The sequence below is a fragment of the Helianthus annuus genome, chromosome 14 (genome assembly GCF_002127325.2).
Source record: "Helianthus annuus cultivar XRQ/B chromosome 14, HanXRQr2.0-SUNRISE, whole genome shotgun sequence".
NCBI classification, from domain to species: domain Eukaryota; kingdom Viridiplantae; phylum Streptophyta; class Magnoliopsida; order Asterales; family Asteraceae; genus Helianthus; species Helianthus annuus.
The window spans coordinates 140,954,610-141,026,698 of NC_035446.2; the positions used below are offsets into that span (position 1 = coordinate 140,954,610).

The 72,089-nt window shown below is 35.7% G+C and overlaps 2 protein-coding genes across 3 annotated transcripts; one reads left to right on the plus strand and one right to left on the minus strand.

Annotated features, from left to right (window-relative positions):
* Nucleotides 1-25,001: 25,001 nt before the first annotated feature.
* LOC110904019 (ABC transporter B family member 19) lies at nt 25,002-35,469 on the minus strand. The gene is made up of 10 exons (XM_022149824.2): nt 35,135-35,469; nt 34,988-35,042; nt 34,539-34,714; nt 34,183-34,383; nt 30,294-30,553; nt 29,890-30,206; nt 29,589-29,812; nt 28,681-29,500; nt 28,316-28,557; nt 25,002-26,397 (listed from the first exon to the last, which is right to left on the minus strand). Exons 1-10 carry the CDS (start codon nt 35,366-35,368, stop codon nt 25,186-25,188), a joined length of 3,741 nt encoding a protein of 1,246 aa, XP_022005516.1. The 5' UTR covers nt 35,369-35,469; the 3' UTR covers nt 25,002-25,185.
* Nucleotides 30,980-33,440, plus strand: LOC110904020 (L10-interacting MYB domain-containing protein-like). Of its 2 annotated transcripts, none has more exons than XM_022149829.2 (3): nt 30,980-32,210; nt 32,286-32,900; nt 32,973-33,440. In XM_022149829.2, exons 1-2 carry the CDS (start codon nt 31,857-31,859, stop codon nt 32,571-32,573), a joined length of 642 nt encoding a protein of 213 aa, XP_022005521.1. In that variant the 5' UTR covers nt 30,980-31,856; the 3' UTR covers nt 32,574-32,900; nt 32,973-33,440. The 2 variants fall into 2 exon arrangements, with proteins under 2 accessions (XP_022005521.1, XP_035839225.1); XM_035983332.1 differs by having other exon boundaries at nt 31,829-32,210.
* Nucleotides 35,470-72,089: the final 36,620 nt, after the last annotated feature.

A 72,089-nucleotide genomic window follows, 5' to 3' on the forward strand; every position in this document is an offset into this window, starting at 1 on the left:
TTTTACAACAGAATGCAAGTGCCAAGGTCGGCTATTTATACACAAAATTGGACATGCTTACGGACCGTAAGCCTAACCCTTTACGGTCCGTAAGGGGACACCTAGGGTCATAGGGTTGCCACGCGTGGGACTAGCCTTGCTGAGTCAAAATTTGGTCCAATTAGACTTAAACAACGTTTTAAGTAGATAAACATTCAACTAGGGTTTGCCCCCCTTGAGTTTTAGGGGCACTGATCCTGATCCTGATTGTTCCGGAAATTTTAGGGTTAATGCAGAATTACTTGGGTGTCTCAATTATGTTTTCCTAATTGACTTATTATCATCCTAAGTATTGATTTTAGTGAGAGTTGTTACATCCTCCCCACCTTAAGAAAAATCTCGTCCTCGAGATTTACTGAAAATAGATGAGGGTATTTCCGCTTGCCGTTTCGACTGTAAAGATTTATCTAATGTTTGCACCAGAGTCAAATAATACTTTGGTGTAACCGTTGTAAACTAAAAACGTACCGGCTATCACCTCTGGAATGAGTTCTGCTTCTTGAGCAGTCAGTTGGAAGGCTCTTACATTCCTCTTTGCTCCTTCTGCAGGTTTGGCTTTATTGTCAGATGGTTTGTTCAGTTTTGGACAATCTGGCCTAAGATGTCCAGCTTCTCCACAGTTGTAGCAGACTGAAGATCTCTTCCTCCTGCAGTCTTCTTCCTGATGCCCTGGAATTTTGCAAAAATTGCAATATCCCTTGCATCTTCCAAAATGCTTTCTTTTACAAGAATTGCAAAATGGACTAGTGGAAGATTGTCCATTCCCTCCTTCCTTGAAATCGTTATGGTTACCCGAATGGATTACCTGGGTAATCCTTTGGGCTACTTCCTTCCTTCTATTTTCTTCTCTTATCCGTACTAGTTCGTCAGTCAGAGTATTGGCTAAATCCACCGCATCATCAATCGTGCGAGGTTTCGCAGCCTTGACGATGTTACGGATTTCAGAAATCAATCCCCAAATATATCGAGAAATAAGTACCGGCTCTGGCGAAGCCAGGGTTGGTACTACTCGAGCATACTCGAAGAATGTCGTAGTATACTTTCGACAATCTACATCCACCATCCGGTGGGTTAGAAACTTGTTTGTCATTTGTTCCTTTTCATATTCGGGACAAAATTTTCTTTCTACCAAGCTCTTAAATTCTTCCCAGTTCATAGCATATGCCATCCTTCTTCCTTTTGATTGTAACACCGTATTCCACCATTCTAGTGCCCCTTCTTTGAAAAGATTTGACGCGTACATGACCTGATCATCCTGAGCACATTTACTTATGGCAATTACTGCCTCAGTTTTCTCTAACCAATGTAGTGCCGCAGCTGCTCCTTCGTTGCCTGCAAACTCAGATGGTTTACAAGTAAGAAATTCCTTGTAAGTGCAACCAGGCGTTGCAACTTTCATTTTCTTAGGGAGCGGCGCTTGTTGTGGTTCATTGTCATGATTAACATGATCATTGCCTCCATTTACGCTATTACTGAAGTTATCTTCAGAAATACGTTTGCTAGGAACGATTTGTTGTGGTTCTATTGGATTCTTAACAGCAGCAACGATTGCTGGAATAGCGTTGGCTATCCCTTGAGCTATCATTGTTGGAATAGTGTTGGCTATCCCTTAAGCAACGATATTTTCTATATCCTGCCTAGTCATATATTGATCCCCCGGTTGTTGCTCAGAATTATTAACTGGTTCATTATTCGCGTTTTCCATCTGATAATTAATGTATATATATAAATCTATAATTTATTAGTATCAACAATTATACCTAAAATCATCATATAAATTTCACAATATTCATATAACCAAATTATCGATTTCTTGATTCCTATTTTTATATTTTATAGGAGACATCAATACACACTTTTACCTTGTAATGATTTTACAGATTGATTTTTTTGCTATTACTATTATACAAGCACAGTTCCATAGATCCCCTATCCTGTGGATGATATTCTAGTAATGGTGTTCCCTCTCATCGTATTTCCAGGAGATCTGTCCCCTAATCTCTTGGATCCTATTTCCATTGTCCATTAGTTCTTCACCAAGGCGAAGTTTTAGCTGTATTCTTGTTACGTATTGGTGGATTTGGTAAAGCTTTTTAAATTGAATTGAGGAAAAAGCTTATAAGGATGGTTTTGTAACTGTATTTCGTTAATTAACCATTCGTCTATTGCGAGTGGATTGAAGGGTTTGGAATAGCTGGTTCTAAGTTCAGTGGTAGTTGTGTTTCAAGAGAGCGATTAAAAATATTTTCATTAACAGGCTTAATAGTATTATAGCTTGCCATTATAAAATCTAATTCTTCCTGAGATGGTAACCTTTCAATTTGCCTAGAACTTTCCCCAATTTCTATTTCCTTGGGCTTGGGTTTCTCGAGAGGTAAAGCATCGAATTCTATAGGTTCTTCTATGTCTGGTATATATCTATTAAAATCTCTGGAAACCTCTACTCTTACTGGATAGAGTTTTAAATTCTGAAGGGCCTCAGATAAGTTACTCATGCTGTTTAGCAAAATAGACATAGTCAGAATTCATAAAATTTATAGAAAACTTTTTAAATATTAGTTCCTACTGGGTACTATTAAAATAACTGAAATTTACATCACACGAGGTTTTATTTGTAAATTTTATGATTTTCTTGATAAGACTTCTAAACTGTAGATAATAAAGGTACTAATACTTGAGTCAAATTATTTAAAAATTTGTATTACTGGCTACATTGACTAGCATATAAAGATCTGCTCATACTGTACACAATTAGTCAGATAAATAAACAAATAATCACAAAATAGCAATTAATGGAAATTAAGTATTTTCTAAATACTTAATTGGCTTAAATCAGTGGCTTGAGAAGTGGCTCTGATACCACCTTATTTCTGTCACGGCCCCCGACCCGGTTTGACCCGTTTCAGGAGCCGCGGGACAGAAATCCTGCGGTATTTAATTTAGGCGACAGCGGAAGTCTTTTTAAAACAGGATCTTTCAATATTTGAAACTGCCCGTTTTATATAATTTAGGGATAAAACCCTGTAATTTACAATAAGATGATTTCACTGGGAAATCTTTATTTTACAAAACATGTTTATTTATTTATTTACATTGAGCCACTTTTCTAAGCTTGTAGTGCTTCTTGGCACTTTTCTTTCTTTGCTGACAACATATCACCTGAAACATGTTTGAAAAAGGTTTTGTCAGCGGGGAAATACTGAGTGAGTTCATTCAGGTTTTAGGAAATGACCCATAGTTATAAAATTACAGCATAAGAACGATTACAATGGTTCATATCTTATTTTTATCTGGCTTTTTGTCACAATGGTGACTATGGTCATACCACTATTAGGTCAATGAACTCTAATAGTGACGTTCCTCCCTAGTAGGTCAATGAACCTAACTGGGAGAAATAGTAATGTGCACAATACCCCACTAACCAATAAATCAAGATATCCACGACTTAGTCCCTGTAATTATAACACTTTGAAAATAATTTGGAGTATTGTAAAATAGTTGTTAAAAAGAGAATGACTCACATTGCAGATTTAACGAGCAGAATATAAGCCTACTGATTAGCCTTGTTAACCTAATTTAAATAACCATGCACACAAAACCGGGTTAATAATCAATACAGCATTTACGATAACTCACGAGATCAAATTCTCACAACGAACGACAAAGTGTGATACTTAAACGTCCATCGATTTAACGACGAATGACAAAGTATAACCCTAATGTGGGCGGCACTTAAACATCCATTGGATATATTGATCGGTCGGAAAATGAATCGTAATAGCGATCGAGTTATTACCCTGATTGTGGCAGCACTTCGTGATTTAGTGTGTGTTGTGGACCAATTTAGCTATAACTCGACGTATCAAACGAATTTCTTCGTCGATTTTACAACAGAATGCAAGTGCCAAGGTCGGCTATTTATACACAAAATTGGACATGCTTACAGACCGTAAGCCTAACCCTTTACGGTCCGTAAGGGGACACCTAGGGTCATAGGGTTGCCACGCGTGGGACTAGCCTTGCTGAGTCAAAATTTGGTCCAATTATACTTAAACAACGTTTTAAGTAGATAAACATTCAACTAGGGTTTGCCCCCCTTGAGTTTTAGGGGCCCTGATCCTGATCCTGATTGTTCCGGAAATTTTAGGGTTAATGCAGAATTACTTGGGTGTCTCAATTATGTTTTCCTAATTGACTTATTATCATCCTAAGTATTGATTTTAGTGAGAGTTGTTACAATACGCCAAGAAGCCTGAGGAAACCAAGAATACCAATGCTAGGGTCTTCCAAATGAACGTGCAGGAGGCCATTCAGGACGACAACGTGATCACAGGTACCTTTCTCATAAATGATGTATATGCTAGAGTACTGTTTGATTCTGGCGCTGATAAGTCGTTCATAGATAGCAAGTTTTGTAAGTTGCTGAATATACCTGTTAAAACCTTAAGTGTGAAATATGAGGTGGAGTTAGCCGATGGAACCTTAGAAACCGCCTCAACCATGTTAGATGGATGCGTTATATCTTTTAGGAACCACTCTTTTCCTTTGTCCTTGCTTCCTTTGAAGTTAGCCGGATTTGATATAGTATTGGGCATGGATTGGTTATCGCATAACCAAGCCCAGATCATCTGCAACAAGAAGCAAGTAGTGATTAAGACTCCGTCTGGTGAGTCACTTACTATTCAAGGAGATACCCAACACGGATTGCCTGAGCAAGTGTCTATGCTCAAGGCATCTAGGTGCATGAAGAAGGGTTGTGTCATTTATATGGCACAAGTAGCGGTCGACGAGCAAAAGCCCAAGATTGGAGATATTCCAGTCATTTCTGAATACCCTGAAGTTTTCCCTGAAGAACTACCTGGTTTGCCACCAGATAGGCAAGTGGAATTCAGAATTGATATCATCCCCGGAGCAGCGCCTGTTGCGAGAGCACCTTATAGGTTGGCACCAACAGAGATGAAGGAATTGAGGACACAGCTAGATGATTTGCTAGCCAAGGGTTTTATAAGACCTAGTTCGTCTCCATGGGGAGCGCCAATTTTATTCGTCAAGAAGAAGGATGGATCAATGCGTCTATGCATTGATTACCGTGAACTTAATAAGGTTACTATCAAGAATAGGTACCCTTTGCCCAGGATCGATGATCTATTCGATCAGCTTCAAGGGGCAAGCTACTTCTCCAAGATTGATTTGAGGTCAGGCTACCATCAATTGAAGGTTAAAGATGAAGACGTACACAAGACTGCGTTTAGGACTCGCTACGGTCATTATGAGTTCTTAGTGATGCCTTTTGGGCTCACTAACGCACCAGCCGCATTCATGGATCTCATGAATCGTGTATGCAAGCCTTATTTGGACAAATTTGTCATTGTCTTCATCGATGACATCCTCATCTACTCAAAGAGTCAAGCTGACCACGAAAAGCATCTCCATTGTATTTTGAAACTGCTTCAACAGGAAAAGCTCTATGCCAAACTTTCAAAATGTGAATTTTGGCTTCGCGAAGTCCAATTCCTTGGACATGTTGTGAGTGAGGGCGGTATCCAAGTAGATCCCGCTAAAGTTGAAGCTGTCATGAACTGGCAAGAGCCAAAGACGCCCACGGAGATTCGCAGTTTCTTAGGATTGGCCGGGTACTACAGACGATTTATCGAGAACTTCTCAAGAATTGCAGCACCCCTGACTTTGCTGACTCGCAAGAATAGTAAGTTTAATTGGGGGCCTAAGCAGCAAGAATCCTTCGATATTTTGAAGCAAAAGTTGAGCAACGCTCCTGTTTTGACGTTGCCTGATGGAATTGATGAGTTTGTAGTATATTGTGATGCATCGCACACCGGGATGGGGTGTGTGCTTATGCAGAAAGGCAAGGTCATTGCCTATGTGTCACGTCAGTTAAAGGTGCACGAAAGGAATTACACCACCCATGACTTGGAGTTGGGTGCCGTTGTATTCGCACTAAAACTGTGGAGGCATTACCTGTATGGAACGAAGTGTGTAATCTACTCTGATCACAAGAGCCTTCAACATTTGTTTAATCAGAAGGACTTAAATATGAGGCAGCGACGTTGGATGGAAACTACAAATGACTATGATTGTGAAATAAGATACCATCCAGGCAAGGCAAATGTGGTTGCTGATGCCTTAAGTCGAAAGGAAAGGATAAGGCCTATAAGAATCAATGCCAAGAGCATTGAGATAAAGAATAATTTGAATGAAAGATTGTTAGCAGCACAGAAGGAAGCAGTGCTGGAAGCTAACTATCCTGATGAGAAGCTATGAGTAACTGAGGAGCAGTTATCCTACGGCAAGGACGGAATCCTAAGGTTGAATGGACGAATATGGGTTCCAATTTATGGAGGACTTCGGGATGTTATCATCCAGGAAGCCCACAGTTCCAAATATTCCGTTCATCCTGGAGCTGATAAGATGTACCAGGATTTAAAGGCGAATTATTGGTGGATAGGCTTGAAGAAGTCTATAGCTGCCTATGTAGCTAAATGCTTGACGTGTGCTCAAGTTAAAGCTGAACATCAGAAACCGTCAGGTTTGCTACAACAGCCTGAAATTCCCACTTGGAAATGGGAAATGGTGACGATGGATTTCATCACCAAGTTGCCAAAGACTAATAAAGGAAATGATACTATTTGGGTGATAGTGGATAGACTGACTAAGTCAGCACATTTCCTACCCATTAAGGAAACTTACAGTTCTGACATGTTAGCCCAGTTGTATGTTGATAAGATTGTATCTCTGCATGGAGTACCAGTGGCTATTATCTCTGACAGAGATACCAGATACACGTCACATTTTTGGAAAAGTTTCCAACAGTCTTTGGGCACGCATTTAAATTTCAGTACGGCTTACCATCCTCAGACGGATGGGCAAAGTGAGCGTACCATTCAAACCCTGGAGGACATGTTACGTGCGTGTGTGATTGATTTAGGCGGTAGCTGGGATAAGCACCTGCCATTGGTCGAGTTCTCCTACAATAATAGCTACCATACAAGCATTCAGGCTGCGCCTTTTGAGGCATTATATGGTAGGAAATGCAGAACGCCCATCTGTTGGGCAGAAATAGGAGACACTCAATTATCAGGACCTGAAATAGTTTTCGAGACGGCGGACAAGATTGTCCAGATTCGTGATCGCCTGAAAGCTGCCAGGGATAGGCAGAAAAGTTATGCTGATAAGAGGCGAAAACCTCTCAAGTTTGAGGTTGGTGATAAGGTCCTACTTAAAGTATCACCCTGGAAGGGAGTGATGCGATTTGGTAAGAAAGGTAAGCTAAGCCCGAGGTATATAGGACCATTCAAGATCATCGAATGTATAGGATCAGTGGCTTACAAGTTAAACTTACCTGAAGAGCTCAGTGGTATTCACAATGTGTTCCACGTCTGCAATCTGAAGAAATGTCTAGCTGATGAATCACTAGTCATACCACACACAGATGTGCATATAGATGAGAGCTTGAAATTTGTGGAAAAACCTGTATCGATTGAGGATCGGCAGGTAAAGAAGCTTCGAAGAAAGTATGTGCCTATTGTAAAGGTCAAATGGGATGCTCGTAGAGGTCCCGAATACACGTGGGAGTTAGAATCCACAATGCAGGAAAAATACCCTCATTTGTTTCAGTAAATCTCGAGGTCAAGATTTCTTTTAAGGGGGTGAGGATGTAACACCTCAAAAATTCATGTCCAATATCATATCGACACGTGTCATGAACTTAAAACGTGTAAAGGATTGAATTAGAGGGACTAAAGTTGACAAACAGAGAAAGTATGTGAATATAAGGGTTCAAAATGTCAACAATAGATAAATATATCTTTTAATAACCCTACGAGATGTTTATACCCTTAAACGAATAAATCATGGATCATACGAAGCTAATTGTGAAAGAAAGTAAGGAATTACAAACTGCAGGGGCTAAATGTGTCAACATGTTTAAAGTATACCTCTGAGTGATCTTTTAGCGGACCCGAAGCTTTGTAATGATAAATTATACTCACAAGAGTGTGTGATAAAAATTTCACAAGGTTTCGATTAAGTATGAGAAAGTTATGACAATATTCGTATGCGAGGGGTTAAAAGCGTCAATATTGAAATTTAAGACTTTTCGGTGAACGTATGAATAACCGGGGACTAAACAAAGTTGGTTTATGACTTGGGGTCCTTAAAAGTCAAGTTTGGGGGTTTATAGTGCAAGAAACCACCTTAAAATCAAGTTTGGAAGGATCAGGGACCAAAACTGCAATTAGTGAAACTTTGTAACCGGATCAGAAGGGCCATGCGGCCCGCGTGAGACCCTTACATATCCTGAAGCGGGCCGCCTGGGACTACCAGATGCAGAAAATCAGGACAGCTGGCTGTTAAAGCTTTGTAACCGACTTAAAATGGTTGTTTTTGATTCTATGGGCTTGTTTGCTAGTATATTAAGGCCTAGGGACACTTGGAATGATCCCATAACCTCCCTAGACTTGTTTGGCATGATCAAATTGATCCAAGAAACCTATATAAGGCCATGAGGTTGTGATCTTCAATTGCTCATTCACTTGTAAACTTCACAACTCTCTTCTTGGAGGTTCCTGGAGCTCAAGCATCCTTCCTAGTGATCATTAGTTGTGCTTAGGACTATTGTAAGTATGCTTAACCTCCTTTAATTCAGTTTTGCTTAGTTTATAAGCGTTTAGTCAAACCGTCGTAATTAAGGTTTGACTTCGTCATTAATCTTAATTGCTCCAGTAATTTGTCAATATGAAAGTACCTATGAGTTGGTAATTATGTGGGCATTAAACCCCAAAAAGGTTTCCCTCTGATTCCCACTTTAATTAGGTCAATTGTCGAGTCAAACTTGGTTACAAAAAGTCAACAGGAAGCTATTTTGTAAATAAACACATAATTATTAATGTGTAAGCTATGAAACCTGTTTTGACACTCATATAACTTGGTAATTAATATAAGAACATGTCTAAACATGTTCGACTCGACAATTTTTAGTTTAAGCTCGGTTCGGGGCCGAAAGTCGCATAGTTTGACTTATGCTTTGACTTTCAGTTCTGACCCGTTTAAGCATGAATTAGGAATGCCTTAGAGCTTTAATAGGACCAAGTTACCTATAAGTATAACCCTCTGTGATTATACAACTTGGTTCATTAGTTATCCGATTCGTATGCATGATTCCGTTAAATGCTTAAATGTTGACTATTATGCCCTTTTAACCTTAAAGCATGATTTTTGATAAAGTGAAAGAATAGAAACCTTCACTACTGATTTATAAACTTGTCCCTAGAATTTGACATCAGTTTGAGGTCTAGATTAATAGTTATGCTCATTAGCGTAATTAAGAAGCTTTTAAGTAAATAAACCGCATAATTAGCATATAGCCTATCTAAACCTAATTTTTGATATCAAACTTTTTACCCACTGATATTATATAATATTTTGGGATTTTTGAAGATTTTTATTTATTTTTAGGCTGAGCATAACATAGGGTTCTAAGCTTAATTCGGTAATTGCCGGTTTTGCCCTTTTAAGCCATAAAATGAGTTCTACCAAACCTTTTGACACCAAACCTTTTTCTACTGATCTAATATGATAAATAAAATATTTTAAGCCTTCTGGAATAGCAAAAATATCAGCTTCCCTTTAAGAACCCAGAAATGGCTCCAAATCGCCTTTTTAAGCGTTCTTAACGCATAGTATATATTAAAACCATTTTATAAATATAAGGTTTGATGCTTACTGATATTATTAGTAAATATTTACATTCTAACAGTAAGCGAAGGTCTTAAGCTCAGATTTCCGATTTTGACCTTTTAGGCTTATGTGAAATTACCAAAATGCCCTTCAGATGCATAGTTTGGTCATAAAGGATAGATTTCGCATATAAGTTATACCTTACTGATATAACTTAGTAAATTAAGTATTTTTACTGATTACATCAGACCCGAAACTCAGAAACATATTTAAACCCTTTTATAACCTTTTAAATGACCAAATTGCCCCTGCGAGGCATAAATTGGTTTTAAATTCGTGTTGGGCATAATAGAAGACATCCTACTAATGTCACAACATATTTAAGGCATATTAACTTATGGAACATGTTCATGACTCTTATGGTTACCCGTTACGCTTGTTTCGCGTTCGGATCAGTCTATGTAACTAGTTTACATATAATAGCCGAAACGGGTCAAACCATATCGTTTTTGTCTCAAAATCCAGAATGTGTTTAAGTTACCCATATTAAACAAGCATGCAAGCTTGTCGGGTCAAAACCACATTCTAAACCGCTCTTCGCTATATCATGCGTTTGAACCGTGTCTTCCTTTTGAAAACTAACCGGTCTAAGTCTAAACTTAATTAAAGACCCGTTAGGATTCTAATAGGTTATTAAAAACCTTCGTTCCAGATTAGGAGCCCAGTAAAAGCTACGTGCACTTGCTGTATTTGAATTATACTTTGCTCAGGTAAATACCCTTAACTTATTTTCCCTATACGGGCTTGGGATACGGTACTATAAAAGTACCGCTTGGTCGGGTGTATGTAGTCATTTAAATCGTATTGTGATTGATGTATTTACATAACCTGTTTGATATGTATTATTTGGTGTATGGCCCTTGGGGGTTAAATGACCATGTCCCGGATATCCTTGGCATCATTCATGAAATGGCCACGACGTAAGCACGGGGTGTAGGCGTACACCTGACAGCTGCATTATGTAAAAACTGGTATCCCACTGTAAGGAATCGACCTTGTGGGCATTATACCTGTGGCGTGTCAGTTAACTTAAGTCCGGCCCTACAAACCGGCCCTAATGGATGACAAATGAGTAAAATTGTATACAAGATTATTTTGAATAATTGTCCCAAGTTATAAAATATTTTTGCCGAAGTGCATTTAAATCAATTTTCAAACTCTTTTCAAAATGAGTCAGTTAAGTTGTATTTACCAGTGCAAACTGACGTATTTTCCAAAAAGGCTAAGTGCAGGTGCTAGACGAAATAGGCTGGCTACTCCAGGCATCATTACTCAAGTCTCGCAAGCTTTAGATGTCAAAGTCTGTTGAACAGTTTTCCTTTTTATTTGATCCGCCTGTGGATCTGTTTCGACTGTGTTGTAATACTTAAACTTTACATTTTGTTCAGTTGAAATAAATCTATATCTTTTGCTTCCGCTGTGCATTTTATATGTTGTGTTGTTTGACTATGATGATATCAATGACGTCACGATACTCCCCACCGGGCCCACCGGTGACACGTGGAAAATAGGGGTGTGACACGGATCCATACCCGCAGGGGCGGATCTATAGATGACCAAGGGGTAGCCTCCGCTACTGCTTGGTCGGAAAATTTTTGACGTTTTTAGTGTAAAGAGTAAACTGCTAAAATCGTACCTGTGGTTTGACTCAAATTGCTAGATCAGTCCAAAATCAACTTTTTTTGCTAAAACAGTCCCTGAGCCTAGTTTCTGTTGCTATTTCAGTCCAATAAATTAACACCGTTAGAACCTCCGTTAATGAATGGGTAAAACTGCTAAATTCGTCCCTGAGGTTTGATTCAAGTTGCTAAATCAGTCCAAAATCAAGTTTTTGAATTTGTTAATTATAAACTTATTTAGGTATATAATTTTTCTAGACTTGCATTAATTTTTTGAATTTGTTAATCATAAACTTATTTAGATTATAAACTTATTTAGGTATATAATTTTTCTAGACTTGCATTAATTTTTTGAATTTGTTAATTATAAACTTATTTAGATTATAAACTTATTTAGGTATATAAATCATTAATATCACAAGAGAAAAAATCCTTTTGTTAGTTATTTTGAAAAATTATTTGTTAGTTATTTTGATTATTATTATTATTATTATTACTATTATTATTATTATTATTATCATTATCATTAAATGTTTACTAATTATATACTTAAGTATTTAAATAAGATAATACTTAATTTAATTTAAATAAAATTAGTTTTAAAAATATAAATGTAGCATTTTTGAAGAGCGTAATTTAACCGGCCCAGCCTTAAATACTGATTTTATTTTGATGTTGTTGTTGTTGTTACCATGTAAATATTTAGTATTTATTTAAGGATTTAAATAAGACAACAGTTAATTTAAACAATATTTAGTTATGAAAAATATAAACATTATATGTAAATTTAAATATTAAGAAATTAACATAATTTTTATTTTTTTTATTTAATTCGTAATATTTAATGTTTAATATTTATCAATTATTTTAATTTAATATTTGTATTATAAAATTCTTTTATTCATTTTTTCTACTTAATTAAGTGGTTTCTTATTTAATAATACTTATCATTCAGGTGAGGTCGGACAACATGTCGTGCCAGAACAAGTCTCATAAAAAGGATTATTTTGGTTTGAGTCAAAACGGGTTCGGGTCAAACCAGTGTTTAAGACAGGTCAAATAAAATTGCGCTCTCCAAAAGAGTTACATTTTGTTTATATTTTTATAACTAAACACAAATTTAAATTATATATTTAGGGTATACTTGTAATTTATCTTAAATTTTAAGACATTTAAGAAAATATATAATGCATTTGGTACAAGTATTGATGCATTAAGAACCTGTCATTTACCTTTTTTTTCTCTTGTGATATTAATGATTTATTCAACGAACATAAATATAACTGGACCCGCCTTAAATAAGTTTATAATCTTGTGATATTAATGATTTATATACCTAAATAAGTTTATAATTTACATAAGTTTATAATTAACAAATTCAAAAAATTAATGCAAGTCTCGAAAAATTATATACCTAAATAAGTTTATAATCTACATAAGTTTATAATTAACAAATTCAAAAAATTAATGCAAGTCTAGAAAAATTATATACCTAAATAAGTTTATAATTAACAAATTCAAAAAACTTGATTTTGGACTGATCTAGCAACTTGAATCAAACCTCAGGGACGAATTTAGCAGTTTTACCCATTTATTAACGGAGTTTCTAATGGTGTTAATTTATTGGACTGAAATAGCAATAGAAACTAGGCTTAGGGACTGTTTTAGCAAAAAAATTGATTTTAGACTCATCTAGCAATTTGAGTCAAACCTCAGGGATGATTTTAGCAGTTTACTCTAGTGTAAATTTTGGAAAAATTTGACGTTTTTTCGATTTCGTTACCGCCTATTTATAAAACGTTCCCGCGTGGTCGGAATCCTAGATCCGCCACTGCATACCCGAACCTGATTATACCTACCCGGGTACACATGGTATGCCTTTTCTCTTCAATACTCGTATCCAAACCCTACCCGGTTTCTCTTAATAGCCGATCATACCCAGAACCGGGTATTAACAAAAAAGCCAATTTGTGCACCTCTAATGAGAGGCAGCCAAGGGAAACCTTTCCATTTAGGGTTGTTTACGATCTACCATTTGCCCATTGGGCCTATTAACATGACCATTTTGCCAAATGGGCATTTCTAAGTTGTTTCATACTCCATTACACAATCTCTTAAAATATGTGTTTAAATAATACATCCAAACACAAAATTGTAAAATTATTTGCTTTATACATTTTTTAGTATCTTAAACGTTGTACCTTGCTAATTTAAACTATCCATCTTTTTGATACAAAGGGAAGACACCTTATCATTGTAAATTTGTAATGTACTAATATCTCTTTGGAAAAATCGAATGAGCTAAACTCGTTTTCAATCTTTTACACCTAGTTGTGTGCGATCTTGTTACTTTTAATATACTCCCTCCGTCCCATTAAAAGTGTCATATTTTGAATTTTCAAAGTCTTTATTTATAAACTTTGACCTTAAATAATTTTGTTTGTGTTAGATAATACTTGATGAAAGTTATATGATTTGAGTGTGTTTTACAAGTGTTTTTATCGGGTTAATTTTCATCAAGTTTTATATAACACAAAAATATATAATTAAAGTCAAAGTTTATAAATAAAGACTTTGAAAATTCAAAATATGACACTTTTAGTGGGACGGAAGTAGTATAATAATAACGTGGGGCCTATTATACAGTCTATTATTTACGATGAAGCGTCAAGTCTAATTATGCGTTAATGGTTAACATTTATTGATGTTTGAACAAGAAGTACAAGGTCTATTTAAATAGTGCACCATATTTAGAAAAAGTAATTTATTTTACCCGTTCAAAATAACAAAACAATATGCAGGTGTGTGGGTCACATATAATAGAGATTGATCCCTTTGGTATTCAGTGTCAACAATTTAAGACCAAGTCACATGACTAGCATGTTTTTGTTTTATATCATTTTGTCAATATCCAAAACACCAAATCTTCTGGATTTGAAAGCAACAGGAGCCAAATGGTTATGGAAGACTCAGTTATTATTAATATTATTATTACTGTTTATCAGGGATTTGAGGTTTATTATATTAGGCTTCACGGAGTCGAGTTTCTATGAGCTTCGGCGGGAACACCACCCCACGATCCTTCCTAAGGGCCAACGTTGTTAAATTCAGATGTTTCCCGTCAACTCCCGAGCCAAATGTGACCGTTGCCATACCGCTGTACAACGGCATTTTTATAAAAAAAAAATAGTTAAGTTAGCAATATAAATACTAAGTCTACTCGACTTATTATTTTTTTTTTATTTTTTTTACAAAAAATCACATCTCGCTTACACACTACTCTCCATAGTTTGCCAAAAAAAAAAAGTTCTCGCTTTTGATCCCAAAAAAAAAGTTGGTTTCGAACCGAAAATAATAAATGGAGTTCTTTTGGTACTTTAGTTGTTAAATATAGTTATTTAATAATTAACATTTATTTGACGTTTTTGTAATGAAACTAGTATTTCTTTATGTTTTAAATTTATTTATTTATTTAGTTTATATATAAAATGTTGTTAAAAAGGTTTAGGGAGTTCAGAAAACCCAAGGTCCGTCTCCACCCTTTTAGGGCGTCTGAGATGGGAGATGTGGGAGGAGTTGATGTCTGTGTGCGTATATGATACGAGGGATGAGTAGGGTTTTTGTGAAGATATTATAAGAATGAGATCTGTATCTTATTTTTTAAGATGAAAGAAGTTGACTTCAGATCTTTAAAAAAAAAAACAAACAGTCTTCAAGGGTAACGTCTGCGTGCCTGCAGACATTAGCTCCCTTGAAGATGTTTGAAGAAAAAACAAACACCCCCATAGTGTTATTGATGATGAAAGGTAAGGGAGTTGAAAAATAGACTCCCCGCTTAGAGAATATGTGAAGCTCAACTAATAGCATTCACAATTTGTGAGTGAACTAGATTGTTGTCATGGACCGCGCGTTGCGGCGGTGACGACTTAATTGTTTAAAGATAGCATCTTGGAGGCACGTTATGTGAAGCGTTAACCAAATGAAAACGTGTGTTTCAGCCTATTCGATCTAAAGCATTGTTGTTACAAAAGAAACGGAATCGAACCCGAGTTGATTTGTTTAGTGAGCGTTTCACCTAACTACTACACCACCCTTATCTTTGCATCAAGACTTAGCGATGTCAAAACGTACAACTCAAATTTATATCGTTGAAGGAAAACATATTATATTTGACTCGACTCGTTTCCGAACATTGCTTACATCAAACCATAGACTACCCGAAAACGTATGCAAAAATAAGTATGAAAACATATTATTACTTAACCAGACTCTTTTCGAAAAAATAACTATGAAACGTGAAGTTATATCAATTATGTTGAAACATGAATATATACAGACACGTGCATTTAAATTTCAAGACACAAACCATTTGAAAATGTACATAAAAATAAGCATGAAATGTGAATTTACACCCACACTTACATACAAATAATTACTTCCGAAAATAGCTTTTTTTTGTTTTAAGTTAAATAATAAAAATACGTGGGTAAATTTAAAAGGTTAGAACTTAAGGGGTAAAAATGTCAATTTCAAAAGTTTAAGGGTTGTTTTGTGAAGTTCTAAAGTTTATTCGCTATTTTATCTTTTTGAAAGGGACTTCTTATGTCAAGTTTCAAACTTGAGGGTGTTAGTTTGTTGGTGAAGGAACCCCACCGACCTTTGTTTTTAAGTTATAGATAATTACTTTTATTTAACGGCCAACAAATCAATCCCGAGCACTCTCGGGGCATCCACTGGACAAACGGAGTACTCTGAGAGTAACCCGAGTGGTCCACCACCAATTCCAGGGAAAATCCGGTAACCCACCCGCCCGTAGGCACGACGGTAAATTACCAGTAAAACCCGGTTGGCTCAAGGATCGAACCCAGGTTTCCCTGGGTCTCCTATCATTGCCCACCAGTGTTTCACTCCTTTTTTGCACTAAATGGGAATTGAACTTGAGTCAAGAAGAACTCAAGTCCTCTTAACACTTGAGCTAGAGGACATTGGCTAAGTGAATTACTTATATTATAAGAAATGTTTGTAAGTGGAGAAAAGAGAAAATGTTATTGTTTATATGTAAATATACTGCGAACAGTGTTTACCCCTATAAATTTTTTAATATTTTTGAAAGTTGTTGTGAGGGAGTTAGAGAAAATAAAATGATAAAAATATTATATTATTTAATTAAAAAATAGTAATTATTAGTGTAGTTATAAAAATGAGGATAAAATTTAACGTGAATGATATATGTTCCTATTGTTCTAGATTTTTGTAAATAACTAAAACTAAATGTATGGTCAAAGTTGTTACTATTTTTATAATTTGAATTAGGGCTGTTCACGAGCTGAGCTGAGCCGAACCGAGCAAACTTTTGCTCGTGTTTGGCTTGTTTACAAACCGAACCGAGCGGAACGGCTCATTTAAAACAGAGCCACAAATCAAGCGAGCATTTTCCGAGCAGTAAATATTTCGAGCGAACGGCGAGCGAAGTTCGAGCGATTTGGACAACCGTGTCGCCCGATTTAAATTTGCTGAGAGAGATAGTGACAATGTAGGGTCTCAAGTTTTTATGTCTTAATAAACAAGCACATTTCATGGCATAATATTTTTCTTATGAATAACAATGTTGTGGCCGACGAGGCGATGATCATATTGCACGAACAATGATGTTAAGAGCAAGAGAAGATTGACTTAGGGTCACGACATGAAACATTGAGGCGATGAGCAGACTGTCGTTTTTCTGTTTAGGGTTTAACTTTTAGATTTGATATTAATTTTTTTATTGGCCTGATTGGGTTAGCACGTATAGATATAGTTCTAAATTTGTATATGTAGTTGACCAAAATCTAATAGAGTAGTATATATAACACTATAAATTTAATTTATATTTAAGTATAGGGTAAGGATAGTGTAAAAAGGGCCTAAAGTGTGAGAGCATTCTCATCCAAACCACCAAAATCTGTGTGGGGGGTTTTTAAAATATAAGAAGTATAAAAAGTGGTTGTGAGTGGAGGAGAGAGAAAATGTTACTGTTTATCTGTATATTTGGGGGGCCACTGTTCACCCCCTATAGTTTTTTAATATATATTAAAAGTAGTTGTGAGTGGAGGAGAGAGAAAATGTAATATATATTGAAAAGGAGAGAGAAAAAGTATTTGTTTTTAGTGGAAATATATTGATATAGGAGTTGTTTTTTAGTGGAATGTATGTATATTTTTAGTGGATTGGATGTGAATGCTCTGAGAAGTGTAAGAAGTGTATTATAACACTATATATAATACTATATAACACCATATAAACACCGTATAACAATATGTAACACCATATAATACCATATAACATTATGTAACACTATATATCATTATATAACAAATATAACACTATAGGTTGTCTGATAGCATGTCTATGATAGATGTATAGTGTTATATTTGTTATATAATGATACTAGGCTATCACCCGGGAACATCCCGGGTTAGGAAAATTTAGTTTTTAATAATAAAAGGTACATAAACAACATTTTGAAACTCGTTATATCTTCTTTCCCGCCCCACAGTAGCTAAAAGGCCGGAACATCCCGACATGTGAATATGAAGGTTGTAAAAGATATTTACAAGATGCCAATTTCATTACTCAAAATGTCATTAGCCAGTAGCTAGAAGGCCGGTACATACATCACAAAATTTGTTCAAATCGCCTAATACATTCACACCCATATTACACCAATATTCTATATTAATGCTTTCCATTTTTGCTATATGCTTTAAGCATAAGAAAGTCTCTCCTTGATGTCTTAGACCACTTTTCACATAAGAGAATTGGGCCCCCTTGAAGATCTTCCCGTTTTTATTTAACCAAAATTTTCTAGTGTGGCCATGACAATACCCATCGCTTTCCTTCTGTTTTTTTTTTCAGCTGCATATTCCTGACTTGTAGCAAAATTTCTTTAACCGATGATCAGTTGTGTAGGTTATTCATGTTCAGCTACAGCTACACCCCGATCATCCACCAAATAGCTTTTGTTGTAAGACATGACACCAGGATGTGGTCCATCGTATCCTCCATATACCCGCAACATGTTCTAGCTTATCTAAATATTAAAAAAAGGTAAAAAGAGTTAGAAACATGTACATATAAGAGGTGGCAAATTGGTCTAAACTCCGCAACCTCATTATTATACTATCCCAATTCACAGTAAATCCATAACTAACACATCAAAACTAAACTAAAAAAAAACAACGATGAACTATAAATCTTAGCAACTTAGGGCAAAACAGACCAAACTGAACCGTAACTGAACCGAACTATACCTTATGCAAACAAATCAGAAGATCACAAATCATCGTAAAAGTGATATCCGATTCTTCAAGAAGAACCGTTTGTCGATACTTAATCCACCTACACACACAACCAATCGCATTACAAAATCATCAAAATCAAACCAAATTCGAAAAAAAAAAACTCAAATAAATAACATACCCAGTGAAATCACTACACATGAACACCTGATTGCCAACATGAGGCCAAACTAACTGTGTATGAACCTTAATTTAACACTGTAAATGTGTGTAAGAGAGAAGAAATTGATCAAGTGAGTGTACACAAGACATGTTTGAAAAGAAGACAGTGAAATTGGAGAAAATCTTTTCTTTGTCATGAAATAGAAACCTGAGCAATTGAGATTTAAAACATTCTAATAGGATATCTAGTTAAAAAGAAAGTACTTTAGCTATGAAATTTTCCGCTACTTAATATCCCATTTATTCCGCTACTTGACATATAATAGAATTTTTTAGATCATATCTATTGTAAATTTTGGTGCCAAAAAACAGAGAATTTAGCTTGATCAAAGGGGCTTTCAAACAGGGGCGGACCTAGCACTATAATAGGGGTAGCCCCCGCTACCCCTTGGCACTCCGGTGGTAGTGTAAATTTTGGAAAAAATTGACGTTTTATCGATTTCGTTACCCTTTTTTTGAAACGTTACCCCTATAACGATTTTCTAGATCCGCCACTGCTTTCAAATTTTGCCTCTCATAGACCGAAAGTGAGCATAGGCCTAGGACTGTACAACACTCTAGTTCTTTAATGTAAGGATAGTTAGCAGAAAAATAGTCAAAAATAACCTTCATGAACGAAGATCATCCCCACATAGATTGGTAAAAAACTAATTATTGACAGTATTACCTTTAGAACCACAAATCCTCCGGTTGAATGCCCATAAAGAAAAGCATGGTTTTCCTGGGTGATCCGACTTGATCTTTTCCAGCAAAGACCCTTAATAAATCAGAAAACACATGAAAGAACCAAATGAAAATGTGTATACGCATAAATATTTGTATCTACATTTGTACATATATGTAGACATACATATAATAACTTATAATAGCATATACCATATACATAGCAAAAAAAAGTATAGTGCAGAAGTTAGCTCACAGTATCTGCCACAACATGATCCAGTGAAGGTACATATCCCTGCAATCCATCACCCTCTCCATGGTCTAAATACATGAAATTAATAAGATTTAGTCGACCCGTTCTTTAGGATTAAAAATACATTGTTGACTACTTTCAACCAATCTAGTAGTTTTGTCGACCCATTCATAAGTTGATAACCCTAATAAGTAATGAATGATTATGATATAAACAGATTTACCTTGAATGCATCTTCGTCGGTTTTGTCATCCCCTACATATATAGGGAGCACATCTTTACAACTACTTAAACCTGCAAAGACAACATTTGAGTTGGGATATTAAGTTATATAAACAAATATAATTAAAGAAAATAGAAATCAAACTGGAACATTACTAACCAAGTGTTTGTTTTGTTAAGAAATATATGTTTTCATGAACGCTCACCGAACAAAATTTTCTGTTCGTGTTCATTCGTTGAGGAAATGAATGCGCCCGTTTGTTAAGTTTAAGTAACGAACGTTCGCGAACACAAACTAATGTTCATGAAAACAAAAGAACATAAATAAGTGTCCATGAACATAGTATATAATACACAGATACTTATTAAGTATTTTATTTGTCAAAAGTTTGAAGTATTTAATTAGAATAAAAAAAATTGAAAACACTAATGAACTATTGTAAACAAACGAACAGGTTACCGAACATTCACGAACATAAATGAACAAAACAACCTCTATTCATTTTCGTTCAATTAACTAAACAAACAAAATTTCTTTTCGTGTTCGTTCATTAATTAAACGAACGAACACAAAGAACTTACGGTTCACGACTGTTCTCTAAACGTTCAGTTTGTTTGCAGCCCTATTAATGTGTGTGATACAAAACTGAAAGCAAGTTTGAAATATTAACCTCATTGATCATTGGGACAAATTTCCTTCGTTAACCTATGTTAAATAAAATAATAAGATTTAAATGACCTGAATATATGGAAAATGGTTGGATTCACATAGTTACGCAAAAAAATATAATTCGGTACCTCAGTGGTATGATCAGCTGCTGGAGACTGAACCGGACACATTATGTCCATCCCATGACTACCAGCATAATATAGTTCTTTCAGTCCTACAAACTTGCGTACCTGAAGAAAGATAGCAAAACGATACATATAAGTATCCAACCAGAGAGTTTAAGTAAAGTATTGGTAAAACAAAATACTTTTTAAGTACCCTTTCACGGCTCCTGCCACTAAAAATTGCTGTCGGAAAGCATTTTGCTACATTTCTAACAGCAACACGCATCTGTTTACAAGATAGAATATCAAACATAATTCTAGCCAAATTAAGATAACTAAGAATTTAAGATTCTCACAGCATTAGACATGAAGGCATGATCCGGATTGTCGACAATCGGGGACAATGTCCCATCATAATCTAGAAACAATGCAATCCTCTTCCCCTTCACGTTATTCACAATCTGTTCAATGGACGTAAGCGCAGATGGATACTTAAGCTGCACAACAAAACAATAACAGAAAAATTAGTATCTGGTTTCGGTCAAGTACTAAAGAGGAGCATGTTAAGAGAAATACCATCCAATTGTGGTAAGCCCGCATCATTCGGTGAAAACTCATTGCCTTTATATTTCATTATATTCCGCGGGGGAAGAAGATTTCATGGCATCCAACCAGCTAGTAGAAAGAACGTCATCAAGTAGAAAGAAAGTCAAAACACGTAGATTATCATATATGTGGACAAGAGCTAAGAACATAAACAGATCTGAACAATTCATGTGTAAAATGCATTGAATCAAGTCAACCGAAGAAAGTCAATGATTGCATACTATAAATCAACCAAAATTATAAATTTACATTGCAAAATTATGATGCTTGTGGCTGCATCCCCAGGTCTATATAGTAACCAGCAATGCTTGGCGGATCAGCAATATTAGCATCGTCAACTACACATTTAAGTAAACAATAACAAATTTATATAACCTTTCTAATCTGGGCTAAAAATGCTAAAAACTGAATACCCAATTCGATTCTAATCAAAAACTCGGTTTAAAATCAATAAATGACCACTATATTCAAAGAATCGCTTAACATGATTCTGAAAATAAAAATAACACGAAAAACATCAATGTCAAACATCATAAGAATAATCACGAGAAAGAACCATTAACGTGGATGAAAGAATCGGCGGACAAGAATGAGACTGCTCAGCATCACACAATGACACAAAAAAACCATCAGATTTGGGCCTTATCCAAAAAATCAACAAAACCGTATAACATCAAACCCTAAAACCTCAAAATTAGGGTTATAAGTGAATAAAGCGGCAATTCAATTATGTAAAACAACTATATAATATAAACAAAGAAAAAACAATTTCTACAATTTAACAATTATAATTCATAAAAATTAATGAAATTAAGGTTAGAATAAAAGACAACCTGTTCAGCCTAAACACGACATCTCCTAACACAATAACAGACCCAAAATCATCCAAAACTATTGCCAGATCTAACCCTAGATCTCCGTCGCACATCCTTCAACACATATCTGAACAAATTCATCATTCGAAAGGTTTTATTAAAATCAAACACAATAAGCAAAATAAAACTCCAAAACTTACCATTAAAATTGGACTTGCTCAGGATCAACTTGTCGGAACCCTAGCCTTCACTGCTGGAGGCGGCAGCTAGGGCATTCTATCCACAGATCTGTCACAAAAAAAGCCACACCAAGAACAAAAAACGAAGATGAACAGAGGAAGATTATGATGAATTTTTATAAAAATATTGATTTCAAAATTGCAAGGTTTTACCTGTTTGTTCGTAAACCGCATCGCCATGAAATTAGGGTTTCTGGTCTAGATTGTGACCGAACAAACAATACTAAGCCGAATCGTTAGAAATCTTGAGCGTTTCCACTAATCGCAATGAAGAAATCTGATTTGTGATGGAAGTGTAGGAATCACAACAAAGAAAACTGATTTGTGATGCAGGTGTTGGCTTTTCGCTAGTAGGGTTTGTGATAGAGGCGTAGGAAGAGGAGGTGTTGAATGAAAGGAATGAGTGATCTAGAAAATTAGGTTAATTAAGGAGTATATATACCCGGGTCACACAAATCGGGTATGGTTGTTGCCATTCGGATCCCGTGTAAAAACATAAGGTTTCCCACATTTTCCCGCCAAAAATCCATTGTGGTTGCACCACCACTTGACACGTGTCCCACATCTAATTTATTTATTATATATATAGATGTAGTGTAACATAGTGTTATATGGTATTATATGTTGTTACATATTGTTATACGGTGTTTATATGGTGTTATATAGCATTATATATAGTGTTATAATACACTTCTTACACTTCTCACACTTTGAGCACTTTTTACAGGATCCTCTACCTTTAAGTATATATGTATGTGTATATAAATATAGGTGTGCGTGTATATATATATAGAGATGGGATCAAATACAAACCTTAATATTGGTAAGAACTATAAGAACCAACCACTATTAGACATGTGTCCTTCATTAAAAAAAATTAGACAAGGGTATTTTAGACCTTACCCACAAGACTTTTTGTATTTAATTAATTCTAAATTTTAATTATCCCCTATATTCATGCAATATTTCAAATCAAAATTTGAAATTTTCCAGAGATCTTCATCTTCGCAGGCAACAATAATCAGCACACTTTCAACACACATCAACAAGAACAGTCAGCACAATGGCACGAACAAGCAACAATAATCAGCACACTTTCAACACACATCAACAAGAACAGTCAGCACAATCTCTGTGACCAATATCAGCACCATATCCGTGAACAAGAACAGTCAGCACCACCTTTTTGAACAAGAACAACCAGCACCCGTGAACAATATCACACATCTCCGGCAAAAATATCATCAACATGAACAGTCAGCACCATCCCCGCCGGCCGTGAACATCTCCCTCAACAACAACTAGCACCCTTCAACTTCGCCCCCCCAAAAAAACCCTAAAAATTAGAAAAAAGAAGATGAACAGTTGGAGATAAATGCTTACCAGATTGAAGCTTTTCTCGATCTAATCGAACCTCTTCTAGCCGATCAGCACACTCTTCGTATCCTTGTTCTTTCTTGGTCGATCAGATAACGATGGATGATTGAATAAATTGTGATTCATAGAAGTTTATTTCTTTTTATATTTAATTAGCACAGATAACGATGAATGAATTAGGAAGGAAGAGTTGTAGTTGGATACGTACGTAAAAAGGGGAACAATCTGATAGTTCGGAGATTTAGTGGGGTCCACAAATAGCACATTTACTTTATTACCCCTGGTTGTATAATTATATCTTTTAATTCTAAGGTTTTTAATTGTAATCAACACAAACCGTTGATCTAGAATTTGGATGGTTCAGATCTGTTCTTATGGTTCTCACAGTATGTGCTGTTTGTACAGGATCTCAACCCTATATATATATATATAATTTTTATTTGTGTATATACATGTTTATATATGTATGTGTATATGTATATGTATATTAAGGATCATTTCAGAACCATAAATATTTACAGAACTCGCAGAACTCCTAATAAACAATCTTTTTATTTATATATTTTTATGTTTAGGATTATTTTATCATTTATTATGTGTATTTTTATGATTACCTACATGTTAAGAGTAATTTTATCATTTTTTATATGTAAATTTATAATTACACATATGTAAACTAGTTTTTTTACATATATGTAATTAGTTATTAGACATATATATAATTTGGCTATTAGACATATATAAACTACTTTTAACATGTATGTAATCATAAAAATACATATAATAGATGATCAAAAGATCCTAAATACAAAGAACTATATATAAAATGATTTTTTATTAGGAGTTCTGAAAGTTCTGCAATTATTTAGAGTTCTGAAATGAACACAACCCTGTATATATATATATATATATATATATATACACTAATTAAAAATAATAATTCGAGCCGAACCGAGCCGAGCGAACCTTTGCTCATGCTTGGCTCGTTTACAAACCGAACCGAGCAGAGCGACTCGTTTACAATCGAGCGTTAAATCGAACGAGCATTTTCCAAGCAATTTTCGAACGATTGTCGAGCAAGCGCCGAGCGGCGAGCGGTTTGAAAGGCCCTAATTTGAATTTACTTAAAAGTAATATGTAAATGTGAAAAATAAACTTTATTATATTGTTCTATTTAGGTAACTTAAAATTACAAACATTTATTAAGAAAAAACTATTTTGCTATATCAACCAAACTTGGCTTATAAAAGCCCGAATATAAGTTAAAACAATAGGTTAATACCACATACACATAATTTACTAAACTTATACCACATAATCTTTAATTCATGCTCGATGCTGTTGTAGCTGCAACAGCCTAAAGTAAGCCCCATCGCTACCTCGGCTCAACAATTCCGAATGGCTACCTTGTTCCACAATTCGACCGTCTTGAACCACCCCGATATTATCCACACCACGTATGGTTGATAACCGGTGCGCCACTAGAACCGTGGTTCGACCTCTCATGAGCCTTTCAAGTGCCTCTTGAAGCACACATTCGGATTCAGCATCTAGAGCACTAGTCGCTTCATCTAATAGCAATATTGTTGGATCTTTGAGTACAGCCCGAGCAATAGCGATTCGTTGTTTCTGGCCGCCTGAGAGCTGAACCCCTCTTTCGCCAACTGGCGTTTTGTACCCTTGAGGTAAACCGCTCACAAATGTATGAACATTTGCTGCGCGTGCTGCTTCTATGACTTCCGACTCTGTAGCACCGTCTTTCCCATAAGCAATATTTTCCATTATACTAGCTGCGAATAAAGCGGGCTCTTGTTGGACCAGCCCGATCTTGGCCCGAAGGGCCCGTAAGTTTAACCGTCTAATGTCTTTCCCATCAATCATAACTTTTCCAGCTGCCGGGTCGTAAAATCGCTCTATTAACGCAATTATGGAACTTTTACCCGAACCGCTGGCTCCAACTAGGGCTTGACTCTGGCCCGCACGGATTCTAAGACTAAGGTCTTTAAAAACCATCACATCGGGTCTTGACGGGTAAGAAAAGTCAACATGACGTAACTCTATCTCGCCTCGAATTGTTTCAACAGTCTCGGCATCTGGATCGTCTGGGTCAATTCGAGTCGACCTATCAAGAACTGAAAATACCGAGCCGATGGCTTCACCACCTCGGATGATTTCAGGGGCTAGGCTAACTGTTTCGGCTACTGAGTTAGCGGTAATGACCAGGACTACAAACACTTTGATGACTTTGGAGAAGGTGGAGACGTGTACGCTAACGAGGTGGGCACCGTACCAGAGGATTAGAGCTTCGGATGAGAAGAGCGCGAGTTGGGAAATACCGAATAGGATTCCGGAAAATTGACTACGACGAAGACTTTGGCTTTGAGGGACACGAAGTTCGTTGGAGAATAATGTTAGAATCTTGTCTTGGGCGTTAAACGCTGCGATTGTTCGGATGTTGCTTACTCCTTCCCCTGCAATCATACTAGTTTTTGCGTGTGCCTTGGCTGTGTCACCAGCAAAGCCTTTGAGCGAAAGTTGCTGCAAAATGGCAATTTCATATAATTAGTTATAACTTATTACCAAATACAAACTATGCGTTTAGTGCGGTAAAATTTCAGATATCGGTCATGGACCGATAATTGTGATATAGGTTATCTCGGTGAGATATCCGTGGGATATCAGTAATTTTAATATCATGCAGAATTTATATATATATAGCAATTTAACACTAACAGTTCAGTGATATATCGGTCAGATATCGGTGATACATTATCGGTTATATCGGTCAAATATTGGTTAAATTGGTCAAATAACGGTCAATATAGCCGATAATATCGGTACCAATATTCTAAACGATATTTGACACCGATATTTTAATGGGGACAGATAACTGACATATCACCGATATTAACTGCATAGATTATACAAATACAAAGAAAAAAGCTCATTTAGTTACAGGCAATAGTTACATTAAGAAAAAACTAGTAAAAGGTCTCATTATCTAAAACGTGTGGCTTAAACTTAAAGCCTAGTAGTTATAATAAGTGTTGGGTTTTACCGACATTATTTAAGGTAAAACCGGCACTATCAAAATCTATATCAACTCTTTCTGTATCACTTAAAGTCTTTACATATACTCTGCTACGTGTAGGGACTGATCTAGTGAGTAGTGACCATATTTAGCGTCACTAACGACAATTTTCTTCTAGTGCATATAGTGATTATAGATTTATAACATGCCAATGGCAAAGATGAACAAGTTAATATGCTCTTATGTTTTAATCACTTAAGCTGTTTTGATGAAGTGAGTGAAAGTTTACTAGATTATCCCAAACACCCTCTACAATCAACCAACTCCTCCAGCTAAATCACTTTTGGTTAAAAGGAGATATTTTGGAAAGTGGCATTTCACATTTCACAATTGGTGTAAGCATAGATACCAGCAGTCTAGTTGTAGGCCACATAAAAGAAAAAGGGACACTGTTACACTGGTTGAAAGGTGACAAGTTACTCTTCAAAGGTGACTCCATCAAACAGTGTTCTGGGTCCCCAAGTGATAGAGAAATAATTAGGTATAGGACAAAAGAAACAGATGGTAACTACTCATGTATGGATTAGTTCATTGCTATACTAAAATCCGAAACACTGTTCAAAATTACAGGGGCAATATGGTCATTTTTTCAGTACTACAGTACCCTTTAAATAGACAACAGCCTCTGGTACTTGCACAGGAATAATGAATGAGTGAATGCCCCCATATGCATTTTCTGACATCCCCAACCTCCCTTTCAAAATGCTACACTAAAAGTGATGCCCAGAATATGTTATTAAAATATTGGTACAATTCAAATTTTTTATAACTTTTTTCAATTTTTTGTTGAACGGCGTTGTTACGTTAGAGATTAACAAATGGTACCCGGTACTGAAACTGAACCGTACTTAACCGAGCCAATTTCGATGCCCACTATTTGCGTTTGCCAGGATCGGTTGATTTACTCCGGCTCTAAATTAATTCTAATCTACCACATGCTAGGATTTACAACCCTGGTTTTCTCTCGGTTTTCACTTACCAGTTAGCGAAAGCTGGAATGAGTTTTTACATTATTTTATTTTACTTTATGTGCAACAAGATAGAAAAATGACGTTGATGGGGCAGAAAAAGTGGGCAAAAGTTAAACTGTTTAAGGGCTCAAGAAAGTATTTGAGTCTTTTATCAATGATATTGATTTTGGAGAAAAGGAATCTTTTACCAATTTTCAAAGTTTGGGTTTTGTATGTTACTATATCACGAGGGTCAATTCTGTGTTTCGTGGAAGCATGGATACAAGTGAGGGGAAGCACGTGCAAGATACCAGAATTTGTTGCTTCTTTCACTATACCTTATTTGTCGTTACTAAAATCAAGATTCGATTTTTAATGTAAAATAATAAGTTTTATGATTAAATCTAATAATTACCTGAGCAAAATATGCCATGACAAGCAGAGGGAAGGTGCCAAGAATTAGAAGTGAAACCCTCCATTCCACTATGAATGCAACTACAAATGATGTAAGGAGTGACGTCACGTTTTGCAATATAACCGCTATCCTCTCGGCGATTGCAGACTTAACGTCTGCAGCATCCGTGGCTAGCCGGGCTGCAACTAGACTCGAGTTATGCTCTTCCTCATCGAACCATCCAACTTCATTCCTCAAGATTGCTGTGACCAAGTAACAAGATCAATACTTTTATTATTTTTAAAAAATGTGTTACTAAACATACTTCTATTATTTTTATATGATAGTTTATGTAACTTGTTGAAAATTTGGAATGAAGTAAATACCTGCAAGCATCATCCTTCTTACTCTAGTAGTAAGATTCTCACCCATAATACTAAAGAAGTAATGTTGTATCAAATATGCTACCACTGCATACAGACCGGCTCCAACGTAGATGAAAACGCACTCTTTAGTCTTGCTTTCCATTTTAGCAGGGTTATTATAGTAAAAGACCTCGATCATATTACTCATGACAATAGCGAATGTTGGACCGATGAATCCGGAAAGAATTGATCCCACAGCACCCATTATTGAATAAGGCCATTCGGGTGCGTTCAGTTTCAAAAGACGGAAAAAGTAACCGCTAGGTGCTGGATTTTTTCTTTCTGTTTCAGCGTTTGAGATCATTTCAATACGACCATCTGCACCGGTACTGTACGAGTAGCTTAAGTTTCTTAAGCTTCCCGATCTGAGGCTGAGAGACTTTGTCGACAACGAGTGACTTAACCGTGTTGACCGTGTACGATGCGTTGAAGGGTTCGAGAAATCCCGGTTTCCCGCCATCTCTTGAAACCGAATTAACGAAGCGTAGGGTCCTGGTTTTGAAATGAGTTCTTCGTGGGTCCCGGTTTCGACAACTTGTCCTTGTTGGATAACTGCTATTGAATCAACGTTTCTTATGGTTGAAAGACGATGCGCAACCACCACAGTTGTTCTTCCTATCATCAAACGGTCAAGAGCTTCTTGCACGATGCTTTCCGAACCAGAATCGAGGGCACTGGTTGCTTCATCAAGAAGTAAAATCTTCGGGTTCTTTAACATTGCTCTAGCTATTGCGATTCTTTGTTTCTGACCACCAGATAACTGAACTCCTCTCTCCCCAACCTAAAGTTTTCAACTCATTAACGTTATTCTGTATTATAATTTATCAAAAGTGTACCATTTGTTTTACATTCTATAATCTATACTTTACCTGAGTGTTATAACCATTAGGAAGTAGGGTGATGAAGCTGTGAGCATTGGCTGCAGACGCAGCTGCTTCAACTTCAGCCATAGTTGCATCCGCTTTTCCGTAAAGTATGTTTTCAAGTATAGTTGTAGCGAAAAGTGCGGGTTCTTGGTTCACAAGGCCAATCTGATCACGCAACCATCGAAGTTGCAGCGTTTTTATGTCCACATTGTCTATCAGTATCTGGCCTGCACAACCATCTATATTAAGAAATAATCTAATTATAAAGATAAGTAGATAACAATCATATATAACCATTATTCACCTTGATTAGGGTCGTAAAACCGTTCTATTAACGAAACAACAGTGCTCTTCCCGGACCCGCTGCCACCGACCACAGCAACCGTCTTTCCAGCTGGGAAGAAAATTGAGAAATTTCTAAATATTATGACATCCGGACGTGACGGGTAACTAAAGGTTACTTCTTTGAACTCAATGTTTCCGTTGACTTCTGCTAGACATTTCCCATCTGTAGAGTTGTGAGCTATAGTGGGTTTTTGCTGGATGATTTCCAGCAATTTGTATCCAGCTGCTTTGCCTTTGCTAAAAGCTCCTATATTCGAAAACGACTGACCTAAACTCCTGTATAATTAACCATTTCGATTAAAAGCTTTGGTTTTCTAAACAACGGAACAATGGTTAACAATTTACAGAGTGTAAGAAACTTACATGCCACCAACAATGGCGGAGAAAATGGCAGTAAACGCCTTTCCGCCATCGGTCTGTCCGTTTCTAATAAACACGCCTGCATACCAGAACACAAGTGCCCAAGACATGCAAGCGATTCCATAAGTACATCCTAAACCCAACCCCTTTGCCATTCCCGCCTTGTACCCGAGCTTGAGCGTATGCTGTATCGCATCTGAGTACGAGTTGAGCGCCTTCGTTTCCCCAACATATGAGTATACAGTTCTAACTTGTGCAATAGCCTGTTTGTTAATAACAGTACAATTTTAATAGGTATAGACAAGCATAAAACATCCTTGTCACACATAAAAAGAAAAAAAAATGTCATATAATCAATCAATCAAACTGTGGCCTAAAGTATATTATAATTTAAAAAAAAATCAAATATTAAAAGGAATTTTACCAACCAAATTTGCTGTTGATTAAAACACCACACTACGGAAACATAGGCCAAAAGTTAGGGGTAAAAGTAGAGGACCATAATTTAAATTATGATAACAAACACTAAGTGGGTGTTTGGGATTCCTTATTTCCCATCAACTTCTACTTATTGGCTTATTAAAAGTCCTTTTTTTCAAAAATAGTGTTTGGCAATGTCAAAAGGACTTCTAAAATAACTTTTAGATTGCACTTGTTAAAAGGGACTTTGAGAAGTAACAATTTGTTACTTCTGAAAACCTAAAAGTCCTTTTGGGGGAGAATTTCCCATTCAACCCCTGCTGCCATCTCTTGCCCAAATATCCCAACTTCTTTCTCGCCTGCCATCATCAATCCTCTCCTCCACATCGCTCATCATCATCAATCCTCTCCTCAGCATTAATCGCGACCCATCTGCCTCGCCATTAATCGCCCAGCTGCCAATCTCCTCGTCACTGTCATCAGCTTCATTAATGGCCCCTGTCATCTGCTTGTTCTCCTCGTCACTGTCATCAAACAGGTTCATTAATCGCCCCCATCTACCAGCTTCATTAATCCTCCAACTACCTTCATCTGCCCCCTTATTTTTATACCAATCGCCCCCATCAAACCAGCGGCATCTCATCAACAGCTGAAGAAGCAATTCACGGCAGTAAGGTAACATCTCTAATTGACAAGTATATTTGCACTTTTGGCCGATTTGTAGTGTGGGTAGGTTAACCGATTTTGATATAGGTCGTGTTTAGGGATATTGTTAATGCATATGACAGACAAGTGTTTATCTTGAATAATGGATATTGTTAATGCATAATATCAACAGATGGTTATTATCAACTGATGGTTAATTATCAACAGATGGCTGCATAATATTGTTAATGCATAATATCAACAGATGGTTAATGGGATATTGTTAATGGGATATTGTTAATGCATAATATTGTTAAGTGCTTATCTTGAATATTCCATAAAGTGTTTATTTTGATAATAACCATCTGTTGTTAATTTTGACATGTATACTCTCTGTTGTTAATTTTGTTTGACATGTATAATCTTGACATGTATAATCTTGAGTTTGTTGTATAATCTTGAGTTTGTTCTAGCGATTTTTACAGTTTTTACGTTCAGAAAATGGATGAAAACCATCCAAATGTTGTTTTTTGTGAAACACCACCTAACAAGGTTAGATCAAAATTTAAGTGGGATGATATTACGTTCAAGGAGTTTATCAATGCATGCGTGCTTGAAGTTGAAAGAGGGAATAAACCCACTACGTCCTTTACTAAGGCTGGGTGGGCGAATATATTACAAACCATGAACGAAAAAACAGGTAAAACCCTTGATAAAAAACAAATGACAAACAAATGGGATAGCATGAAAAAAGAATGGAAGATTTATGACCGCCTGATGAGACTTGAAACTGGGATTGGTGGGACGAGAAGCTTCATCGACGCATCGCCCGAGTGGTGGGATGAGAAAATAAAGGTAAGTTATAATAAACTTATAATTAAAGACATAATGCAAGGCTACTCTAAGTTTTATTTTATGTTTTTGTTGTAGGAAGATAAAGACTTTGCCAAATTTAGGGGTGCAGATTTGAGCATCTATGAGTCGGAATATGCTACTTTGTTTCGGGATTCGGTTGCCACCGGAGAAAACGCTATGACTCCGTTACAATTTCAAAAGGATAGCACCGTGAGCGGTGTTCGAAGTGAAGAAAATATTGAGGGCAAAGGCGATAGTGATGAAATAAGTTTAGGTGATGATGATGGTTTGTCCAAGAATCTTTTAATCATTCTGGAGAAACCATTCATAGACATTTCCATGCAGTGTTGGCGGCCGTGCTAAAGATGAGTGCTGACATCATCAAGCCATCCGCAAACTATAATGATGATGTACCTGCTTATATATTAGATAATCCTCGGTATTATCCAATATTCAAGGATTGCATTGGGGCTATTGATGGGACTCACGTGAGGGCATCAGTTCGATCGAAGGACCAACCGAAATACATTGGTCGAAAAGGATATGCGACACAAAATATAATGGCTGTTTGTGATTTTAACATGTGCTTTACATTCGTATGGGCTGGATGGGAGGGTAGTGCACATGACACCCGAATCTTCAATGAAGCCTTACGGAGGCCGGAGCTTAATTTCCCACATCCAATGGGTGGTTAGTATAATGCAATTTTTATGTTTTTAATACTTGTTTGAAATGACAAACAACTGTTTTTTATATTTGTAGGCAAATATTACGTTGTTGATGCCGGATACCCAAATATTAATGGGTATCTTGCTCCATACAAAGGTCAAAGCATTCGTTATCATATACCAGAATTTCGACGTGGACAGAGTAGTGCTATGCGTGCTCCTCGCGGACCAAAAGAGACATTTAACTATCACCACTCGTCATTGCGGAATATTATTGAGCGGATGGCGGTCCATAACTTTATTAGAAAGACCAGTAGCTTTGATGAAGCATTTAACACGGCCCAACAAGAATCTTACATTCCTCGTGGTACTAGTAATGCACTTCATGAAGAAGTTCCGTCAACAAATCGTACGAATGATGGTTGTACGTATATGCAGGCGAGAAGAGATTGTATTGCGCTAGATATAATGGAATCACGGACATGAGCATATTATGATATTAGTGTGTCATTATGTGGATTTTTATGTTTTTTATGAATCGGAATGTAATATTATTATGGTCTAATCAGGAAATTATAAAATATGTAATGGAATTTTATGTTACATGTTTCGTAAAATGTTTTCCAATAACCTAGAGAAGAAAAAAAAATTAGCTAAACCAAACAATTTTTAAAGAAATGCCCTTTTTGGTCATTTTACATGAATAAGTTAAACCAAACACTCTTTAAAAAAGCTACTTATTAACTTATTGCCTTAAAAGCTAACCCAAACACTTTTTTAGAAATTCCTTTTAACAAAAGTCCTTTTAACAAAAGTCCTTTTGTAAAAAGTCCTTTTCTTCAAAATAAGCTAACCCAAACACCCTCTAAGAGGCAAGGGGTTCTTTATGATTGCAGGCATGCAACGTGTTATATGATAACAAACAATTTAAATTACTTCAATAACACTGGTACCCACAAACTTAAATGATTGATTTAAAGCAAGGGTATGCAAATCAAGAAAATCATGGTGGCGTGAAACATGGCGTGAGGGAGCCGTTCTTGTGATGAAGCTTCGGGTTCATTGGCTTCATTTAAAACGCCGCAAAATGGCTCACAATGGGATTCAAAATGATAAAATTGGATAGTGAACCCGAGTGTGATCACTTTTTTGACCGTTTGGGTTTTTTTACCATCGGGTTCATTTTCAAAGTGCACCTTACAATTTGGGTTCATTTGGATAAAATTGAGGTGGCATTATTCGGGTTCATTTTACAAAAACGAAATACTCACACAACTAAGATATAATTCGGGTTAGAAACGGACCTCCTCGGCGATAATGCCAGCATTGGCATAGGATTCACGGCTTTTCGAAGTGAGACCGGTGAGTGTATACGCGTATAAGCCGCCCGCAAATGCAATACCCGGAATAACAGCAATACTCAGTAGAGCAAGCTTCCACGCTGACACAAAACCAACCACTAATCCAGCCAAAAATGTGGAAAGATAATGGATAAAGTTCCCCACCTAAAAATTCAATGAATTTTCATGAGCATTTAATTCATACCTAAAAACAAAACAAATCACTTAGAAACTAGCCACAAGTTACTTTTCAAAGATGCCCTTTGACCACTGCAAACAAAAACAAAAACAAAAACGATAACGTGCACCCGAAAAATCACCTTCTCGCTAATGGCATCTTGAACAAGAAGAGTATCCGTTGAAATACCAAAAACAATATCTCCTGTTCTCGCATCTGTATCGTAAAATCCGACGTCTTGTTTCAGTACTGCTTCTAAGTACCTCTTCCTTAACGCACTCACTTGCCGTTCTCCGGTGTACATCCAGCATCCAATCTCTACTCATTGCAAAAAATAAATTTGTAATTGTAAATTGTAACATCTTCAAACGGTTACTAGATTTGTGTTAAAGCATTAAAAAATGAAGAAATTTTTGAGTAAGTGACAGGTGAAAAGTATAGTATCCACGTGCACATGATCTGTAGTGAACCGACTTAAATAAATTATATTAAAATATAATTTATAAATAAGCAATTGAAATTGAAAATAATAATAATAGATTCAAAAACGGAAAATAATTGAAAACGGAGGCAAAAACGGATCAAGCTCACCTGCATAGGAAGATACGCAGACAACAAGCCCAAGGTAAACAAAATACAAAGCATACTGCATAATAAAATCAAATCAAACAGTTAACAAATAATCAGATCTAAACTCATAACAAATTCATAACAAAAATAATATTATGTAATATATACCTTGGAGACTTCATGAGTCATGGTGGATAAATCTGACTGGTTTTTACCGAAACCGTTAACCATTTGACCGAACAAGAGGAAGAAGAACGGCATGGAGGAACCGTGAATGATGGCACCGATGCTGCCGGAGATCATGAGAATGTAATCGTATTTATCCGCGAATGAAAAGAGTTTATAGAATGGAAGAGTTTGCTCTTTCTTCTTCTCCGGCATTGTTTTCGCCGTTTCCGCCATATTATGGTCGAATGTGAGAAATTGTTTGTTCAGAAATGAGAGAGATCAAACGCCATGAAAATGAAAATGAGCTTGAGAGTGAGTGTGAGTGAGACTGGACTTGTGGTCAAACGAGGTATATAAAAGAAGGGGATGAGGTTAACCATGGTTGGGTTTGGTTGAGTTAAAGGACGAAATTGGAATTTCGAGAATACTGTTTTGCAGGGTACTATACCAGATCAGGTTCGCTGGTTGTGTTGGGAAACCCGACCCGACCCGGCTCATTGCCCATGACAGAATAAAAACATGTAAAACTAACTCTAGTAAAAATAAAGATTTGTATTCTTTTAGTTACAAAAAGTGAAGTGTATAATTCTTTTCAAGGAAAGTGCAAAATAACTTTCAACTAGAATTACCACCCGCCGCAATGCGACGGGATTGCGTTAGTTATATATCATATTAGATGAAAGGCATATGTTTCTTACATTATCGCGAACCTGTGTGTAAAACATAGAAAATAATAACTGAGCCGATCTATGACCCACGCATTACAACATACCTATCAAACGGAGAAAAATAGACGCGTTGTGACGGGCCTGTCAAACAGGATAAAGTAGATGAAAAAATGTTGAACTCCACATGTACGTTGTGGCATGTTAACTCGGAAAATCTAGAACGAAACGTTAAACACAAAACTTGCGATAGATGAAATGTATATGGGGTCAAAGTTGCAAAAGTTGAAAAGCTTTAGGTTAAAAGTAAAAAAAATTAAAGTGGTTAAATCGTAAAAGATGGAAATTTTTGAATTAGAAGTGAGAGTTCAAATTAATCAAAGGGGTTAAATTGTATAAGATGGAAACTTTTGAAGTAGAAGTGAAAAATCAAATTAATCAAGGGGGTTAAATTACCAAAGATTAAAACCTTAAACTAAAATTGTCAAAAATTGATACTTTAGGGTTAAAAAAAGGAAAATTCCAATTTTTTTTGAAACACTCCCAAAGCGAAAAGTACAACATATATATGCATATAGAAGTTGCTAATTTATAGGTTTATAATATAATATAATGTGATGCGTAATTGGCTTTATAATTTATAAGTGCGTGAAATGTTTTGATAACACCCCTATATCATCCTTCATGTGTATTATAGGGACATTAGGAGAGAGTGACATTTCTAGAATAATACCCATTAAGAAAGAAAAATATAGAAAGTAATTAATGAAAAGGGTATTAAGGGGTCTTAACCATTACATGGGGCGTTATGATGCTTAATGTGACAAAAAATGCTCCTTAAGCGTCATTAACCAATACGGATTACCTAACTTATCGTTTCATCACATGTTACTTTTCTAGGGGAAGGTTAACGTATAATATTTCTTAGCGTGCGATGCGTACGATAGTAAATCACGCATATTATAAAATTCAAACTCTAATCACGCATAACAAATCATATAATCACGCATGAACAAAATAAGAAAATCATGTATGGGGTAATCCCTAATCATGCATGTTATATTTTGTTCATGCGTGATTATGGTTTGAATTTTATAACATATGTGATTTAGTATCGTTAGCATCGCACGTTAAGGACTATTGTGTTTAAAATTGTTTCTAAAACATATATTAATTTTTATGTCTTTTTTAACAAATGAAAAGTTATATGATACACGGCATAAAAGAGAAGACTAATTTTTTATGTCTTTTTTTTAACAAATGAAAAGTTATTTGGTACACGGCATAAGAGAAGAAATGAAGAACGTATGTTTTACTTTATAAAATTAATAATAATAACAAGAGTTTTTTTATTTTATAAAAGAACAATACAACACAATACTCTAAAAACACAAATAATAAAGTATCAGAAATGGGTAGCGGCGCAGCTTGTTACTCGCTTACCTGCGATATTGATGTAACTCGGCCAGTTCATATATTACTTAAATAGAAAACTAAAATACTCTAAAAACACAAATAATAAAGTAATGTAATTTAATTCATCGTCTCTTTCAAGTTTCTCTAATGATGGAAAACACAAACTCATAAAATTATTGTGTCTCATATATAAGTAATTGATGTGTTCAAAGTTAATGGAAAAGTTATTCTCTAGAAAAAATATGACTACTGGTCATACAGGTGATATTTGATAGAATGCATTTTGGATAGATAGGAAAAACATATTGTTTTAAAACTCATTGGGGCAACGATTCTTGATTTTCAGCTCATTCTCTATCGGGGCAACGACTCTTGATTTTAAGCGGTTAACCTAAACATGACATTTTTAATAAATGGGTTGACACAAGCCGAAACACAAGCGCATTAAATTAACAACTTTAAAAAACCTTGTTGAAATTTACTGAATATTTTCATTCGTATAGCTCATATTGAACTTTTTAGCAACTTTTTATTTTCAACAACTTTATTCCTTACTCTCAACTACCCACTTTCACTTTTTTGTTCTCCATTTTTTTATTCGTCTATCTCAAGCTAAATATTATTGTTGTAAAAAGCATGATTAGGCGGCGACTAGTCGACGATTAATCGCTAGTTGGCTAGTAATTAAGTAATTTTTCGTTAATCAGTCTATTAATCGCTAGTTGGACCTAGTCGGTCGGCCAAAAATAATCAACTCCGGCCAGATTCCTGCAAAAAACCTATATATTTCGTCAAAAATCTCTAAATTCCGGTCAATATCCAACCAAACCATATGAATTCCAACAATTAATCTTGTATACTAAAAAAAATAAGTTGAGTAAGAGTTAAAAACTAGCTACTTAAAATAATTTGCCTATAAAATGTGTATATGTATACATAAAACTGGAAATTACATGTAAAAAACTCGATCCGATTAATCCCAAGTAATCGCTAGTACCCATCTCACCCGCCGACTAGCGACTAGCGAGTTCTCCAACCTTGCTAAATATATAAACTCAAGTTTGTTGTTGAAATTACATTACACTCATTTTAAAACTAGACAATATTGGCTGGTTGAATGAGTCAAACTAGGAACCATTTCTACCGGAGGTCCAATTAAGCCTATCTGAACCGTTTCTGAAAGAACTGGTTGGTTCAAGCGGTCATCGACTGAGCTGATGGGACGGTAACTACAGTTAGGCTAGGTGACAAAAGACAAACGAGTTTCAATATGAAATTTCTTTTGAAATTCATATCATCGTGATTGTTTCATATTTCAGATATTTCAAATATATTATGGTGATTATCATATGTATATAATTTATCATATATTGTAGATTTTAAAAGCATAACATTACATAAAGTTATAAATGTGTAACATCCCGAAAACGGGTTTGATAATCAAACCACTTTAATATAAAAGACGGGTAAAGTACTGTTAGTAGTAAAAATTAACCCGGTGAATATTACGATTTTAAATAAATAAACCTAATATTGAATGAAAGTTAAATGAAAGCTTTTGGAGAAATAAAGTTTATAAAAGGCCCGAGTTAACGGAACTTAAAATAAACTTAGTCATGAATTCCCCGAACCCACTAATTTAACTAGGAATGTTTAACCTAATTAATGAGTGGAAATATTGTTAGAAATAAGTAGGTAGTAGCCTACTAAATAACTAACCAAACAAGAGGGGCCAAATCTGGATAATTGAAAGTTTAGTTATAAAAGAAATTCAAAACAAAACACACACTTCGCGTGTGTGTTCTATGAGCGACCAGAAGAACTCCCCAGGAGCTCAAATACCCTAGTTCATGCTAATCATCAAATTGAAAGGCCAAATGACTCTCAAATTCACAATTGAACGTGAATTAATGATCACCCAAGCTAGGGGATCATAAGGTATGCCAAATTTTGATGATTTGTGAAGTTGTGAAATTTGAATAATCATCATAATCGCGAATTATGAATGAATTATTGAAGCTATGATTGAATTAGTGATGTATACTTGCTTAGGAACCAAACCCTAAGTGAAAATTATACATATGATGCTATAAATTGAATGATTTGATGATTCACCACACTAGGATAAGTGGGTATTAATCATACGATAAATTTGATGATATAATTTTGATTAGGATTATCATATCTGATATTAATAAGATGATACTTGAACACTTTAGGTGTTTAAGTATATAAATCATACTTGCTAAGTAATGAGTTTAGTATGATAAGATGAAAGAATCGATGATATATTCATATCGAATGATGTATGATATTGTTATGTGTTAAAAGTGATCAAAGTTGTGTGAAATTAATGAAATTCGATTACATGAACTTGGTAAATAACATGGTTATAGACGGTAGCATAAGAATGATGCTTACCGGATAATTGACCAAGTAATTAAACGAATAGTTGAGCTACTTCGTGTAATTATTTATGTTAATAGGCAGTTGACTTTAAAAAGTCAAACTGACCAATGATATGATCGAATGATAAATTCGACATAAGAATCGTAGGATGAAATAGTCGTAAATGATTATGACTAATCTACCCATCTTACCAATGACAATGATAGTTTGACTCTTGGCAAGCTAGGTGGAAGCTTGGGAATGAAGCGGGTCAAACGAATCAAGTATGAAGAAAAGCATAATCGAGATGGAAGGTAAGTAAAACTTACACTCTATTTATTTAATACCTATTGGTTTTATAGGTTATGAATACTAGAAATTCATGTTTTGAATTATGATGTTCCGACACGACATATGCGGTTCGGAACCAAGACAATGCTAATAAACCATGTTTAATGGTTAAAAAGGATTATTACGATTATTTAGTCATGAAATGACTAATAGATAATGAGTTTAGAACGGTTACCTTATAGGGTAAACCGACATAAATGAAAAGGGTAAAACGGTAATTCGGTTACTCGTTGATAACAACCGTTAACTGTTAAAAGACACTTATGGCGTAAGCCATAATGGGTCAAAAGAGTCAAGAAATGTGTTATAAGTAAAATAACCGTACGGTGTAAACGGGACGAGTCATGAAGATGAGATGGTAATAAATATCATCTCGCAAAGATAAACGGTCACTTAGACCAAATGGGTCAAATGGTGAAGATATCACTATTTGAAAATATCGACTAATGAATATTGTCGAGTCTTATGTTCACATGAGTGAATAGAGGCAGGATAATTGCATCGCTATTAATCAGCGATTATTAAAGCAAGGTATTAAAACGGGTCAATATATTGATCCGAGTCAGGTATTTATAATGGTTCAACTCATCATTTAGAACTTGAGGCTCTATAAGAGTTAGACAAGGTCAAAAATGGATATTCGGTTATTTTTTAGGTAAACCGAATAATTTAAGTTATAATCATGGTATTTTAGAAACATAATGGTTTCTAAACAAGATTATAGTTAAAAGGTCGGATTTTTGGATCAAACAAGTATTTAAAAGTCCTTCATCGTAAAAGAAGGACTAAAATTGACCAAAACGCCCTTGTAAGCTAAATTGAGCAAACGACCCTTAAAGGTTGTTTGGAAACGAGTTTTATAAGCAAATAGATACTTACCGAAAGGTGTGAATCCTTGGGTAAATTGACCTTATATGAGTCTTTGCCGTAAAATGCATATCCGAGGGGTAAAACTCGGAATATTTAGATCACCACATTAAAACCATCGCAAATACAGTTGTGGTGGAAGATCATTTGATAAATAATGTGGAAATAAGATGCTAGAAATAAATGAGCGTGAATTATACGGAGAAGTGCTTAAATACCCTTAACGGGTCAAAATAAGCATTTAAGTCAAAACGGGTTTAATAAGTTATATAAACCCGTGATTTAAACCTTATATGATAGACACTATTGAACTTGTGAGGGTCACGAGGAATTGAGATCAAACAAACATGTTTGTTTGATAAATACACGAACGGGTCAAAACTTAGTAACTACATTTTAAGCCGAAGGCTTAAAGGTCTAAAATTTTATTAATCCAGATGTCGGATGTTGACTCCATGTGATGGAAAATTAGATTACGATCACGTAGGAAGAAACGTGACTTAAATCGGATAAAAAACGAGCAAGTTATGCTCGTTTCCGTGAAAAATAAGTTGGCTGGAAATATGCATCATCTGGCTACAACCTTTCTGTCGAAATCACATCCTCGCGCCACGCGACGATGAGATGGTGGTGGCGTCGCGCAACACGATGGTTGTCGCGCCCCGCGAGGGCATAGGCCGACTCCGTCGCGGCCCGCGAGAGCTCAAATAGCTGGAAAAATTGTTTTGCTTGTTCGTTTTAATGTCCAGACTTGAATTAAACACTTATAAACTCCCTATGACTAACTCATTTCATGTTTATATGAAATGTAGGTATTATTTGATTTACCGGAGGACGATCAAGCTCAATGAGGAACCCAACACATAAAGATTAAAGCTTCCGCTAAAAGTTTCGTCGTCACGTTGAAACGGCGAAATTTCATACAAGATGTTAAAATGTTTTAACATTTTTAAACGGCGTTTTAAACGTCAACTTTGTATAAAAAATTTAGAATGTTTTATTTATTAAAATGTTCTAACGAACTCACATTTTCAACTGTATTGTAATCGATAATACATAGTTATAGTCGATGTTTGTATGATAATCGTATAAATGGACCAAGGGTCTTACAAAATGAAAGAGAAAAAAATGAATACTTGAAAAAAAACAATGGGTAGTTTATAAAAGTAACTGGTATCTCCGATATCCGATAGGTAATTACACGATAAATATCTGACAAGGATTAAGCCGGATATAAAACATGATTTAACACTTGGGTAGAGGACTAGATATAGCCTAACGACCCATTGCCATCCCTTTGTTGGTAAGTAATGTGTGTGCGGTGTGATATATTTTTATGTATATTTTTAGCCCTTTTTACACTTTAGTCAAGTTTTAAATTTATAAACATGATATTTTACTAACACCAAACACACATATGGGCAAGTGCACCCATCGTGAGCGTAGTATAGTGTTGGTAAGATACCGAGGTCGTCCAAGGACACAAGAGCTTTTAATACCGGTTTACCCTCAACGTCTAATCAAATCAAAATTTTAGAAAAAGGTTTTAAACTAGAAAATAAAAACTAAAAATGTTGAAAATAAAAATTGTAACGCCCGGCTATTTTGTACTTTCCATTTGTAGGAAGTTTGATTCGTAATTCTATTTTTGGAAACTTTCTATTCTTGTAATCGTTTCTTTCCTTGTAATCTTTATCAAATCGAGACTTGGAACATTAATGAAGCTTATATTTTGTTACATCTATGTTAAACGCATTCTATGTATACTCGTATGTTCGATTTGGTGAATCAGTCTATGTTTAATCGTGATTCTTGGAAACTATGTGCGAAACTTGTAATTTATCTAAACTTATGCATTGAACGTCTTTTGAACGAGAACGATACTTGAATATGACTCTTTTACGCTTAAATATACTTTGGTTATGACCATCATGCTTAACTACACCTTATACTATGCCTTTATATCAAAACAAGTCCCTAAACTCTCAAGTTTGCACCAAAAGGGATTAAAAACAAACTTCAGGGTCTAAAGTGTCACAAAACGAAAGATGGGAGACCATACCCGCCGCGTGACGCCTAGGTCCCTCGCGTCACGCGAGGCCCTTGTTTCGGCAGATTGTGTTTTCTTCCAGCTTTGTGCACGAAATCCCATTAACCTAAACCACCCAATCACCTTTAATCCACCTCCAATCACCTTCTAACTCCTCCATTATAAATACCCACCTTCTCCAACCCATTTGACACTTTCACAACTCTCTAATCTTCACTAAACTACTCTCTAATCAGCTGAGAATCTGAGTTTTGGACAGATTCGTGAAGACTTACAAAAGTGAGTGTAACTTGCTCATTTCTCAACCAAATCACTTGGTTCTTCTTCCTATTGCTTTGTTATTACCTTGGGTTTGAATCCTTGGTTTTTCCTTGGAAGAATCAGGCTTGGATTTGCCCTAAAATGGACTAAAACTTTCTGTTTTGTTTCAAACTTATGCAAACTTCATCTAACTTGTGTGAGACACATCTCAAACCAATGTCCTAATGCTTACAACCCCTCTCATGGTTGGTTAAGCTTAAAAACATGGTTGAGACATCTAAATCAGAGGTTAAAACCTCATAAACTTTCTGTTTTAATTAGGGTTTTACCCACAAGTAGTGTTCAAGTGTGAAGCTTGATGTATGTGTGATGGTTGGATTAGCTTGGGCTATCCTTCATAAGAATCCACTCATTACTTGATGTTTTACTATAGATTAGTTGTTGTTTATACCTTGATACTTGTATGTTCATGACCCTCCTTGTCGTTTATAACAACAAGCGTAGTGGTGAACAATAGAGGTGCCTAAATGGAAGCTTGTTCTTCCTACCTCATGTATGTATTCTATGACACAAAGAGGTACCTAAATGGAGACATTAATCTCCTACCTCATGCTTGAATCTTAAGACTTGTAAAACTATATAATATCTAAGTTATACTATACGTATACATCTAAGTAACTAAGACTTGATGATGACTTAATAGTTATTTGTTAAGTGGACGTTACATCATCTATGACCATGCCCTTGTTACGACTCTAATGGATCTTAGAATCCATGAAATCATACCAACTCTTTTGAGTTTCAATAGTGTCAAGAACAAGAGTTATGTGTACAAGATGATTATTTTCACCTATGTTACTTTCTTTATATTTTAAACTCCGAATCTATAATCTTCCGTATACGCCAAACTCACACACCTACGTTTCCTTGTGTAGAAGGACAAGGTGCTCCAAACTAACTCATCTACGAACTTGCTCTCGGAACTTCAAGTCACCACTTGTAAACCGTGAGTATACTCGAACCCATTTCTACTTTTAACACTTTGGGTGCAACATGTATTCTATATTAAACGCACACGACACTTGAAACTTATTTGAAACTTACTCTATCCATTTAAACATGAAACATGAAACTTGTGAATCTTGATACTTTTTGTGCAATGTGAACGTTTAATTCTTGTGTGTAGTTCCGCCTTAACAATAGTAGCGCTATAGGAGTAATGCACCTCCCCGTTAGTCTTTGGGGTATTGTTAGGAGGAGACATATATACCTCCCGTTAAACTTTGGGTTAGGTACTTCAAACGCATTGGGAAACTTGGGCTATCACTTGGACTACGTAAACTAGCACGTTGAAACTATTTTGTTATGTTCATGTTGGATATGAGTTTTTATTCTATTATGCTATGTAAACAAACTTGTATACTCGCTCTTTGCTTTTGCATTGAAACTCTATTTTAATACATGTTGCAGGTTGATTATTGAAGTATGGATGATTCATGAAACAAGTTTAGGGTGGACTAGATACACACCTAGATTAATCTATCATTTTGGTTTGTTACGTTATGTTATGAAACAAAGTTGTTATCTCCTTTTTGAATCATGTATGACATTTAGTTTTGAAATGAAATTTGAATTTAATTAATTATTGTCACATAGTGTTATGACGTTTTGAGCAATCTACACACTTCGTCTCATCCCGATGTTTCCGCCATCGGTTGGGGTGTGACAAAAATAGATAGACAAGATGAATCACTTGGATCCGACTCGCCTTTAGTGTAACCTTTGATTATTTCCGCACTTTTGCGCTTTTTAAGATATTATCTTAGTTATAGTAGTAGGCCCCTCTTTTGAAGGTGACGTTACCCTCAACCCAGTAGTTTGAGTCAGCAAGGATACAATCCTAAAGGGTTGGATAATTGAAAGATAATTTATCGGACCTAGTTTTTCGCTTTGGGGAGCCCCAGTTATACCAGTAAAGATAAGCCTTTTTGTGTGTGTGCTAATTATCGAGAACTCATTAAGACGACAGTTAAGAACCGTTTGCCTCGATCATGTATTGACAGCCGGCAGACTAGTGCGAGGGATAAGCTTCATTCGAGGATGGGCTAGCGAACGAGCTATCATTAGAGGGAAGTCCAAGGGGAGGATGTTTCTAATGCGGCATATCAAACGCAAGGCGATTATTGCGACTTTGTCTTCCATGACCTTTGGGGTTAACCAACACACTGGCAGCTTTATGGATCGTATGAATCGACCGTGTTTATTGAAGATGTTTTGAATCATTTTAGGAAAAAGAAACACCCTAGGCAGCACTTGTACCTTATTTTAGAACTCCCGAGGGAGGAGCCTCTCCGCGCGAAGTCTTGTTAGACGTAACTTCTGGATTCGAGAGGCACATTTGTGGTCATATAAGCAACGAAGTGAGAATATACGTGGATTTCACTAGGATTCATTTGGTTAGAAACTGATCGAGACCAAAGATCCCTTCGGGGATACAGCACTATCGCAGATTTATCGTGGGATTTTCGAGGATTGCACAGCTTTAACCTCTTTAGCACGACAAGGTGCTGTGTACTTGTGAGTGACAGAACAGACGAGCATCATTGCAACTTTTGGAAACCCAACTCAACAATGCACTGAGCATCGTCTTTACCTCAGGGTACGGGTGATCAAGTGGTATACCATGATGGTTTGAATCAAAGTCCCAGTTACACGCCGATGCAACACGAGTAGGTGATGGCTTATGTGGTGGATTAACAAGAAGAATTGTACAACTCACAGCTTGGGGTGGATACCATGGCCTTGGATATAAGTTGGAGGCATTACTTGGACGGTACCAAAGGCACTACTTAGACCGATCACAAGGGCCTCCCGTGTACTTTGGCTTCGACAGAGCTAAATCAGTTAATGGCATCGCTGGAGGGAACTTTTGGATGATTACAACTATGAAACTTGAATGTGCACGAGCTTTGCAGCTCACTATCGACTCTAATTTACCTGATCCGACTCGCCTTGTTCAAACTGGAGAACTGAAGGAAGAGAATTTTCAAGTTGAACCCATGCGAGGCATGGAGAAGCAACCTTGGCAGGTCAGACGATATTCGCTACCTCATGGAACGAGTGTGGATCTCATTATGCAGTAACTGTAGGAAATTTATGTTGAGCAAAGCACACCGGCCTCAATATTCTAGTCGTCTGGGTTTTGATGAGAGGCATTAGGATTTATAAACCTTGTACTGGTGATCAGGCGTGAAGGCCCACCTAGCTAGGTATGGGAATGATGTTTGACTTGTGGGAAAGTCAAGGTGAAATATTAGCAACCAGAAACACCCATATGGAAATGAGAACAGACTACCATGGATTTTGTCACTAGGCTACCTAGAATTCGAACCGGAAATAATATCACCTGGGTGATCTTTGATTGTCCCACATTACCAGCACACTTTCTTGCAACCAAGGAAACTGACGAGTCTTCACAGCTTGTGAATGTTCCTCTGAGAGAGGCGGTTTTAGGCACGGGGTGCCAACTCCTGATGCCCTAATTTTGGTTTATATCTGATTGATGGCAGACTAAACACAACATCCTCGACTCACGTCTAGACATGAGCATTGTTTGCCACCGTAGGACGAACGGTCTGAGTAAACGAACCATCCTGACGCTCGAAGACATGCTGCGAGCATGTGTGTGATGGACTTTAGTAAGAGTTAGAAGGACATTTACCTATGGTTGAGTTATACCGTAGCATCCACAATTCTAGTATTCAGACGGATCTGTTTGAGGCATTGCATGGATGATAATACCAATCTTCTTGATTGGACTAAGATGGGCGACAACCTAATCACAGATCCAGGACTTGCACTCGAAACACTTGGGAAGATTATTTAGATTGGAAATCGTTTGGCGGCAACGCGTGGCCGTCAGGAGAGCTGATAAGCTTAGGAAACACTGGGAGTTCGCTGTAGGCGAATGTGGCTTAATCGAAAGTCTCACCCTGGGAGGGTGCGGTACGCTATCGAAAACGTGGCAAGCTTAGCTTACGATGCGTTGGGACATTCGGATTTTTGGAACGAATCGGTGATATTACTCACAAACTCGAGTCACCTGACGAATTTGGGTAATGGTCGCTTATGCCTCGGATCTAAAGAACTGTTGTCCGACGGAAAACTAGTGATACCTTATTAGAACCTAAGGCTAGCGACAAGTTGCGGTTGTCGTGTAATCTACTGAAAATCATGGACCAGGACGTTAAGATTCGTTAGCATGGTTGCATCCCAATCGTGAGAGTTCGTTGGAACTCAAGACGTGGATCGGAGTTCACGTGGGAATGTAAAGATTTGATAAAGCTCTGGTATTCTCAATTGTTCAGGTGATTGAGCCAACTTTTGTTGTTATTGGAGAATTTCAGGATGAAATTCCCTTTCAAGTTGGGGATGATGTGGTACCCTGAAGAAATCCACAGTCATCTTGCGTTTTGCGTTAACATCTTGTTGTTTTGGACTGCTTGACAAATTTCGGGCCGAAATTTCTTTCAAGTTGGGGATGATGTGACAACCTGAGATTTTAAGTCTTTTATTTACGTATCACTGGTTTAGTAATTCTGTTTGATATTTATGAAAGGTGGCAGTTTTCACATTTTCAACAAAAGCACATGGGTCACCTTGAAGTTTAACAAAAGAAAAGAAAATCACATTAGTTGAGAGTTGTTGAATCAATAAACACATGCAACGACAACTATATAATATCACCTGGTTTCAATTGGACCAACACTAACTTGAGCAGTGTGCAACCAAAATAAATTCAATTGGACCGAGAGCTTAATGAGTCTAACTCAACATAAATGGCCGACATACTCAATTCACTACTTAACTTTTATTGGGTCACTCAAGGTTAGTGGTCTACAAGTCGGTTATTATTATTCACGTGATTGGGCCTTTCAAAATGTTGAACAGAGTTTTGCCATTAGTGTTTCGTCGCACACCATACTCGACGAAACCAGGGTGTTTCGTCATCACCTTGAGGGTGTTTCGTCGTATGGGCTTTTGGCCCAGGTGAGGCCCATATGTGGCTCAGTTTTAAACACTTTATATTTGCATAACTGTACGTAACGTAATAACTAGCAAAACCCTAATACTCTCACCCCTTCCCTATTCGCGGCGGCAGGCACCCCCTTCCTTCTCGTAACCTCCTCCTCTACCTATAATCCTCTGATCGGTATGTTCCCCTCATATATTAGTTGTATTGATTATGTATGAATTGTGAATAAGTGTTGTTGTGTTTAGATTAAAAGCATGATCAAAGGAATTGTTTGTATATTGTACTAAATCTGGGCATACACCATTTTATCTATGATAATAAACAGAATTGATAAAGGAAAATCGTTTGGGATGTTAGTCTAGGATCCGTAATGGTGTGTATATTGTGATGGGTGGTTAATTCTGAATAGTATACAAGTAAGGTAACGGTAAGATTGGTGTGATACTATATTTGTTTGACTTGTTGATGTAATGTATAAAGGATCCATATGAATGATGAATGATATAACGAGTAGTTGATGTTTAAGGATTGGTAATCAATAGCCTGATTGTATGACTTGATCCGATTGAATATTGTGATTTCATGTAATAACTTAGTTTATGATCATAGATTGGAATTCGTGAATAATTAGGTCTTGTTGATTGAATGATTAATGTTAATCGACGAACTGATGATTGGGGGGGGGGGGTTGTATGAACGGGAATGACAATTGACTGCATTGGATGAATCGATCTGCTTGGGTAATATTGGAAACTGTTTGCTAAGATATGTAACTGAACTCGACGAAACTTAGGGGAGTTTCGTCATAAGCAACCTGACGAAACCTGAGGGTTTCGCCATATCTGTAACTCGACGAAACATAAAGAGTTTCTCCATGTCTGATCTTTCATCGGATACCATTTGAAAACTATCATAACAGAACCGTTGCTATAGCATGATTGGTGTTTTATGTGAATATTTAATTACGTGATTTCGTCTGGGCATGATGACATTGTTAGTTGGAACTAGGAAACTTGTATGCTTAAACGGGAGTAATCAAACTTAACTGTTGAATGCTATTGTAAGATGAACATGTGGAATGTGAGCTAGCATGGAAACTGAGCACTAGTTATATATTATACGACGTTCTTGTGGTACATGCAACATGTGAAAATGCATAACCAAGCTGTTTACGAAACTGTCTGTCTTTGGTAACTACGGTAGGGTTGGTTGATTAACTTGGATAACGGGTAACTAATCAAACCGAGCAAACCAAGATGAGTTCACTGCTCTTTTCCAAGCATGCATCCTAGGGAGGGATATCGGGTAACGTTCCAGGGAGGAGTGTCAGGTTAATGGGATGTTGGTTATTACTCAGTTTCTATCATATAAGACCCCTTACATATACCGATTGTTGCCGGGAAGGCAACGAGGTATTTAGTTGATAGCGCTATTAGGATTGGCACCCTCACACCGTACCGAGGAGGACGGGCGTGAACTAATTACCTTGACCACTTGACCAATGCTTTGATAGAGGCATTGGGGTTTGGGCAAACACATCTTGTAGCCACATACGGAAATCGAGTTAATAACAACATCAAAACATAACGTTGAACTGTTTTAAACACACATCTGGTAACTAAACGCGTAACAAAACTTTGAACTCACCAGCGTTGTCTGACACACTTGTCTGCATGCTTGCAGGTCTATAGGCTTACATCATTTGGAACTTGCTGTCTGGGATGCTGGAGTGGTCATGGGTCGAGATACATGGATTCACAATACAAGCTTAATGGTTTATGTACACATGGTTTACGAAACACTTAACATATGAGTTATGCTTCCGCTGTATACAATGAATGATATGTAACGTTTGTTACACTTTATGTTAATGAATGGAAGTTTTGTTTAAATATATTTATGAGTTCAATGTGATTGGTGGCTTGGATCCTGGTACGTCACATGCCTCGCGGGGGTTTCCGCATGGGGTATTTTGGGGTGTGACATTTCATTTCAAAGTAAATAATATGGTTTTGGTTGAAGCCCGCGTATTACGTGGGCATTAACCTAGTAAGAAATATAATAGGAATAGATGAAATTAGGGCCGACAATTTTACACGAATACACGACAGGAACCTACACGAAGTTAACAGGTATCGTGTATGGCCTTAACAGGTATCGTGTACCAAACAGGTAGACACGAGATTACCTGTTAATTTTCGTATATAAACAGGTTAAATACCTGTTTACCTGTTAATACTCGTTAGTACACGATAAAAAAATAAATTAAATAAAACTCATCAGCCATGGGCATGTGCGTTCCTTAACTCCTTTCTATTTTCATTCATCATTCAATTCAAAAAAATAAAAGCCTAAACTCCCTTTGTAACTCTCAGATAGCATGTCATGTTCGTGTTAACATGTATTAACATGTAATTTTCGTGTTTAACAGTCGAACAGTTGTGTTAACAGGTATTAACAGGTAATTTTCGTGTATATCGTGTCGTGTTCGTGTTTGAAAAAAAGGACACGATAAGTTATCGTGTCGTGTTAGTGTATGGAATTTCGTGTATCGTGTCGTGTCTTATCGTTTACGGGTATACACGATACGTCAGCCCTAGATGAAATAAGAGAAACAGAAAAAGTATTTTAGACATTATGACACGTGACGCAACCCGTTATTTACTTTTTACGTATAGATTAACAGAACTAAATAGTTTACCTAAATTTAGGTACAAGTGTGTAGTATTACTAGAGGTCCTTTTATTTTTTTTTTTATGCTTAATTTAGTTCTTTGAATTTTATGCTTAATTTAGTTTTTTAAATTATATGTATAACATGAAACTCGATAAATGAAATGATATGTCTCTACAAAATATTTCTTTTTTGTCTTTCTTTGTCACATGTCATAACTAGTAATAATTAAGAGATTGACAAAATAAAAATACATATCAAATAAAAAGATAGAATGATTTTGTTTGTATTTCATATGCTAACCAAATATGATATAACAAAAGGAAATTGATTATTAGACCGTGAGGTATGGTAGGGTTTGGGTTGAGGGCATGAGTTTACACGTGGAGTTCGAGCTCTCCCACAGCCTAGTGACGTGTCCGTGGGGCATGGCGGGGCGTGGTTGCACCGCGTGGGTTGGCAAGTTATTAATAATATATATATATATATATATATATATATATATATATATATAGGTAAAGAGTATGGTACAAATCTCACTATCATACATTATGTACGCTACAACTACAGCCATACACGTGTCCTGATTCAATTTTAACAAATAAGGGTATATCAGACATTCTATTCTATCATTTACGACAGCTAATCATTGAATCCCGTCAATTATGGAGTTCGTTTGATAATCGTTCCATTTAAGTATTCTTCGTTTTCAATTTCGATTGCAGGGGTTTGATTGATTGATTCCACACAGAACGGCCATTTTTGCAGAGACTTCTTGAATCGTCATTTAGTTAAGTTTTGGGGTTTTTTTTATTTGAAGTTTTTTTTTATTATTAGATTTATAATCAGAGGTAGAAGTTAAGTGTTTATTGGAACTAACTGTTGTGTTACTATATCGCATATGTCTTTTTTATATATCGCATGTGATGTGTTAAAATAAACCGAATAGTAAAGGAATGGATCTGTTGCATAAATTCGCATGTTTAAATATAGTCATTTCGCACACAATGAAGTTTGGTATATAATTTCGCAAATGTAATTCTAGATTTCGCAAACTTTAAAGATGTTTATCAATTGCAGCTTTTGATTTCGCATTCTTTTATGAGTAATTATTTTTATTTTTGCACAGTGTGTTTCAATTATTGAAATCAAATAATTCAGTTCAATAATTGATTTCAACAATTCATATCAATAATTTTTTTTTATTATATATTCTATGTTTTCATCACTATTGCAGACATGCAATTAAAAAATGGCAGATCTACTAACATCCTCTTCTTCTTCTTCTTCTGAACCAAGTATCAAGCAGGTTTTGAGGAAAAGGATTCAGCAACAGATTCAAGAGGATCAATCTTGTCAAGAGATGTTGGAGGCCAACATTTCTCGTGTAACGGAAAACATGAAGAGAAGACAAGAAATTCTGAACATGTTATCCCAGATGCAAGTGAGTAGTCTTAAAGAAATTGCAGTTATGTTTATGGTGGATTTGGGTGAGAGGGATGAGAAACAGTTGAAAGAGTTGGCTGGTGCAATAATTGTATTAAGATGCTCTATGAAGATGAAAATAGAGTTTCTTTCATCTTTTGAATGAACTTTTGTTTTTTTTTTGGTGTATGTTTTGTTCCAATAAATTTGCATGTTTTGTTATGTAATGGACTTTGTATTTCGCAAATTTTAAGAATTCAATGTGAAACATGCGATTTTCATACAAAACACATGCGAAATAAAAACACAATTGGCAATTAAGAAACACCAATATATGCGATATTAAGAAGAGAACTAAAGCAGTTTGAAACAGGTGTAACAGTTGAAATATGTAACATAAACACATCATCAAATGTAGGTTAGTTTCCCCTGTCAAAATATATTTTCATCCTTTCTGGGATTTCCTTATCCAGATCTTTCATATATCTCTCTTTGTCTGGCATTTTGTCGAAAGCATTGGCCATTTTAATTATTTTAAGACGATGCATGTTGTGTTCTGACAGAATGATTTTGCTGAGATATCTTGTCCTTAGGAGATGAAGTTGTGCTTTCTGTCTGTTGTTTACTTCATCTTCATTCACAAATCCTGTCGCCCATGGTTTTTGGTCTCCGTTGTACGTTTCCATGTGACGCATTGTAAACACTCCACAGTCTACGCCGTTATTCTTCGTCCTCCAATCCATTTCTTTTCTTTCTATCACTGAGGTTGTAAGTTCTTCTATAGCCGGTGTTGGTTTTAAAGCATTTTGTAGGTATAAAACCAATACCCTTCTCTGTAACATTGTAACATTGTGTTAGTAGCTTTTACATAAAATATAACATGTATAAGTATAGGGTTTTGTATTACCAGTGTGTCTGGGAGCCCCTTGTATCTTTCCTTAAACTCTTGTTTTGCAGCTGAATTGTCAATCAGCTCAATTTTGCCGGTTTTTAAGTTGAAGCACAAGACATAGAAGTGGTCACCTTGAAGTACCGGAATAAACACCAGGTCAACCGATTCAAGTTTTTTTACCTCATATCTATTTAACATGTCTTCAAAATTTGAGGCAAATATTTTGAGTCGTTGGTCATCTGTGTATTTCTCCTCGTCGTAAAAGATATCCGGCTGTATGTTATGTAACAAGAGTCAAATCCATGAAAACAATGTACCAAATGCGAATAGTGTATGTACCAAATGCGAAATTACAACAGCAGGAGAAAGGCAAACATTTGATTTTTTTCACATGCGAATAGTATATACAGCACATGCGAAATTACAACAGTATGAAAATGTTTCAATAGCAAAAATTCTGCCATAATACATGCGATTTAGATATAAATAGTTTGCGAAATCATTTAGTATGCATTTACCTTTTACAATTTCAAATGACAAAATGTACATGAAAACATACCATCGTTGTGGAAAACAAGAAGAATCTGTGTGGTGATGATTTTTTACCCCTTTTCTTCTCTTCAAGGTTTAGAATATCTACAAATGCATCTATCCCGTTCGATGCTACGTATTGTTCCCTGAAGAAGCTTTCAAACACAGCTTTGAATGTTGCAACCTCAGTTTTTGATCGGTAAAACTCTTCTCTGCCAGTCATAAAAATAAATAATTAGTTGTTGTTTTGTGTATATTTTTATTAGATTCTTGTTTGTTGATATAGGTTTTTCTACTTACTGCAAGTCTGCAAAGGTAGCAAATGTGAAGCGGATCACACTCAATTCTTGGGTCAAGAGTGCTTCATGCATGTTCACCACTCTATTGCAGTAAGGTGAGCAAAATTTGTCTCCAAGATCTGCACATCTTTTTTCACCTCTTATTCTTGCTTGTTCTATTGTCTTGTAAAGCAGTTCGTTTAAACCTTTTGGTATGACTTGTTTTGGAACTTGCTTTGGCTTTGTGGTTTTTCTACCCCTAGTTTGTTTTTTTCCTTTATCTTCTTCCAATGTTGGTCCTACGTTCAAAACCAACTCAACTGAATGCAGTTCTTCAGCAGTTACCTGAGGGCATTCAGGTTCCATTTCCATTTCCTTTTCAACTTCAACGTCCGTATCGAGTTGTGGGGGGTCTTTTTCCGGCACTTCTTCCTGGACCTTTTATGTAGATTCTGCCAAGTTCACTGTCTCTTCGACAACAGTTTCATTTTCACCAGTTTCTGCATGCCATAGTAATTTAAGATATACAATAATTTATGATGTTTAATTTTTCTCATAAAGTAAAGGGTTTTGATTACCATTGGCAGTTGTTTGGTAAGCATATACACCCGGTTCCACTGTTTGAATATTTGCAATAAGTGTGTCTGTGACTCCTCCATCATCTGGTTGCAGTGTCCCTATAGATCCAAATTATTTTATTTAATACAACAGAATCAAAATCGCAGGAGTATACATGACATTGTGTGCGAAACCAAATCTGAAATGTTTTTCATAGTATCGCATGTGTTTTTTATAGGTTTCGCAAATGCATAATTTTTAGTGAATTTTTACATTATATCGCATGTGTTAATATCTGAGTTCGCATGTGTTACCTTATGATGCCAATTGTACCAAAACACTGGATATTACTTTTTGTGCTTCTTCATCCTCTCTACCTTCTTTGTTTGTATCAACTTCATGATGAACCTCAGAAGCTGGGTTTTCAGGTTCTTGATGAACAGGAGAGGCTGCAGGTTCATGCTCTTGAACCGGTTCAGGTGGCAGACAAATGGGATTATTCTTAAGCGTCTGATCCCACTCCTTACAAGCATTCATAACCTCAACATCCCAAAAACACTTAGTTTTTGCCTCTGACACTAAGTTGTTCATCTCTTGAACATCTCGAACCATTTTAAGGTATTTTTTGACATTCGCTTTCATCTTTTTCAACAGATTCTGTAATATCAACATAGAAGTTAAATATAATTAATTAAGTTAAATAAGTTAATTTAATATTTTTTTACACTTACCTTTTTGGCTGCTCTTGAAGCCTCTAGTTGTTGTTCGTGGGCCGTGTCATAGATTACCGACGGTGAAAGTGGAGCAGGAGTGTTGCAATAATCCATCATTTTCTGCGTCTGCGTTCCAACTTCAAAGTCAATGTTCATCTGAGACATTTCATTTATTTCAAAACTGAAATTCATGAAATCATCGATGTTCTCGTTATCTTTTGGCTCTGCCCCGGTTTCTTCGTTTTGTACTGCGCGCGCAGTCCTTCTTTTGTAGCTTATTGTCGTGTCAACCGGTGGTCGTAGTGTATAATCATCCTCCGGAGGACCCTCTTCTTCTTCCTTGTTTTCTTCATTTTCTTCTTCATTTTCTTCTTCACTTTCTTCTTCTTTTTCACTCTCACTTGATATCCATAGAGGTCCGTTATCCGAAATATGTTCTTCGACTTTATCAATCTCTGAAGATGTTATATAACGAATAACCGGCATCTCCACGGCTTTCTCAAACAGGTTAAGCTTTTTGTTGTATTCATGCGTGTACAAAAGCTGTATAAATCGCAAGATCATTTAATTATATAAAAGAACAAACTAGTATTTTTAAATGTGTTATTAAATGTAGTAATGTATACCGTAAGAAAGGCAACAGGTCCTACGAACTGTATCTTATAGTTCTTCCAGCCCGCTCGTGTCCGGCGCAAGGTTTCGAGTAGATATGAGCACCAATCTAGATTTTTTATTTCCTCAACATCTTCTACACCGAGCAAACATCTATCATTTGCAAGTGTTGCCTTTGTAATTTCTGCAAAGAACGTCATCCAGTATACAAGGAAATTTGATTTAAACAGACTCCCTCCGTCTCTTTGATTTTCCATTGTATTTGCTATTAAGCCATGGGTAAGTCTCGCGTTTTGTCCCCACTGGCGGATGAATGTATCCCGGACTGCATTTCCCGGTTCTTGACTTTTTTCAATTTTGTCTTGCTTTTTGACTTTTCTCTTATCGGCTATTATTTCAACCTTCTTTGGATCTTTTGGTAATCCAAATACCTCATATACTGTGTTCGATGTTATTTTGATTTGGTGGTTTCCTACGTTTAGCTTATCGAACTTTTCATCAAAGTTTCTCACTAGCCAATAGGCCAATCTTGTCGAAATATGGTTGATGTTGATATCAAGAATAGCTCCAAACCCCATATCCCTAACATCATCTATCTGTTTTTTTGAAAATCTTCTAACAGTATCCATATATGAGTTAGGTTGGCATCGCAACAGTATTGCTTCATTGCTGTATTTGAAAAACTCTCTATGTTCTGTTTTAGGTTGTTGCCCCTTTTTTGAATGTTTTTTTGTGACTATCTTTGATTTTCTTTTATCTTCTTTCTTCTCATGTTTTTTCTTTTTTTGGGGTGGTTTAACAAACTCATCATCTTCTGAACTTTCTTGAATCACCAATCTCTTTCTATGTTTTTTAATTTTTATCAGACTTGATATTGGTCCTTCAAAGTCTTCATCAGATTCTATTTCTACAAAATCGCAAGCTATAGTTAAAAAACACTTACAAAATCGCATTTGTCAGTTAATCATGCACAACAAGTCATCAGTTCGCATGTGTTAGATATCAATTCGCACGTTTTATTTTATCAATTTGCTTTTAAGTGTTATGATTTCGCATTTGTTACATAAGCATTACCTAAACAATACAACTAACTTCTGATATAAAATCGCATTTGCATTTATATCAATTCGCAAATCTAATTTAACCTAAAACAGAAAACCTTCTACATACTAGCTTTTATCATATGAAATCGCAAATATCAAAAAAAGCACAACAAAACCCTATATGATATCGCACATCCATCAGTATCATTAAGACAACTGCATAAAAAATGCAAAACCTAACAAATAAATATACCAGTAACAAACCCTAGCAAAATTGAAGTTGTTATCAATATGTAATGTTATAAAACTTATATGTTTAGTTAAAACGTTAATAAACAAACAAAATCGCATTTGATTTTAAAGCACCTGTATATTACACTTTAAATCGCAAATGTAAATTGATACCTGGATTCATCTTCTTCGCTTGTGGTCTGTCGTTGTTTGCTTTGCTTCTTTTCTCAATATTCATGGAATCGTAGTTGAAATCGCAATGCAGACTAGCAGGTAATCGCAATGGAGAGTAGCAGGTGATGTTTTGGAGAAGGAGAATGCTTTTGATTTTGGGTTTACGGTATGATTTTGAGTTATTGTGTGCTGATAATCAGGGGTTTTGTTCTCGCTATGGACGATTCTAACCTTGGCGGTTTCTTTTACTAATTTTATTTTGATTAATTTAATTATTTAAACACGCGCTTTTAATGAGATGATCGTACGGTTGTTGTTGTAGCGTACATAATGTACGATTAGAGCATTTGTATGATAACCGGCCTCTATATATATATATATATATAGTGCGGTTAACATACATTACGCGTTATCGTACTTCACGTACGCGACGCTGTAAACCGTCGGATCAGGCACTAATCACGCATGGGACACAAAATAACGCATGGGATCAGATTTTTGGTGATAATCACGCATGAGAAGTGATAATCACGCATGGAAGTATAATCACGCACGTTGAGATGGTCAAAAAAAATAATAACGCACGTTATATATCTGGTCCCCTACGTTAATGTAGGTTAAGGCGTTTTGTACATTATACTTTCTCTCTCTCTCTCTCTCTATATATATATATATATATATATATATATATATATATATATATATATATATATATATATATATATATATATATAAATTAAAACCCAAGGCGAATAGGAGGCCGCCACATCAAACACAAGTCCGCCCCACGCCCGGCTTCAAACCCAAGCCTCAAGGGCCACGCCCCAACCCAAGCCCCAAGGGGTGGTGGCTTGGGCGTTTTCCCCCAACCCACGCCCCAACCCAAGCCCCACACCCCACAGTCTTATTGCCCAGTGAGGTACTTTATTACATTTTTGTTCTATGAGACCATGTGTAGTAGTGGTAAGGTATGTGGTTTGGTCTTTTACAATACTTGGTGTTTACGTTATCAAGGCCTGGAAATTGGGTATGATGGAGTAGAAGGCATGTAAAATTAGTGGGTTTGAAATTGAATATTTTTTTATTGGTCAACACAAAGTCCAACCAATCAACATCTCTCCTTCTCTCTCTTGCACTTCGTGGTTCACGACCAACCCTACCCAAAAAAAAAAGGAAACCATATGAGGAGGGGTGGTGTTGAACATGTAGTTTGGCCAACCACATGCTCACTACAGATGATCTAAGTAAATTAGTAACACGTATACATAGGCTACGTAAAATGATGACGCCTTTTGTTACATTGTAGCTGGTTGTTTTTTTTAACAATTTTATAACTAACTTATGATCAGTTTCTTTATCCAACTAACACATTTTTATATGGTTATCGTTTTTAAAATTATATATGATTAAATCTAGCATCTCCTTTGCTAAATATTTTAACAACTTTATAACTTTTTCTAAGCATTAATGATTTTTATAATAAATTTTAATTTTTAGAGTGACCATTGTAAATGTTTTGAGTGTGTGTATACATATGGTAGGGTTATTGTAAAAATGGTGTGTTTTATGAGAAATGTAGGAAGAAATGTACATTATTTGATCTATAGTCTAATGGTTGAGATTATAATGGCAAAATTGTAAATAGTGTTTACCATTAAAATAATTATTTTTTTTTATATTAAGGGTATGAAGGTAAATTTAACATTTTTAAATTCAAAACCCACATGCAATGCACATGCAAGTTCCCTCCGTCTTTTTTAAACGTAAATAACTTTCTATACGTAACTTTTAAAAAAATTACACCATAATAACGAGTGTTTTTTATCTTTAATATGAGTACCATATTGCTATACTTATATAAAGAAAAAAATTACGTTTCGATCAGATGTTTTAGTCCATGGTGTTTGTCTATGTTGTTTTAATTGTATAGTGATTCAAGGCGTTGTGTTTTACAGTAAAACACCATGAACGTATATAAGACACCATAACATTGCAAATACCATTGAATTCAACAAACTACTTACAATAAAACACCATGAACGTATATAAGACACTATAACATTGCAAATACCATTAAATTCAGCAAAATACCAATTTTCTTATACAAAAACACCATGAAACTAAAATAATACATAATAGAAAACAAGACACCATTCCATTAGCAATAAAAAAGTACCATTATATTAAATGAGCTAACTTTTTCCTTTTACAAGACAGCATAATCTGTTTTGAATTCCTAAAATAAAACACCATAGAAAACAAGATTGAAAGATTGAATGTAAATGGTATTTGCAATGTTATGGTGTCTTATATACGTTCATGGTGTTTAACTGTAAAACGCAACGTCTTGAATCACTATACAACTAAAACAACAAAGACAAAACATCATGGACTAAAACATCCGATCGAAACGTAATTTTTTTTCTCTATATAAGTATAACAATATGGTACTTATATTAAAGATAAAAAACACTTGTTATCATAGTGTATTTTTTTTTAAATTACGTATAAAAAGTTACTGACGTTTAGAAAAGATGGGGGAACTTGCATGTGCATTGCATGTGGGTTTTTGAATTTTATCTTTAATTAGGTCTTTTTATTAAATTATTTAATTGCCCTTATCCTATTAAATTAACTAATAACATGTGTCCCCGTCATGTTTTTTCTTATCCTTCTTACAAATTTCATTTTTTTACAGGATCCTAAACCTATATATATATAGGGACGGTTATCTTGAGAATGCTAAATATTGCGAGAACCGTGAGAACGAATGAAAAAACCCAATCAAAACCAATTTTTTAATACCAACCTCATTGTAATTAAAATATAACATCAAAAAAAGAATTTACAACATCAAATAATTCATTTCTTCTTTCAAAATCACTCTTATTAGATTTTTTACACATGTGTAAATTTAACAAATTACACATGTGTAAATGGCAAACTTACACATGTATAAATTTTATTTATTTACGAATTCACGTAAATTTAAACGTGTAAACTAAATTTCTAACATTGTATTCTCGGTTCTCACAATATTTAGCGTTCTCACAATATATATCTAAATTTCTTTACTTTTAACGAATTTAACATTAGCACCCTTTTCTATTTTTAAATTAACAAGGGTAAATTTATGAAAACAATAATTTTCTGTAAATTATATAGTTACGTGAAAAATACCTAAAAAAAATATTCTCATACCTAATAATATCTAAACCAGGAGTCCAGGAGACCAGGACCACTTCTAGTACTACTAGGCCCATTTTCATCATTTTGGACGTCGTCCGGCCCACTTGACGCATTTTAATAAGTCCAATAATGGCAAAATGCAGTGACGGAGCCAGAAATTTTTTCCTATGGTGTCAATTTTTTCTCGATATCCGGATTTGTAAAAATCCGGAGTCCAAATTTTCGGATCGGGTCGGGTCGAGTTGAATTACATAAAAAAAGCAATGGTGTCACTCGTAAAAAAACAATGGTGTTGCTCGTAAAAAAACAATAGTGTCACTCGTATTCTTTCTATTATACGATACATATAAAGCGTAAATTTGAATGGTGTCGAGTATGTGGCTCCGCCACTGGCAAAATGTCTTTGCTAAATGCCTAAGGGTATGTTTGACAAAAATAGCTGGTGGCTGGTGGCTGAAAGCTGAAAGCTGGAAGCTGGTGACTGTAAGCTGGTAGTTGGTGGCTGTAGCTTTTTAGATATATTTAGGTGTTTGACAAAGTAGCTGGAGCTTTTAATAAAATATATAAAATGACTAAAATGGACATAACTAAAAAAACATAACTAAAAAGTTCATTATCTTTAGAGGTTAAAGTAGTCATTTTTCCTTAAAAGTTTGTAGATCATTCTAAATGCTACTAATAGGAGCGTTCAACCAAAAGCTTCAAGCTCCTTCAACCAAACAAGACTTTTTATTGAGTAGGAACTTTTTTCTTAAAAGCTTAAAGCTAAAAACTCCTAAAAGCTCAATACCAAACATACCCTAAATGTGCATAAATAAAATTAACACGTTAACAAGTACCGATAAGATGTTAAATGTTAACTTTTTATGGTGATGTTAAATGTTTTAATACATGTGTCCTTAAGGTAAGATTTTAGTCTCCATGTTAGGCTTATGTGTTCACAATATCTTGATATTATGTGATATATATAACATGCATTAAAACATTTCTTTGTTGATAGGCATGTATTAAAACATTTACTGGGCAGATTCAATATAAAATCACTTTTAAGTAGTGCAAAAACAATATAAACAACTTGTATGTAATGCTTGTAAAATAAAGTGGGATGGCTATACGGTTACCTAACTGTATATGTCTCATAGTTGAAACAACTGTTAGTGTTTATGCAATTCTCATAATCTGCTAATTAAAATTGATTTGGTAATCGGTGATTCGGTGTTAAACGTCCATATATGTGTGTATATATAATACAAATTACATATAAAACTTGGTATAACTATAAACATTATAGAAAATATAGAAATAAAGAGTACTTTGGAGTTGTTCATTGATTGTAGGTGAAAAAAAGAAAAAAAAAGCAGTACTAATCATCAAAGTGATGTTCAAGATCACCTTTTGAACACTAGATGTGCTGTTTCCAAGTTCCAAGCTTAGCCACCTTATAAATTAGGCAAATTAGATTTTAATAATCCGAATTAGCTTTTTTTTATGCCGATAATAATCTCAATTCTGTTAATTACCCATACTAATCCGAACTCTTCCATTTTGTTTGAAATATAATCTGCCGTTAAAAAAACATAAGTGAGTTAAGTTTTTTTTTTTTTTTTTTTTTTTTTTTCCAAATTACAAACCGATGTTTTCCGGCTTTTGATAAGAACAAGGATACGAGTCTATTAATATAAAGTTTACCTCGAAACAGTGCTCTAAACGACGAAAACGGTGCTTCAATTCGGGTGTTTGAACTTCTGATTAACAAAAAACAAGTCGTTTAGAGCATTGTTTCGAGGTAAGTTTACATCAATCGACTCGTATGGAAAAAAACTTAACTCCATTATGTTTTTTTAACGGTGGACTAATTTACAAACAAAATGAAAGTGTTCTGATTATTGTGGGTAATTAACTGAGTTGGGATTATTATCGGCAAAAAAGAGTCGGTTCGGATTATTAAAATCCAATTTGCCTATAAGTTATAATGTTTAAAAATATAATTATTATTTTATTTCTAAAAGATAAACTAAACAAGTACTATCACGAGACTTCATTTTAAATATTCTGACCAATCAATTACGTATAAACAGTTCAGTTTTTAATCAACATTATTTTTTACACATGTATAAACAGTTCAGTTTTTAATCAACATTATTTTCTTACTATGGTCCTAGCAACCACCACGTTTCATCAATGCAACAAACATAAGTAGTTATTAGCCCTCGATGTGATCAAGTATGACAAGTAACATGGTCAATGGTCAAGAAAGTAACTATCAATATACACTATTATAACAGCTTTTAATTATGTAGTACATGTATTATTTTTGTGTTATACGAGTTAGTTACTATACTAGTGGTCAAGGGGAGGTGGAAAGCTTTGTTTCCCTTGAAGGTCTTGTGTTCTAGTACAGACAAGTGGGATTTTAATACTAATTTGGTGATACTAACTACTAACACGGTTAGCGACATCCTAACCTTACGCCGTTCAAAAAAAAGTCACTCTACTACTAAATTTGTTGTTTTTCGATGTTCTATAGAGACTTGGAACTAAGAGGTGGTTAAAGGGGTCCGCAGATCCGGTCACCATAGAGTTTTTGGATTTTTGTTGTAATCTACGGTTTTTTTTTTTTTTTTTTTTTTTTTTTTTTTTTTAAGAAAATATAACTAGAGTTTGACCTGTTAGTTGTATTGGGTATAGATAAAACTTATGATAAACCCGACCCAAAAGTTATTTTCTACCACCTTTTACGTACCATTTATCGTATGTCTATATCTCAAATATTTAGTTTTGTTCATTATATTCTTGAGTAAAATGCACGGGTAGTCTTTGTGGTTTTGTGAAATTTCACTTTTAGTCCCAAACTTTTCATAATTACACTCTTAGTCTTTGTTGGTTTGACAAGTTGTTACTCGGATCGGATAGTCCCTAAAGCCAGTGGCGGATCCAGGATTTTTTTCACCGGGTTCCTTTTGCTAGATTTTCACTAATTCTTACTATTTTTTTCTAAATCATATAAAATTTGCACTATTTTTTTTCATTTTTTTTCCATACCGAGGGGGTTCCCGGGAACCCCCAAAACACCTCTGGATCCGCCACTGCCTAAAGCGGATTAAGGTTACTCAGATAATCCCTGTGGTTTGACAAGTTGTTACTCGGATAGTCCTTGTCATTTCACACCCCCCACTTAACCAGAAAAACTAACCTCCATCCGCTTTAGGGACTATCCGAGTAACAACTTGTCAAACCACAGGGACTAAGAGTGTAATTTTGAAAAGTTGGGGACTAAAGGTGAAATTTCACCAAACCATAGGGACTATCCGTGCATTTTACTCTTATATTCTTATATATGGTTGTTAATAATATTTAATTTATCTTGTATGATTCTGTATTTCAAATATTATTTTACATCTCTTATAATATCTAACCTCATCATCATATGTCATAATAAACACCACATGTTTAGGAGCATATAATGATTAAAATAGAAGCAAGGTTTAAATATTTTTGGAAAACTCACAAGTAGCATTGTTTATGAATGAATGTTGTTGGTAAAGTGGACATGGCCATAAAAGGTCCGGCTCTAAAAAGGGTGACCCCAAATAGTGTGTGGAAAATAAGTCCCCTTTCTATGCCCTTTCTTCAGTTGACCAAGTATTGCAATTTTGCACAAAAATACATACACTAGTGTGTCTAATAATTAGCCCCACCCCTATTTCTATGGCTTCGTTGTTAGCCCACAAAGACCACTATCTTTTATTACGACCTAATCAAATGAATGTAATCATCAAGAAGATCTTCTATAAGATATTTTACAAATCAACAAAAAGTTATCTAGTAAATATTGGTAGTTGCTATTTTAATTTTGAATATGTTGATTTGAGTTGTCTTTCATATTAAACAAATCAACAAAGCAAAATAAAATGGTTAAAAAATAAGGTGGATGTTATTAAACATGTTTTTAATATATATATAACCTCTTAAAGTTGTTTTGCTCAATTGGTTATATTGACAGATGGTTTTGTAATCATTATTATAACTCTTTATAAACACTAAACAAAAAGTTGTGTGTTGGCATAATATGACTATTCCTATCAATAAAATATTACCTGTTTTGAGTCATTATTCAATCCGCTAGATTTGACGGTCCACTTAACTATACGTTGTATCCTTACAACGATGAATAAATTAGGGTTACTATTTAAACCTGTGGTTTGACTTGAATTTTAAATTGCTCTATGGTTAAAGTATACACTTGAATCTTAGTGATCTATTGAACGGTAGAAAACATGTTTTAATGTTACTAGATAATTAATTAAATTTTTTTTTGAACGATAAATTTGGATCGCTGACGGACCATTAGAGTATCATCGTGCCACTAGTGGAACCACCCGATCATATCGGTACACCAATTCAGGAGGAAACCTAATAAATCTGGAAAAACCCCCCTTGTAGGAATCGAACCCATGACCTATTGATCATAAGCATTATCTCACCACCAAGATACCACTCGGCTATAATTCCATGGGCACAAGATAATTAATTAATAAACTGGTTAATCTATCGAGTTTTTTTTTTTTCGTTAAATTATTTTCCTTTGTGAGTATAATTTTAAAATGACACACTGACACATATTTGAAACGGACCAACTACATAAAAGAGCCCAGCGTAAAATAAGTGAGAGCCCAATTCAGTTCCACTAATGCGGAAGTTTGGGCCCAAACTCGTTGCCGACAACCTCTACACCTTCTAGGCTTCTGGACTCTAGAGGATTATGGAATATGGATGCACAATTGCATGAAATTATCTTGTTGGGCTCATGGATTGTTCTTGACATAATTTAGTTGATGATTATAAATAAGTAAAATACAATATTCCTTAATATACGAGCGTACGATATGAAATTATACATGTTATAAAACTCAAAATCTAATGTGTGTTGAAAAACTATAACCATGCATGTTGAAAAATCATAATCATGCGTGATTATGTTTTTTCAACATGTGTGATTATGAATTTTTCAACATGCGTGATTAGGGTTTTGAGTTTTATAACGTGCGTAATTTCATATCGTATGCTCATACGTTAAGAGATATTGTACGTTAACCTCCCATATAAATAACTATTTACTTTAGCTTACTTATTTAAAAAATGTAGTTAATTAGTTTTAATATGTAGGGTTAAGATATAGTAGGAAGTTTATTTGGGTAAGAAGGTTAGGAAGAAATCTTGACCATCTATTAAGTAATCAAGGGCTAAGATTAAAAGGGTGAGATTGAACAAAAAAAGGTGGGTGGGTTATTTTCAGGGTATTCTAGTCCATCTAAGTCAATAGTTTCTCTCTCCTCCAATTCCTCTCTGTTTTTAAAACGTTAATAACTCTTTCATACGACATTATTTTTTTATAAAAATTGCACCATAAAAACGAGTGTTTTTTATCTTTAAAACGACTATATACTATTGCTATACTTTTGAGAAAAAAAATCGAACACCCATATTGTAAAACGCAATTCAAAAACCCAAGTTATAAAACGCAATTAACAATGCTAAAACCCAGATCGTAAAACGCAATTCAATAACCCGGGTCGTAAAACACAATTCACTATGGTAAAACCCAGACCGTAAAACGCAATTCACAATAATAAAACCAATATCGTAAAACGCAATGTTAAAACGCAGGTCGTAAAACACAATAAACAATGAAAAAACCTCATATCGTAAAATGCAATTGTTGAACCCATGTTGTAAAAGGCAATTCACATTGGTAAACCAAGATCGTAAAACACAATTCGAAAACCCAAGTTGTTAAACACTATCCATAAAGGTAAAACCCAGATTGTAAAACGTAATTCAAAAACCCAGAACGTAAAACGCAATTCAAAAACCCATATCGTAAAACACAATGATTGACGGAATTCTTCAGATTGTTTTACACAGATTGAAGCTTATTTCTTAGGATTTCTTCAACGATTGGCAAAATTTAAATGCTAGAAACACTAACGATCAAATGAATCGATTGATTCGCTTCAAAAACACGAGAAAAAATGAGAAAATTGTGTGAAATCAAACTAGGGTTCTTCAAAAAAGTTGAAAAACATGTTGATTTAGTGTTTGAATCATTGATTGATGAAGAAAATCGCAATATAATGTAGTGATTATAGAGAGAGAAAGTAAAGAAAAGGTTGGATATGATGAGTTTTTGAAGATGATGGGTTTTGAATATGCAGAGAAAGAGAGAATGTGAGATGAGATTGACTAAAATGTTTCTCTTATGTTTTTGTTATTTGCCACATGTCTGTCACACCCCAACCGATGGCGGAAACATCGGGGCGCGACACTGAGCGAAACAGATTGTTCAAAGAAATTTCCAAAACGACTAAATTACCAAATAGTTTAAATATTATGTCCCATACCATAACCCATAAGATAAATCTAGTTATTACAGACGTAGATATTCTTAAAACAAAAACATGTTCCGACAACTCAGATTTCAAATAAAATAAATTGTTTGTTTCTTTCTAAGACTCTTCCTACTTCGATTCCACACAGCAAGCATCCTAGCAGATAGCATCCTAAACACCTGTCACATACGTTAAAATAAAGGTCAATACACATAGTGTAAATGTGAGCATACAAGTTTGATAATAGCATAACAGAGTTCGAAAGAGTTTACGCATAACCAGCATGAAACATGTATAAAGTGAAGGCAAGTAGGTTATCGACCGAGAAATATGCACAGACATGACTGCGAGTTGTAGAATGCGCAACACATATCCCCGCTGAGACACGTGAAGTAAAGCCCTTAACAACCCCTGTCCACGACAGGTGCTGAGTCCAAACTATAGTAATATTGTTGCTAAGGTGTCAGGCAACAATCACTGTGTTAACATAACATACAAGCATTCATCGAATAACACGTAGCATGCAATATCGGTTAGCGTATAAATAGTGTTTGCGTGGTGTGTCGATTGTGATTCGAATATAGATAACTGTCACGGCCCACGGCCCGGGGTGACCCGGTCCAGAAGCCGCGGGACAGAAACCCGTGGTATTGATTATTTAATTTGGCAGCGGAAATATCTGACAGAATCTTTTAAACTGAAAATGCCCAATTATTTTATTTCACAATTTGGGAAAAACCCAATAATTTACAATAAAGGAAATTTCACGAAGAAATCCCTGGTTTTACAAAACGGTTTATTTATTTTATTGAGCCACCTCTCCAAGCTTTTTAGTGCTACCTAGCACTTTTCCTTGATTCACAGTAAGTCATCTGAAACATGTTTAAAAAGAATTTTATCAGCGGGGAAATACTGGCGAGTCATTCAATTTGCACGAAAGACACATTGTTATAAATTTACAGCATTAAGAGTTTTTATATTTGCCCATATCATATAATTAACTGGTGCAGCTGTCACTCGACATAATCTATGACTGTGGACATATCACTAGTTAGGCTCGCCCACCTAACAGTGATAAATCGTTAGTAGTAATGTGCACAAAACCCCCACATACTGCCAGTTATTAAAGATTAGCAAAGACTTAATCACTGCAAAATATAACTGGAAAACATTTAGGTATTGTAAAACACGTTTAATAAAAAGAGAATGACTCACATTGCAAGTTTAACCAGACAAAACCTTGCCTACTGATTTAACCTCGTAACTTAATTTAAATAACAATGCATATGAAACTAGGTCAGTAACTTAATACAAATTTACGATAAGCTCACGAAATCAAAACCCTCACGACGAATGACAAAGTATAGCCCGAATTCGGGCAACACTTAAATATCCATCGGATCGGTTTCAATCGATCGGACATTGTATCGTAGGAGTGATCAAGTTAATACCCTGTATCGTAGCAGCGTTTTCCTACTTTAAACTTGATTTTCGAACAGAATAAGTGTGATTTTGAAAGTTTTCTCGAGCACAGACGATCAGGCCATGCACAGGCAATTTATAGCAAAATTTAAGGTTTTACGCGGCCCACGTAAACCTTAATAAGATCTTACGCGGCTCGCGAGGGCCACCTAGTTTACAACTAGGGCTACCGTGTCACAGGTAGGGTTGCCATGTGTGCGACACGTGGCCTGGAACGCTTATCCGGTCAACTTTAATTTGACGCTGCTCGCGTAAGCCTAAGCTTACGTTTTACGCGGCCCGCGTGAAACTCAAAATTCTTGTTTTCTTGGTTTTTCATGCACATTAAGGTTTCAGGGGTCCGGGTTTTCACTTACGGGTCGATTTGGGACATTTTTGCAGGTCCTTACATTCTCCCCACCTTATTTAAAATCTCGTCCTTGACATTTACTGAAATAAGTGAGGATACTTTCGCTTCATTTCCGATTCCAGCTCCCAGGTGTACTCAGGTCCTCTTTTTGAATCCCACTTGACCTTGACCAATACTAGTCTTTTGTGCTTGAGAAACTTGACCTTTCTGTCTTCTATTTGAAATGGTTTCTCAACAAATTTTAACTTTTCATTTACCTATATATCTTGAAGAGGTACTACCAGGGACTCATCAGATAGACATTTCTTGAGGTTAGACACATGAAATACGTCATGTACTCCGGCTAACTCTTCTGGTAGTTGTAGGCGATAAGCAACTGGTCCTATTCGTTGAATTACTAGGAATGGTCCTATTTACCTTGGACTTAGCTTTCCTTTCTTACCAAAGCGGACTACCCCTTTCCAAGGAGAAACTTTTAAGAGTACCTTGTCTCCAACTTGAAATTCTAGTGGCTTGTGTCGATTGTCTGCATAACTTTTCTAGTGATCTCGAGCCGTTTTCAGTCTTTCCTTGATTTGAGTGATCTTGTCGGTGGTTTCTTGCATAATTTCGGGACCTGATAACTGACTTTCTCCTATTTCTGCCCAGCAAACTGGAGTTCTACACTTTCGTCCATACAGTGCTTCGAACGGGGCAGCTTCGATACTTGCATGATAACTATTGTTATAGGAGAATTCAATTAAAGGTAGGTGGTTATCCCAGTTTCCACCAAAATCGATTACACATGCCCTGAGCATGTCTTCCTGGGTTTGGATCGTCCTTTCACTTTGTTCGTCTGTTTGGGGATGGCACGCAGTGCTTAAGTTCAGCCTAGTCCCCATGGCTTCTTGGAAACTTGTCCAGAAATGTGAAGTGAAACGACTATCTCTATCCAATATTATGGAGAGTGGAACTCCATGTAAGGATACTGCTTCATCTACGTATAATTTGGCTAATCTTTCCATGCCGAAGGTTTCCTTCATGGGTAGAAAATGAGCTGATTTGGTTAATCGATCCACAATTACCCAAATCGCGTCATTACCTTTCCTAGTTTTAGGTAACTTAGTAACAAAATCCATTGTTATTAGTTCCCATTTCCATACAGGCATTTCTAATTGTTGGAGTAACCCTGAAGGTTTCTGGTGCTCTGCTTTAACTTGTGAACATGTCAGACACTTAGATACATATCTAGCTATGCCCTTTTTCATTCCTATCCACCAGAAATTATTTCTTAAATCTTGGTACATCTTGTTGTTTCCAGGGTGCATGGTATATCTAGACTTATGGGCTTCCTCTAGAATCTTATCTCTTAAATTTCCTTGCTTAGGTACCCAAACCCTTTTCTTATGGAATCTCCAAATTCCATCGGTGCCTTGCTCTAATTCCTTTATCCTTCCTTTCATTCCTTCAGCATCATCCTTGATTGCTATTGCTTGAACATTCTTCAGTTGTTCCATTAAATCTAATTGTAGATTTATTCTAAGAGCATGAACTCGCTTTTGCTTTTCATGATACTTACGACTTAGGGCATCTGCAACTACATTTGCTTTTCCTTCGTGATATTGAATATCACAGTCGTGATCACTTAGAGTTTCCACCCATCTCCGTTGTCTCATGTTTAATTCTTTTTGCCCAAATATGTATCTTAAACTCTTATGATCCGTATAGATAGTAAACTTACTTCCATACAGATAATGTCTCCAAATTTTAAGGGCAAAAATTATTGCTCTTAATTCTAAATCATGAGTTGTATAATTTTCCTCATGCTTTTTCAATTGTCTTGAGGCATACGCAATTACCTTTTTGCGTTGCATTAGCACACATCCTAATCCTAGCTTAGAAGCATCACAGTAAATTTCAAAATCTTCTGTTCATTCTGGTAATACTAGAATTGGGGCGTTTGTTAACTTTTGCTTTAAAACCTTAAAAGCTTCCTCTTGCTTTGGGCCCCATTCAAACTTAACTGTTTTATAGGTTAGCTTAGTTAATGGCACATCTATCTTAGAAAAATCTTTAATGAACCGTCTATAGTACCCAGCTAATCCCAGAAAACTTCTAACTTCTGCGGCTGACTGCGGAACCTTCCATTTGGTGATTGCTTCTATTTTGGAGGGATCTACGCGAATACCTTCGTGATTCACCATATGTCCTAAAATTGCACCTCCTGAAGCCAAAATTCACACTTTGAGAATTTGGCGTAAAACTTTTCTTTTCTTAGCAGGGTTAAGAGTGTTCGTAAATGCTCACAATGCTCCTCCTGACTTTTGGAATAAATAAGTATATCGTCGATGAAGACAATCACAAATTTATCCAAGTCTGGTTTACAGATTCGATTCATCATATCCATAAATGTTGCAGAAGCATTTGTTAATCCAAATGGCATAACTGTAAACTCGTAATGACCATACCTAGTTCTAAAAGCGGTTTTAGGTATGTCTTCCTCTTGTACCTTCAATTGATGATATCCGGAGCGTAAGTCTATCTTAGAAAAGTATTTAGCTCCTTGCAATTGATCAAAAAGATCATCAATCCTAGGTAATGGGTATCGATTCTTAATTGTAACCTTATTTAATTCCCTATAATCAATACACATTCGCATTGAACCATCTTTCTTATTCACAAATAGCACCGGTGCTCCCCAATGGGACGAACTAGGTTGTATAAACCCTTTGCTTAATAATTCATCTAACTGCTTTTTCAATTCTAGCATTTCGGTGGGTGCTAACCGATAGGGTGCGTTGGCTATGGGTGTAGTTCCAGGAATTAGATGAATTCTAAATTCTACTTCCCTGTTCGGAGGTAATCCTGGTAACTCTTCCGAAAATACATCCGGGTATTCTGAATTTCCTTAAGTTCCTTACCCTTAGTGCTAATGATTACCGAAATCATATACACTATTCCTTGCTTTCGTTCATAACTACCAGCTTTCATTACTGAAATGAACTTTAAGGGTTTGTGCTGCTTATCTCCTGTAATCATAATTATTTCTCCTGATGGAGTATGAATTTGTATGGAATTCTTATCACAGAGGATTCGAGCATGGTTGGTTACTAACCAATCCATTCCTAATACGACATCAAATCCAGCTAAATTCATAGGTAACAGGTTTGCAGAAAATTTATGACCTGACAGTTCTATATTTCCTTTTTGCAAAACCGTATCTATGTTGACAAAATTTCCATCTGCCGTTTCTACCGAATAAATTTGCTTAAGTCTGGTTAGAGGTAGATTAAGAGCTTGGCAGAACGAAGTATTTATAAAACTTTGGTTTGCACCAGAGTCAAATAATACTTTCACATAAACGTTGTGAACTAGGAACGTACCCGCTATTACGTCCGGAATCA

Coding starts and splice junctions, on each gene's coding strand:
- LOC110904020 (XM_035983332.1), top strand. CDS start 32,576: ATGAGTGCTGACATCATCAAGCCATCCGCAAACTATAATGATGATGTA. Junction 32,901..32,972: donor TTTCCCACATCCAATGGGTG/GTTAGTATAATG, acceptor TTATATTTGTAG/GCAAATATTACGTTGTTGAT.
- LOC110904019 (XM_022149824.2), bottom strand. CDS start 35,368: ATGGCGGAAACGGCGAAAACAATGCCGGAGAAGAAGAAAGAGCAAACT. Junction 34,384..34,538: donor AAGATGCCATTAGCGAGAAG/GTGATTTTTCGG, acceptor TTGAATTTTTAG/GTGGGGAACTTTATCCATTA. Junction 28,558..28,680: donor AAGAAGGATGATGCTTGCAG/GTATTTACTTCA, acceptor ACTTGGTCACAG/CAATCTTGAGGAATGAAGTT.